This window comes from Mytilus trossulus, chromosome 2 (genome assembly GCF_036588685.1).
Source record: "Mytilus trossulus isolate FHL-02 chromosome 2, PNRI_Mtr1.1.1.hap1, whole genome shotgun sequence".
Lineage (NCBI taxonomy): Eukaryota > Metazoa > Mollusca > Bivalvia > Mytilida > Mytilidae > Mytilus > Mytilus trossulus.
Genome location: NC_086374.1, coordinates 72556545 through 72617492, shown reverse-complemented (window position 1 = coordinate 72617492; position 60948 = coordinate 72556545). Strand labels below are relative to the sequence as shown.

The window sequence follows — 60948 nt, the reverse complement described above, 5'->3', positions numbered from 1 at the left end:
TAAATTCTTGTCTGTTTCCAAATTTTGAATGCAGTCTTCATGAACGAATTTCATATCCTCTTCCGCATAAGCAACGAATGCGTCATATACAAAGCCCTGTTCTAACTCTGTCGATTCCGAAGTGTTACGATTTTTACTTTTCTTGAGATAATAGTAATAAAGTACTATCCAACGATTTCGATAAACCAGTTTTATTGCAATGATGATACAAGTAATTGAAATACCCAGAGATGTGCAAACTATGATGGCCGTTAAAGATAGACATTTCCTTTCTAGGTGTGTAATAATTGCATTCAGGTCATTAAGTACCACAACACTTCCATCTTTGAATTGACATTTATATAAATTGTTGTTCACGAAATGGAGGAGGTTTTGTTGCATCCAACTAAGAAAAATAATTGTATCACAGGTACATTGAAGGTTGTTATTTTCTAAATTTAAAGAAAAGTTTTTGTTTACCATCAATTCTGACAAAATTTCCATGCTTTTATGACTAAATGATTTTATTCTGTTATTGGATAAATCTAATAATTTTAAATCTGTAAGATGTTCAAAGTCAAATGTGATCTCATTAAATTCGTTATTGCTAAGAATCAATTTTTCTAATGATGAGTATTGATGGAAGGTAAATTGTGCCAAACTAGTTATAAGATTGTACGATAGATCTAATTCTTTGACGCCAGTCCCGACATTGTTTACATACACGTCATATTCAATTTCTGAAAGAATATCATGGCTTAAATTTAAGCACACAACATTTTCCATTGGATAGGAAAATCGGATGAGAGAGTTATGTGAAATATCTAAGATTTGAAGAGTACTCGGAATAACATAATTGTATACATGCTGTTCTGTCTTTGTATGTGACAAATCTATTTTTGCCAAGTCACTAGAAATGTCATCGGTTCGCCATTCTATTTTTATTAAAAAATTATAGCTTAAACGCAATTCTCGTATTCCTGTATTGGACAAATACTTAAAAAGAGTTGAAATGAAATGATGGAAACCTAATCATAATCCGTTACAGTATTTGACAAAACGAGAGTATCAACAAAAGATGTCTTAATGTCGTTCATAAAGGCAATAAAGCGAATATCGTCCGACAAAAATTGCGTGTTCGATAAATCCAAATATTTGATATTCCTATACTGCAGTGTATTACTTTGGTATCTTTCTATTGGACAAGATGATAAATCCATATACTCTAATTCTTTAAAATTATCAAACATTGCTTTTCGAAGTTCAGTAACTTAAAAAATTCCCGTTATCAGTGCTTTCAAACGCGTGCTATTGGTGGAGCACAAAAGTTTGTGATTAAACTTTATATTTAAGATAACCAGAGTCTGGTGAACTAACATGAAAGAACACGTCAATTTCAAGTGTTCGCAGTGTCGGTACGTGTAGGTCAAATGTATCACTTTTAAGTAAGTTTTCTTCTGCATGTTTGTGATTAAACTTTACATTCAAATACGTCTAAAATATCAAAGGTATAAAGTTTACTAAAAACACTGATTCTGGTAAGTATAGAAAACTGTATCCGAGTGTATTATTTTGCAGACTAAGTTTCTGTAATTTCTTCAATCCAACAAAGGCATCTCTTTCTAACTCAACCAACTGATTGCAGATTGATTGATAGATTGTTGGCTGCTTAACGTTCAGTGACAAATATTTCAGCATATTCAGGACGAGAACAAGTTAACAATAAATACAATAGGTAGCTTGTTATGATAGAGGCCATCTAGGATGATGGTAGGAGAAATTTGGACTGCCACTGGAAAATGAGCGCATATTGGATAGGGACAGAAATTTCGCCTTGTAACAGGCCACCTACCGGCCCCTCAAAGAGTTCTTAACGTGCAAAGAGCGTGGCTATCTCTGTACACGAGGCATCGGATTTAACGTCACCCTTCTGACCGGACGTGATTGCGAACTTGATACATCCCGCACAGCCAAACAAACGTCCCACTTCGACAAGCGTTTTACTGCCGGTCGGGAGAAGACCCAATCTAATTAAAATATTGATCTCTGATTACGTTATACTGCATATGAGCAGTATAACGTAATCAGAGAAGATCAATATTTTAATTAGATTGGAGAAGACCAAGTGAGGAACTTTTTGATAATGATTGAATTTAGTAGTGTGATTCTGACCATGTACATAGCAAAATCCTAAATACACAATAAATTATTTTTGAGACAGCATTATAATTGTCATTTTGTTTATTTTCTTTGGTAACATCTTCTTACATCTGACTCGGACTTATTTTGAATTGAATTTTAAATGTGGGTATTATTTTGCGTGTACTTTTCTACATTGGCTAGAGGTATAGGGGGAGGGTTTAGATCTCATAAACATGTTTCAAGTCAGGAGCCTCTGGCCTTTGTGAGTCTTGTATTATTTTAATTTTAGTTTCTTGTGTACAATTTGGAAATTAGTATGGCGTTCATTATCACTGAACTAGTATATATTTGTTTAGGGGCCACCTGAAGGACGCCTCCGGGTACGGGAATTTCTCGCTACATTGAGAACTTGTTGGTGACCTTATGCTGTTGTTTTTTCTATGGTCGGGTTGTTGTCTCTTTGACACATTCCCCAGTTCCATTTTCAATTTTATGTTAATCATTAGGTGTTATAGAGTCATTTGGGTTGCTGTTTAATGTCATGTACCCGGCGTATTTTATTATATTTGTTTCCATGACTTTAAACAGCAGCATACCTGTCAATTTTTCAAAATGTCCATGGGAGTTTTACGTACAAGATGGCTCGTACAGTCCTAAGAAAAACATTCAAGGGGCCTTTAAATGTATCTTAATGTTGTTTTTTGGCTTCTTCATACATTTTAAAGCCTATAGCCATTGTAAAATTAACTGTTTTCTTTAAAATTGTGGTCAAAATTGCTCTCTCAAAATTTCAATTTTTTCAATTCAAATCTTTCAATGCAGGTATACAGCTGATGAACACAATGTCTACGTACAATTCTTCTAATACATTTCAATTAATAGAAATCCCCATCGATATTTATATCTTTTACTTCAAATTGTTTCAAATAACGATATATCTTGAATAGTTATCAAAGGTACCAGGATTATAATTTAGTACGCCAGACGAGCGTTTCGTCTACATAAGACTCATCAGTGACGCTCATATCAAAATATTTATAAAGCCAAACAAGTACTGATTGCTTAGATTGGTATTAAAGGCGATTTATGTAAACATGAGTTAAGAATGTACTTATATAGAATTAACAAATTGATATATTAATTCAGAGGAGCATTAGCCTAGGAACAAAATAAACTAAAAATATTGGTTATGACGAACTTAATTTTTGCATCATTAGAGTAAACAACATAACAGTGGTTTGATATTCCTTTGATTCAGCTGTTTATGCTTTCTTTCTATCTTGCTTTGTAGAAGAAGTTTACGACCTCTTTTAATTGGATTCTTCTTCAGCTTTTAAATAAACTCATCATAAATATTTAGTATATACACTAGACGCGCGTTTCGTCTACAAAAGACTCATCAGTGACGCTCGAATCCGAAAAAGTTAAAAAGGCCAATTAAAGTACGAAGTTGAAGAGCATTGAGAACCAAAATTCCTAAAAGTTTTGCCAAATACAGCTAAGGTGATATATGCCTGATGTAGAAAAGCCTTAGTATTTCAAATAGTTTAAAAATTTGTAAAGAGTAAATTTATAAATATAACCATATCAATAACAATTCATGTCCGAACAAAAATGTGAATGTGTTCTTGTGAAACTAGTATTTTGGGGCATATTTTTTTTCAATTCATGTGTAAGAAAAATGGATAAAAGTTATTAGAATAGGAGTTTTAAAAACAAAGACGTGAAGCATATTATAAAAATAATACAGTTTACTATTTTGAAGACTCTTTGGTTGTTACTTACTATACAAACAATTATATTATAACTATGTTTCAGTCATATAGTATTGAAAAATAAATAGATTAGGTAAAGTTTAAAAGTTGTTAACTTTAGGTAATTATGGAAATTACATACAAAGTGAAGAAAGACGTAATTACGATTTGTATTGAAATTACAATGTTATAAGTTAAAATTCTTTCCATTTAACTTTATTTTACCTTAAAGTTTTATTCTTATGTACATAGATAAAGAAAAAAAGTCACGAACTGATTGGCAGTGGCAGATAACATTTTTATTACATGATTCTCATTTCGAAATATATTTTAAATAGTATATTTTTAAAGAGGAAAAACATGGGATGTTGTGACGGATTGTCAAAATGTTTTCTTATCACATTTGGAATACTTTTCTTGGTAAGCAAAATATTTTATATAATGTTAAACTGCTGTAAGAAATAAAGAAAGCAACAAAGTTTGTATATAGAAATGATTTAGATGTAAATATGTATTATAAGCAAGCTTTGTTTAAGATTTTCCAATAGTTTAAGTGATGTTAATTCAAATAATAACTGTGTCAAACTTTTAAAATCTTTATTATAGAAAAAATACAAAAACACAATCAATGTAGCGTTATTGCATTGACTTAAAACAAAACAAATCTGATTTGTAGTTTGAAGAAGTTTGTTGTCTCATTGACGAATAATAGAATTTAACATTTCCTTTATCAATTCTTCTATATATAGGCAACAGTAGTATAACGTTTTACAAAAGTCATACATCGACTGAGAGAAAAGACAAATCGGGATTACAAACTAAAACCGAGAGGAAGACACCAACTATAAGATGAAAAACAAAGAAAAACATGAACAATGAAGTACAAAAACTCCTCATTAATTTGTAAATTTCTCAAATCTCAATACGTATTGGTTATATGACTGAATCATTAATTTTCCGAATTTTCCGTCGAGGTCTATATATATCGACAAGTCTATATCAAACTGCGTATATTCAGATTCTTACATACTTACAATGCTTATCTAGTGACTTTTGGGGTCTCACAATAGCAATGACTAAAACAGTTTACCAAATTGCAGTTAGATTTTTACTCCAACTAACTCCAACTAACTAATCAACTGGTAAAATATTTTTGCAGATTGCTCAAGTGAAATGTTGTTAGTATGAAGCGAGTGCTGTAACATAAAAAGTAATACTTACCATCAGTGCCTGTTAGTTGATACCTTTGTCAATCATTTCTAACAAAAATAATATCTTACTATGGTATGAGTCACTGGATAAAAAGTTCTAATTTTGAAATGGAAACTTCTATCATAAATAAATATTATAAATGAATAGTTTAAAACATTGTTTTGTATGTGTATATTTTATTGCTTTGTCTTCTAAGAGAAAGTAATGGTGCAATTGTGATTCAAACAACATTTTCTATAGAAATAGCTGATATGCTGGCATTAAAGGGAAATAATTTACATGACTGATATGATAATCAGTAAAATTTTGTTCTGTCTGACAAATATCAAATTTCGCCATTTAATTTGTTTGTAACATTATTTCTGTGATTATTTAACTTTTATCCTCTGTTCTGAAAAGAACAATGAAATTTATTTAACAGGTTGGGAACAAACCCCCTGTATGGTGATTATACCTGTATAAAGGAATACTCCTTCTTTAGAGGGATAAAATTATCCCTCTATAGAGGAGTATTTTTGTTTACACTGGATTTAAAGCAAATTAGGGCAGAATGGCATTTTCTAGTTATGTTGGCTATAATCTCTAGCATTATCTGCATCAACATATGCACTTTACTAAAAATTGGGATAACCAGTTTTCAACTAAAGTGACAAAACTTGCAATCTTTTGTATACCTATCTGAACACCTGATCAACAACAAAAGGAATAGTTGACCTTTAAGTTTCATGTTAAATCTAACAATAGAAATTCTGTTCAGTGAGGCATAAGTGAGTAGAATTTACCTGATCATTACAGTTTTCAATCATGGTGAACAATAGATTTTATATTTAGTCAGATAAGCATCAAACTGGGCATGCGCATATTAAATTAAGTACATCAATTGGTGCATCAACTGTTCCAGGTTATTGCCATAATAAGTAGAGAAGGCTATTCTGCCTTATTTTGATTTAAATCCAGTCTAAACAAAAATACCCCTCTATAGAGGGATAATACTACCCCTCTATAGAAGGATTATCCCTCTATATAGGTATAATCACCATATAGAGGGTTTGTTCCCAACCTGTTTAATGAAAGATGATTTAAAATTTTGAAAAAAACTGTTAAAACCCTATTATTGAACACATTCAAAGTTTCATAAATCATTCAAATTCCCCTTTAAATTAAGAAGGTATTACCAGCCCAGTATTCAGCAATTTTATTTTGAAATGCATTGTTATTCATATGGTAAAGTTATAGATTAACAGCTGTTTTGCAAAATGTTGAATTGTTCAAAGTATAAAGGATTCTCTACCAAGGAGCACAAGATAACTTATAAGCAGTATTTTGCAAAACCTTTCTAAATTGTGTCCTACATGCCCTTCAACTTCATACTTATTTTGCATTTCAATTTTTTTATTCAAGTCATATTGATGAATCTTTTGTAGGCAAAATTATAAGCCTGGTATCATTGATTTTAGTGTACATTTGAACTCAATAAAAATTATTTCCCTTTAATGCCAGCATATCAGTAATTTCTATAAAACATGTTATTTGAATCACAATTGCACAATAACTTTCTATTAGAAGACAAAGCTATAAAATATACACATACAAAACAATGTTTTGAACTATTCATTTATAATATTAATTTATGATAGAAGTTTTCATGTCAAAATTAGAACTTTTTATCAAGTGACTCATACTATAGTAATATATTATTTTTGTCAGAAATGATTGACAAAGGTATCAACTAACTGGTTCTAGATGGTAAGTATTACATTTTATTTTACAGCACTCACTTCATACTATCAACATTTCACTTGAGCAATCTGCTAAAATATTTTACCAGTTGATTAGTTAGTTTGAGTAGAAATTTAACTGCAACTTGGTAAACTGTTTTAGTCATTGCTATTGTGATAACCCAAAGGTCACTGGATAAGAACAGTAATTTGACAGAAGATGTTGAGCCTGGTTTCCTTTGTAAATTTTCTGATGAGCCTGAATGAGTTTTCATTATTTCAGTTTATCTTCTTCTCGAAAAAATGTTCAAATGTATTCCATTTTTCAATTCCCCCTCGAAAAAAATCAATCTAATAAAATACATTTGTCTTCCTTACAGATTTAAACGGTAATAAAATCAAGTTTGTAGGCAGGTCCTAAGACCTTGTTGATAAATATTCTGTATCAACTTCGCAAATAATACCTGCTGGTCTTGAAGTATAGATTCGCTATATGCCTTTTTTGTGTTTCTTTGATACATTTGACGTGGATCTGTACTTATACATCCCGTCATTGTGTTATTGTTCTATGATAATTTTTGTGTTCTTGTCTTTCATTTTTGCTGATGTGCTTTTTCGATATGCCTTTTTGAATTTCTTTGATACATTTGATGTGGCTATGTACTTATGCATCTTGTTATTGTGTTATTGTGCTATTGTAAATTTGTTGTACTCTTTTCTTTATTTTTTTATTAACGTGCTTTGTCTATATTCCATTTTGCTTATTAGGTACACATTAGATTATTTTTTATATTGATAAAGATTATAACATAATGTTGACTGCTGTGCCCCTAATTTGACATGTTTACCTATTATATTTCTGTGTTTTGTTCACACATCGCTGTCACTATAATTGAATAGTATGCAACTGTCATACAAGCGAGAGGTTTAGATAGTTATAAAACCAGGTTCAATCTAACATTTTTTACTTTAGAAAATGCTTGTACCAAGTCCGGAATATGACAGATGTTATCTATTCGTTTGATATGTTTCATCTTTTGATTGTGCCATTTGATTAAGACTTTCCTTTTAGAATTTTCTTCGGAGTTCAGTATTTTGGTGATTTTACTTTTTTTTCATGTAAAGAATGCGTTTTGTTATCACAAAATAAAACATTTACCTGCATTGCTTCACTATTAATTCATGTTGATCTTTGCTAGTAACATGCAAGGGCTTGTGTTAAGAGAATATAAAACAATCTTTCTTTTTGGTATGAAAATGAAAAAATAAAAAATGGAATAGATTTGTATGTGAGTTCCCGGATACAATAGAAAGAATACATTTCGAAATGTGAAGGAATTGTAAAATGCTGCTCAACATCAAGTTTGGATCAATTTTCTGCCCTTTTGTTTTTATTTTGAATCATCTAATGACATATTATATAAACCAATTTCGCTATATGTTTCAGATATTCGGTGCTGCGTGTTTGGGTGGCGGAATCTATGTCCTTGTGGCTAAAAATGATATTCTGATATTGGCTCGTAGCGCCACTGATGGAGCTGTAGACACCATTGATGCACCATCTTTGATAGAAAGGGCTGCCCATGTCTTAATTGCCATAGGTTCATTCATTTTATGCATATCATTTGTTGGATGTTGTGGCGCATGCCTGAAGAGCAAATGCTTACTAAGAACAGTAAGTAAAGAATAAAACATACCGAAATAAACTTCCCGAACCTCAGCTGACACGTTTTTCTCTTTATTTTTCTGAAGAATTTTACAAGTATTGACCAAGTAACATAGCTTTCAATTGCTAATCTTTTGGGGTTTTGAAAGTTCCAGATGACGATAAATGTCGTGAAGTCATTTGGACGTTCAATATCTATATGAGAGAGGCTAAAGATACTTTACGGATATTGAAAATAAGTCGGCAACTAACCTATTATTCCATATAAAAAAAGCCCGAAAAAATATCAATTTTAGACCAATAACAGATAAAAAAAAACCACCAACATTACCCCCACAGCACCAAAACGAAAGTGTGAAAACTTTTGTTCCAGAAGGATTGGTAGATCCTGTTCCGCATGTTGCACCTTTCCTGTAGCTCATGTAAGTGCAAGCCCTTTGATAAGTCTTATTTGGTAGGTCACATTTGAAGAAAACAGGACTGGCACTTATACAGTCAAACAACTCGTAATGGCATTCAGTTTTGGAAGGGATGATTCAACTTCTACACTGGTTTTATAACTTCCTTGTAAGCAGCAGTCCTCTAGCAAGAGATTTGTAATAAGAATTCAAGCTAAGGAATATCGTATCATCTGGCAGATATTAAATCAATAAACAGGGCCTCGTTGCTACAACGGAAGTATTAGTTTACAGTACGTTGGGACTTGAAAACATCTCTATTGTCATAAAATTTTGTTTCAGCCAACCATCATTGTCAATTTGTCATTGTAAGTCAATGCATATGGCAAACTAAATAGTATTTATTGTATCCTTTATGAAAGGTTTTATAAGAAAATTGCAATCCCCATACTTTGAGTTATATGATGAGAGGACATCATCAATATATCATTATGACTGACCTAAAAATATCGATAGTGATGCCACTTAACAACAAAAAGATTAGTTTTCCACAGAAATGCTTTTTTTAATATGTCTGGTAATCAAATGTTACATTATATATTTATTTAACTTGACACGAGGAATAGTAAGAGCTGCCACAAGAGTTGATAACCTTTCACTTTTTAAAGGAAATTCCCCTGTTCAACATTTTCTAACTTTGTACCTTTAACGCAAAGTAATGTTCTTCATAACCACGTTAACCAAGGCTACGTATTGAAGGCCGTACATTGACCTATAATGGTTTACTTTTTTAAATTGTTATTTGGATGGAGAGTTGTCTCATTTACACTCACACCACTCTTCATATATCTATCAAATCCGTTTGAGAAAATAAGAATAGAAATCATTATGAGACAAGACAAAACACAAAAATATCTAATATTAAATTGAAATGGTTGCCTCTAAATGACGTTTTGGTTTTATTGGCAGTTTTCATATTGTTTTAAATTTCAGTACGTAATTATAGTTGGATTGATGATTGTTTTGGAAGTGGCGGCTGCAATACTGGCGGCAGTTTTCATGACTAAGGTACTTTTACATATGTTATGTCTGGTCATATCATTTCATGAACTTGTCAATAATGCAAAGCTTTGCCTTACATACTGTAGAAACTTAGGTACATATAACTTGACTTTCTGTTATCTTTCACGAACAGAATAAGATGCAAAAAGTAAACAATCTTTGTTTGAAGAGATTAATTATTACTATTGTATAGTGCAAATCGAGAAATAGTTGATTTATGTATTTGGTAATGGATAAATTAAGTTAATTAGGGATGACAACGAGTACTCGAGTACTCGGGTACTCGATCGAAAGGCCGAGTAATCGAGTACAGTTTTAGTACTCGGATACTCGTTTGCCTGTTATACATCTTGAGATATTTTTCTTCACATTTTCACTCACTCTAGTTCCGTTGAAATATCGCCTTCGTAGTACTAAATTAAATCAATTAACAACATAAATATGCTTATCCGGATGATACTTTTTGTTAAAGTAGAACCAGCAACGTACTTTCCTTCCAAGAAAATGTTTTCATGTGCACTAATTGTAACAAAATATTAAAAGTCAAACAGTCTTTCGTTTGAAATTGTTAAACACAGCATATTTCTAAACAAGACCATAATCAAAGTGACTTGCGGCGAACCCTACGTAACTGATTGGAGACATTTTTAACGGTGTTTGTACACGGATTAACACTTTGAATTCATGGATTAATAATTGGGTCATTATTAACCGTAAAAAAACTTACCTTTGTTGTTAATCAAGGCTTCTATGTAAACGTGATTGGTATGCTCCAATGAGATGTACATTTAAATTAATTTGATTACTCTGTATTTGAAACTTAACTTATTGTTGGATTTACATTTTAAAGATAGGCGATAGTACGAGATCGACATTCCAATCAAAAATCGAAAATAAACTGCTCATTGTTGCAAGTCGTACGGTGACCTATAGTTGCTGTGTCATTCTTGTCTCTTGTGAAGAGTTGTTATACTGCATCTTTTTTTATATTTACAACATCAACGCTAAAAGAAGAAAATCAGACAAACGATAGTGCAAAAACAAAAATTAAAAAGTCTTAGCAACACAAAAGAGCACAAGTTATTTGAAGTCCAATATTGTTGTTTACAAATTAGTGGACAAGTCGTATCATAAAAAAATGCCTACTCCTCAAGAACAGATGACACATATATTGTCTACTTTGTCGGATTTTGTATGCAAATATTTTCGATTTTATTTAAATTTGGTTAATGAACATGTACACAAACAATAGTTGTTATTATGATTTTTATTTGATAAACGACGGCCGGTAAACCATTGTTTTGTTGACACAAAGATTACAGAAGATCAAGCTATGTTTGTTGTACGTTTGTCGTTTGTTAATATGTTCATGAAAACACTGCATCCCACCTTAAATCTAAAGTTTTCAATAGACGTTTAAGATTCATCCGAGTACTCGCGAGTACTCGAGTATCATGACCGAGTATCCGAGTATCAAATTTAAGATATTTTGACATCCCTAGAATTAACACTAACTAAACCTCTCTATCAATTCACAAAGCGTCTTTGATACATTGCGTTTATTTCTGAGCATTTCTTAACATGTCATTGATATTTCACCGTGAAATTTATACTAGTAACTATATACTAAAAGTAAAACATAACAAAAAAAAGGATGATTATGATTGTACAAACGTTGCATACTGAAAGTATACCGCAGGTACATTAACGATTGATAAGCATACTAGTAGTTTGGTTCATAATTATTACGACAATGCCTAATATAAAATAATAAGATGTGTTGTGATTGCCAATGAGACAACTATCCACAAAAGACCAAAATGACACAGACATTAACAACTATAGGTCACCGTTCGACCTTCAACAATGAACAAATCCCGTACCGCATAGTCAGCTATAAAAGGCCCCGACAAGACAATGTAAAACAATTCAAACGAGAAAACTAACGGCCTTATTTATGTAAAAAATGAATCTATCTGACAGATGGAGACATACGCAAAAGATAATTTACAGACAATGTTGATTGACAACTACATTGGTCCATATGCTACTTCTAATGCTGTCAGCTTGGCATTTGATCTTGCCCAAATACTGGTGAGTAGGAATTTTGAATATCAACCTGTAATAATATACATGTGTGAAGGACTCGTCCATGATCTCTTTCAACTAGTTTAGTTAAACATATTTATTTTTAGTGTGTTGGGAAACAAGTTTTGCAACTTATATTAATCTCTTTCAACTGTTTACATGTTTAGCCATCTAAGTATTTTGATATGAGCGTCACTGATGATTCTAATGTAGACGAAGCCTGGTACCTTTTATAACTACTTATTCCCTTATTCTAAATTTTTGGCATGATTATAGAGCAGTAGTTTTCATATGTTGACTTAAAATATATATTCAAAGGCTCCGAAATTCTTTGAAAATATTTATTATTTATTAGTATCCAGAAGATTGCCGTCCAGAGTTATTTCAATGTAATTGTATACAAACTTTAAAAAAAAACTTACTCGACCTCGGCAAAATGCATCTTTCAAAAATAACTTGATTTTGATTTAATTTGGTATATGTAGTATTTGTGCAAACTTAACGAATGTAGAAAATTATCATGTTGATTTTTTCCTTTAAATTGCTATGATTTCCTTAATATACATTTTTAATAAATTCAGCTTGATTGTTGTGGTGTGGTCAATCGAACTGAATATGCTTCTATAACCACATGGAATACAACATATGCGTATGATTCTGGCGGAGGTGTTTACATCACAGCAAATGCAACGATACCTCTGACATGTTGTCAGTTTAACAATAAAGATGCTTTCCCTGATGAAATGACAACTTTCATAAATTCTATGGTGAACAACACATGTCCAGTTACTCAAACTGGAGCGCATACTACAGTAAGTAGAATCACATGGATAGTCAATAGGGTTAAATATAGTCAACAGTAATATACCGATGTTCTTTATTTATAATAACTTTTAATTAAAATCCAATTAAATCTTCATTAGCTTTAATCCAACATAGATAATGAAGACAATGTTTCTAGATAATGGAAATAATTTCTTTATGACAGTTTACAGTAATTGTCTGAATCTCAACACATCATTTGAAAAATATTTCAAACATAAATAAAGTTATTTTAATTTTGTGAAACAAACAAATCTGATTACATAATTGTCATTCGATGACATTGATAAGTGCATATAAAAAAGAAGATGTGGTATGATTGCCAATGAGACAACTGTTAAAATGAAACCAAAATAACACAGACATTTACAACTTTATGTCACCGTACGGCCTTCAACAATGAGCAAAGTCCATACCGCATGGTCAGCTATAAAAGGCCCCGATATGATGCATGCCTGGCAAAACATCGAAACTTTCTGCCATTGATACATGACATGATATCTTTTTTCTTTTTCTTTAACTTCATTTAACAATCGCCAATGATTTATTCTAACTTCTCCTATTTCAAATAATACACCTACGTATTTTTAAACCGAACATTAAACATAATTCATTGTTGAACTATTTAGGGATGTTATGAAGCACTTAAAGAAGAATTCAGTAAATATTTCAACATAATGGTTGGTATTGCAGCAGGGATGGGTGGGTTACAGGTAAGCGTCAAATAAAGTATTATAAGACAAGTTATAAACCGACAGTATAAAATTTGGATTAAAAGCATATGAAATTGCATTTATTTAGAACAAGAGGATACAAGGTATCTTCATTGGTTATAAGCTTGAGGTTCAAAATTAACTGTCAGTTGATAGTTTGATACACAGGAATTAAAAAACTACGGACATAAGTTTCGGTCAGACAAAAGTGAACAATAAGAATACCAATGTGCTTAGTATAATCAGTGCCAATAAATTTACTATAAACCAACTTTTTTTCGCAAGCGATGTATTTTTGCGACTTCCGCGAGAAGAAAAATAACTCAAATATTAATCGTCGAAAATATGTAAAACTTTTATCTTTCCGTATTAAACTACATCAAGTAAACCAGAAAATCGCGTTGTGTACTTCAAAGGAATAGACGCAAAATAAAGTTTCCGCGAATATAAAATGGTTTACAGTATATTCGATTGACAAGTGAAGTACTAAGAGAAATTTTACTTATCGATGTACCTTATAAAAAGTCTCGTTATATGAACTGCATATGTTTAGGAAATATAACACATATATTTCTTTGGAAATATGATATGATATAAAACAAACGACAACCATTGATTTAGATGCTCCAGACTTGGGACTGGCAAAATAAACTATATGTAGCTTATTATTTTGGTATGGATTATTGTTCTGTTTAATACTTTTGATAATTCCTGTTGTTCTATTATGTTTTACGTAATAGTATTAAATGTCCATTCTTCTATTATTTCAGATAATTGGATTTATCTCAGCATGTTGTCTGATGAAAGAAGATAGAAAGAATAAAGATATTATCTAAATGTACAAATACAATGAATTTTTATCCAGCATTTTCATTTCAATTATGACTGTCCTATGTTTATATTTTTTTCCTAGAGCAAATCAAAATTCATATATATATTTAGTGAAAAAACATCATCTTTATAGCGGAAAGTAGAGTTAATGGATAAAGTTCGTACTTTATTTGGCCTTTTTAACTTTTTTGGATTCGAGCGTCACTGATGAGTCTTTTGTAGACGAAAAGCGCATCTGGCGTTTACTAAATTTAGTCCTGATATCTATGATGAGTTTATTTTCATTCTTCCTAAGAAGTTCCTGTATGAAGTTAATCTCATAATAATAAAGAAACAAGTCGGCAAGAAGAGGGGCACAATTTTTTCCAATTGGAATGCCGACAGTCTGTTGAAAAACACGTCCTCCGAACATAAAAAAATGTGTTGTTAATCAAGAAATTAAGCATCTTAATAATGTCAGTTTTAGAGAATTACTGTTTGAATCAGATTGATCCCTTACAAAGTAGGAGTTATCCCTGCCTACGACAAAATACTTGTATCTACGTTGGCCATTTCTTTTTATGAAACAAAGCAATACAAACTCTTTCAATTTGTCTTTTAGTTTGAAATGTGGAATACTCGTGTAAAGTGTAGAAAAGTCAAATGTTTTAATATTATTACAAGATGAAAGAGAGTAAGATTGTATGTTCTCTAAAATTTATTTGGAATTTTTACGTATCTCCTCTAGAATAGGCAGTTTCACAATAACTTTAAAGCCCGTCTTTGATTGCTGATCAAATAGATGTTAATAATTAAGAAGATGTTTCGTGGAGCACTTGGAAGACCCAGCAATATACCGTTGTTTGTAGGGACACTTATGTAGTTTAGCTGTCAAATACAGTGATGGAAGATCCAGGTCTTCATCTTTGATAAGTGTCGTGAGGGTATATGTTGAGTTTCCAAGTGAATTTGCAATACCTAATTCGTTTATCAAGCAGTTAATGTAATTAGTTTTACTCCCACAAACGATGTTGTTTGGGGCTTTATCTGCGGGGACAACAACAATAAGTTATGGTTTCAATCTACATATTTGAGTATCTGATCAAATATAAAAGATTGAAGAGATGAAACACGTATACGTATCTTACAAATTGTATAATATATATCATTCATGATAAATTCAGATAGGGCTTTATATATTTGTGCGTCTGATTACGATACATTCAGAACACAGAACTTAACTAGTTAAACATAATAAGTTTATTTGATGCGCAGCCCTTATATGTCCTCAAAATAAAATTATATATATCCAATGTTTTGATTGTTTTCATGTCTTTCTAAATTAAGTGCATGTCAATAAATTTCTTTAGTGATTTTAAATGCATTGGTTGTGTACTTTTTTTTTGGCAATTACTCATTTCTCAAGACGATATTCCTGAATTCGTAACTAGTAACTTTACTTTTTTTGGATTGGAACGTCACTGATGAGTTATTTTGTAGACGAAGTGCGTGTCTGGCGTAAATACAAAATGTAATCTTGGTATCTATGATAAGTGTATTTACATGATTTTCTTTTCTACATTTTTTGTTTGTCCTTTTAATATATTATAATGGGATTGAAAATGTAGATTGTGAAAGATCCTTGCAAGATAATAAAGCAAAGCAGAAAACGACTTACTTAGATTGAAAGAATAACTTTTAAAAATATTTTTGATATATACATACTTAAAAAAAAAGTATTGATATCGAAAATACATAATTTTGAAAGGGCTGATCGAGACTACTTTTAGTTTTTCATCAGTAGCGACTTGTGTTCTTATAGACATTCAGATACCACAATAATCGGAATATGACAGTTGTCATCAACTAGTTTGTTTCTACGCATGTTAACGTTTGTTTTTGTTTCAGTTTAGTGTTTCTGTTGTTCCGCTGATATTCTGTTATAGTAAAATTGGTGTGTTTCTCTCGGTTTTAGTTTGTAACCCACGGTGTTGTCTTCTCTAAATAAATTTAAGATTTTTGAACAGTGGTGTACTACGTTTGCCTTTATTTATGAACAAAACAATAATTAAACACGATAACCACTGAATTACATGCAGGATCCTGACTTTGGACAAATATATTTGCATCGTCCAACTATTTCCTAACCTTGAACAGTGGTGTGATAGAACAATATATGAGCATGCTATACAATAAGTAAGTTTGATGTTCTGGTGTCAAGCACAGACACTTGCCTCAGAAATAAAATATTCTACTAATATATACTTTAAAATCAAGGCAAATTTATATGACATTTTTTTTTAGAAAAGTGCCTGTGGTCCCAAATCTGGAGAGTAGTTGTCTTTTTTTAGAAAAGTGCCTGTGGTCCCAAATCTGGAGAGTAGTTGTCTTTTTTTAGAAAAGTGCCTGTGGTCCCAAATCTGGAGAGTAGTTGTCTTTTTTTAGAAAAGTGCCTGTGGTCCCAAATCTGGAGAGTAGTTGTCGTTTGTTGATATATATTATATTTTTATTTCGTTCATTGTATTTTTACATAAATTGAGTGCTAACTATCGGGTTGGTAATACCATCGGGGACAAAAAAAGTCTAACAGCAGTGGCATCGACCCAGTGGTTTAAAATTTAAAATTTAAAACTTTAAATAGTTATCAAAGGTACCAGGCTTATAATTTGATACGGACAATGCGCGTTTCGTCTACATAAGACGGTTCCAACTCTTGTCTTTTTGGTGAGAATTTGTGTTACTTTTGATATCATTTCGACAATTCCTTCTTATATGATCTGATTTTCCTCAATTTCATCATCCCCTTTTCCCTGTAATATACCGCTCTTACGAAACCGGAGCTTGCGTCGAAGTTCTTCTACCACATCAGTCAGTGTTTTATTTGACCAGACACTTATGAATTTTCCGAAATTGCGATATTTCTAACACTTGAAGATATGCCCCTCTGTTTATCCGCGATATGAAATGCTTTGAGCTCTACAGTTAACTTAACTGCATCATATATTGTTTTTGATGAGCTCGATGTATACGCAAACATGTATTCAAATTAATTTCTGGTAGTTTCAGTTTAGCTTTAGGATATGTTTTACAGCTTAATCTCTTGGTATGTTTCGCCAATTCAGGTAATTTTTTATCTTTTCTTTTCCGGATATTGTTAATAGTTATCAAAGGTACCAGGATTATAATTTAGTACGCCAGAAGCTGCTCATGGAAAAGCTCTGTTCTGTTTTGTGTTATAATCTTTACGCTTTGTCTTACCAATATCGGCTAAACCATTTGCGCATTCTCACTTAGACTTGTCTAATAATTTAAAACAGAACCATGATATTCAAAGGGTAGGACAACTGGCTTTTCCGATTCCTTATATTACGCTCAGGTGAATGTGATCCTTGATAACGTCAAGGTCGGCATACGGGTGCGATTGGTGATCTTCTCGGGTCGGAGCATTTCAATTACATCTAAAAGAGTTTCAATCTCTTTTGTTAACCGCTGAATTTTTCTTTGAGTTTAAATAATTTTAGCCGTTGAAGCTGCAGAACTTGGTTCTATACCCATATCCAATGATACACTAGGTCTTGCATTTTAAATTTCTCTATCAGAAGAATCACATTGGTCTATTTCTATAACAATTTAACTACAGTTACAAGTATATTTACGCACAAGAAATATTTTATTCCATTTGTAATAATCCTCTCACATTAAATCATCTGAATATTCCTATTAATTCACAGAATACAATTTGTGAAATTACATTGTATAATTATAAATCAATTAATATTAGGACATCAATTGATATAAAAGAAATAACCTTATTAATGTTTATAATATCCCACCGCTGCCTGCAAAATTGTCATGGGGAGGACAGACATCGACGCAGACAGACGGACATAACCATGCTATGGCGCGACAAGGTATACTCACAGACTGTGGTATTTCCGACGAACTGAATGATACGTAAGGGCGGATCCAACCGGAACCCCTGTATCTGCCACTGATACGATATATATTTACAAGTTTATTAACAAATGTAGATTTCTTCAGAATCTTTATATGATGAAGACATAATCTTTTATCAGTTTAATTGCATGGGGTCTGAAGCTGGCATGGGTGTAACTGCTAGTAGTCCTTTCTTAAAGTTATCATTGTCATTTTGTTAAGTTTCTTTTGTTACCTATTCTGACATCGGACTCATCATTCTTATAACCTGAGTTTTACTGTGTCTGAGTTCTACTGTGCGTATTACTTTTGTTAAGTTCTAGATTGGATTTGTAGGGTTGATATCTCACAAAACATTTTCAACCCCGACGCATTTTTGTGCCTGTCCCAAGCCAGGAGCCTCTGGCCTTTGTATATAGGTTGCGTATGTTCATTTATATGTTTCGGAGTTAATGACATCCAATATAGGATCATATGTTTCGATCCAAAGATGAATTTTATAAGAACATTTTGATTCAAGCTTTTTTTACAGCCTGAGCAATTCAAATAACTAATTAAATATATGCCTTCATGTGCAACTTAAATAGAATAAAGAGTTTAGAATTTTTTCAAAATTTCTTTTTTTAACATTTCTATCCATTGGAGGCTAGACACACGGCCTTTTTTCAACAGATAAACTCAGTTTACACAAGCAAAGTTTGTTAAAAAAAAATGTTAGTAATTATAACAATTATCTGGAAATAATTAATTTGTAGCAAAGTTTCAGGATTTTCGGGAAAAAGCGGCATACTTTGCGATATATTTATCAAATTAAAAAAAAAAAAATGTTGAATTTAGATTGGTACAATTAGTCTTCATATTTTATCAAACCTAATACCAATTTAAAAAATAAGGCTACATGTTTTAGTTTTCAAGTTAAATCATTTTCATTTAGGCGCCCGCTGAAGGACACCTCCGGGTGTGGGATTTTCTGCCCTTTGGTCGGGTTGTTATCTCTTTGACACATTCTCAATTTTTATTCTCAATTTTGTTGTTGACCAAGTAAGCTTACTTCAGTTCAAAATATCAGTATTTCATTCAATTAAAACAATTTCGGTAGACCTAATACGGCACCGTGCCATTAGTAGTTAACTTTAAAGATTTGATTTCATTCAACAAATTGAAATATGGCCTGCATGTAATAGCGTGGTAAATGGTTGCGAACTTTCCATTGTTCAGTCATTCCAAAAAAATGGGTACAATTACAAAATTTCAGTGTCGCCGGCAAATAACCACAAAATGCAAGCTTAGCATATGTCACAGATAATCTTTTTCGTGTTCTGAGTGATTAATATGTATACTAAAATAAAATTATATTCTTTTGTGATGTATATCGTAAATATACTTGTGTGATTTTCTATTCAATATACGGAAATCACACGAATTCCGAATGTCGCCAAGAAAAACTGCAAATATCGGTGTGAATTAAAATACTTTATTTCATCTAAATCATGATTAGATTTGCTTTTTTTAGTTGACACCATATTGATTTTTATCCACAAAAATATTTTAGAATCAAAAGTTATAATATACACTTTGATTTACCCATTAAACCAATTTCGCCGATAAACGTATAACCTACCGTAACGTATCTGTAGGTACAGTCAAAACATATTTATATGATTGGAAATCATGCCCAAAGTGACTTTAAGCAAAGTTGATACATCAAATTATAAAATCCTGCCTTTAAATTTTATTGCAATGAAACGAAAATTAAAAAAAATCTTCTCTTACTCTTTTTTTCGATTGTCGCATATAAGAATCCAACCTACGTAACGCGTATTTTGGAACGCACTAACCAAGAACAAATCAAAATGATGATTATTTCATTGGAAGCACCCATAAAGCTTCTCAATAATCAGTTTTGAGAAAGCAACTCAACAATATTGTTACATATTTCCATGTATAATGTAAATAAAACTAACCTCCGTTTGAATAACCTCCGTGACGGTATTATTTACAGTTAAGTTTTCAGGCTGCCGAAACTGCCGAAAGTCATTTTTGTAGCAGACATCATTTATTATAAAGAAAACAGACAAACAAAATACAAATTTTGAGAGAAAAAAATGTTGTTTTGAGAAAGGTAGGTTAATTATTTTGTCCCTATTATGTGAGCAACATTAAAACGTTTAATAAACGTTATATCAGCCATTTTCTTAGATTTAAAATAGTCTACAACACAACTTGTGTAATTACGACGACAATCATAACTTTAACAGCGGCTTATGGCAAACATTTTCAAGGATTATTTAGGACTCATCAATGTAACGGAGGTTATGCAAATAAAAAAATCTAAACATGCATGCATGTATTAACACGATCATACCAATTGAAATTCTTGTACATTGTTATAGATACCAAATCAGTTTATCAATTATCACTAATAAAAATCAAAAGGAGATGTCAATCATAGACGACATCATTGATTTACATTACGGAGGATAGAAATTTAAGGAAAAAAAGTTTTTTTTCTCTAACAGGACTTTACTCTTTTTCGATAACGATTTACTAAGAAAAATGTTGAATTCTGTTGTCTTGTTTGTCATTTGATTTCAATTTTTACATTCATTTATATGTTTGCTGTTGGTAAGAACTGGAATTGTCCGTTATGGAGGTTTTAAATGTCGTTACGGTAGATAGAAATTTTCGAAATGAAACTATTTTGACTCCAAAACTTAAGTTTCATAGTTGAGTATAATACATACATTATGGTGCGAAGGAAGATGACATTATCTGTATAGAGCTAATAAAATTAAGTTGAACAGTATTCGGTTTAGGTAAAACATATTTTGAGTGAAAGTTCATGAATCGTTACGGTGATTTTGACAAGAACAAGTCCATTTGACTAAAAGAAACATGTAACTTGATAGAAAACAGTTTTTTTTAATTTGTAATGTCAATAAATTGTTTAGAAAAGCTAGCATTAAAGAGTTAAGTGTTGCTATGTATCAGCATTCAGATACTGGTTTGATATTAACCTCCGTAACAAAGATGGGGGTGTGGATTAATACAAGCATAAAAAATACATACAAATGATTCAAAACATAAATAATAGGGTTTTTCCTGGAAAGCTGTATTATGAAACTAAAATATTATACAGCAAAACATTTCATTAGTTTAAATTTATTACTAAATAAGTTGTGAAAACTACTTATTTGAATTATTTTTTAAACGCTATATTAATTCAGACCTTAAAAATGGTATTTGCTTTCAAAATATACAGAATAATACGAATAAATCAGTTTGCTATGGTGGTAAATGTAACCCATTTCACATGAGCTTGGATTTAAATCTTGTGTTTTTCTCTAATGCAATTTTTAAGATGACTTTATACAACACTAACCTCCGATACGTTTATACTAACCTTGTCTTACAAAAAATGCTAAAACTAGAAAACAACTAAAATGGTGTAAGTAAAAATTAAAAAAATGACAGACTAGATATAGACACAGAAGAAAACAGCACTCTCTCTCTGCTCAGTTGAAATTTATTTTTTAACAGTGTCTACATTCGAATTGTACCCATTTTTGGGGAATGACTGTGTTATGTAGCAACATTCGATCCAGCAGCACGGAGTATATGTCCCAAGTAGTTACGATATTCTCGCGCTTATATTTCCTATCATGATTTCCTTGATAGAGGGTTGCTGCTCACAAGGACAATATTAAACCAAGAGTTCCAAAATGGTGAAGTTGAAATCATAATTTGTAAATTTTATGAACGCCGTCACGAGTTAGTTGACCGCCAAGTTATGTTATAACCGTTTCACAGATAATATCGGCTATGTTTCTTACTTTGTAACTACAATCCCCTTCCCTTTTCATGAAGGCATTGGCTATCATGTTGCCGCCCGGCTCCGGCAAAGTAGTCTCTATGGAACTTTTTAATCGGCACCGGTAACATAGCCTCCTTGGCACTATTTTTCCGACTCCGGAAACTATCGATTTATATAAAGTTTTACTTTTTTGCTATAAACTTGGATTTTCAGTACAACAATTAAGAAAAGAAAAGAAATATAGAAAATACACTTCAATAAGAATATATCTAAACAAGGAAGTTCGCTACTCACTTTCTAAATAACAAGCTTTTCATAACATCATGATCATATATTGATAGGGGATTATAGGAACCAAGAGAGCGGGAAAATATATAGGTCCGTATGCTTGTTTTCGGCGAGATATTAGACATATAAGATATTAGACATTGAAATTTTGGCGAGAAAGTGTTCTCTCTTGATTGTTCATAGCTTTATGATTGAGTTTAAGTTCCTAAAAAAACTATTAAAAAAATAACATAGATTGTATATTGAGACTTTAAATTTACAGTTGGCTTATAAATTATATGTAAAAGAGTTTATGAGAAGGAAAACGGGGGTCTGTGGGGAAAAAAAATAGGGTATAAAAATGGATAAAACCCGAGGATTCCAAACAAGCGTCCTTTTGAAATAAAAAGTAACAATCAACAACCTCAAAATATGTTACACTTGGCGTGTTACAGAACGGTGCATTGCCTTTGGTGCATTCTGTAGTCTTGCACAAATTATTTTTTAAGGTCAGTAGATTAAAATAAGTCCTTTAATTTTATTCTTTCTTTAAATTATTCTATATCCTCTAATAGTGTCAGTTTTTAGGAGCCGAGTTTGATATGTCGATTTAGTTACAAACCAAGTTTGAAAGGCCGATCTTTTTATGGCCGAGTTGGTTGTGAGACGAGATTGTACATGTACGTTTTGACGCTTTGTTATTTATGGTTAAGAGTTATCTTTCGGTACTTGGACATTTTAAATCCATTCGGAAATTTGTTGTCAAAAAATGAAAATTCGGAAGATTTATTGTGGCTGACGTGCAGATAATTTGCAATCAATCAAACCTTTTCATACAACGTTGAAAAGCAATGACGACAATATGTCTGTTTTCCTGTGGATTTTACTCACTTTAGAATTTACAATATGTTTAGGAGATGAAGGACTTTATAAATCCATCGATGATGTCGTTATTTTAACAAACGATTCGTTCTACCCGGCGGTGCTTGGTTCAGAAAACGCATGGATAATTGAATTTTACAACAGCTGGTGTGGCCATTGTATAAATTTTGCTCCTAAGTGGAAAGAATTTGCCACTAATACAAAAGGTTTGATTACCATTGTCTACTGATGTTGACATTTGGCGTAATTTTTCAGTTATTTACTAAGAAAAAAGGACACATTTTTGGGTATTGGGTCTGTTCATCCTGATTTCATTTTTTTCTTGGCTTTTGGTTGTGTTCGCCCTGATTCCCAGCTGACCAGAGAATCTGTCCTGCTTCAACAATTGACGTCATAATACAAAATTTCTGATGCCACATTGGAAAAGTGATTGTTGTGTGACGTCAATAGTTAAAGCCGGACCAATTCTCAGGTCAGCCAGGAAAAGCGATAAGGTCATGAAGGTGTATTGTGGTCTGTCATCACCTGACTTTTTACAATAAGGCTCTTCACAGTTCATTCAGTTATTGAGTTAGTTTGGCCTGCATATTGGATAAGGGGCAGATTTTTTTAAAAGAGGTGAAAATCCTATACATGTACATGTTACCAAGCAACTGCTCTATTTTAATGAAGTTTTCCTGATTTTTTCACACCATTTTTCCCACCATTGTGATAATCTTGCCCCTAATGGCCCTATCCCATATCGCTGAACAAACTGTGAAGAGCCCTATTCAGTTGTATACAGGGGTTTACTGTGGTTGATCCTATAATTGGGTTTCTTTTAAGGAATCCAATTGTTACATTCGCTTTATTAAAAATGTACGTATGTATCATGTCCATTTCCATTGATAATCAATTGCAACATTTTGCAATGGACCATTTATATCATTGTATAATGATACATATCATGCATGTTATGTTCATTTGTAATAAAGCAAATATAACAATTGTATTCCTTTAAAGAAACCCACATATAGGATCAACCAAAGTAAAAGGGGATGTGTACAAAACACTAGTCACATGCTAGTACGACCAAATGTGGAATACACCATCACCAGTCCAGATGGAATCCATGATACCTTAATACAGAAATTAACAGAATTGAGATGGTTAAAAGAAAAGAAATTTTCTTGAAATTTATGAAACATCTAAAAGTATGGAAGTACATGTATAAAAGTTGATGGCATGTTTTGAAGAATTGATTGTTCAATGCATACATTCTATACAACAAAATGTAAAAATAAATCTCACTGATTGTTGTAATACTTGTTTTTGATGGATTAATAATAAAAAACAACACATGTTAGTCAATGATAGACTAGTAGTCTCAGTTACAATGTTTACTACATGTACATGTACATCATGTACATAGATCATGTAGATTGGCTGAAAAGAATTATTCTGTTACCAAATATCAATAAAGATAAATACATTGTAATCCACTATATTCTACTACATGTATCATGACAGACAGACTATGCAAATCGAAGGGAATATATACATGTATTACAAAATGTAGTTGCTGCAATACAATATACCAGAGACCGCCTAGGCCTGAGGCCTGTCAACCATTAAAATTTTGATTTCAAATTAAAGGAAAGAATTGGGTATATTATATACAATGATATACAATGTATATAAAGAATGAATTTAAGTTAAAAGATGTGTGGCCGAAGGGTGGCACCCAATACATTGTAATTAAAAAAAATAACAAATACAATGTAAATGTACATGTAAGCCAATTATGCAAAGAAAAATGGTCTTAATAATAACAATTTTCACCTCCATTTATTTCGTCCCCAATACATGTACATCTGACTCTAATCATGCTAATGATGCAATTTGAGTTTCTCACTTCAACATGTTTAACCTTGAAGCTTCCTGATGGAATTTGGCTGCCTTTTAACAAATGGTTAATTTGCTGACAATACAAAAGTACATAAAAGTACATGTACATGTACAACACATTTCACAAACATGTAAATCAGGAATCAATATATAATCATAATTTTTATTATGTCCCACCTAAGATAGTAGAGAGGCAATTATGTTTTCTGGTCTGTGGGTTTGGTCTGTTTGTCCCGCTTCAGCATATTCAGTTTAAAGTTTTTGGTCAAGGTAGTTTTTGATTAAGCTGAAGTCCAATCAATTTGAATCTTAGTACACTTGATGCTTACGATATGATCTTTCTAATTTAAAAGCCAAATTAGACTTTTGACCCTAATTTCACGCTCCACTGAACATAGAAAATGAAAATGGGAGTTTCAGGTTAAAGTTTTTGGTCTAAGTAGTTTTTGATGAAGTTGAAGTCTAAATATGTATATTATATAATCAACTTGAAAGTTAGTACACATGTCTCCTATGGTATGATCTTTTTAATTTTAATGCCAAATTAGATTTTTACCAAATTTCACGGTCCATTGAACATGCAAAATGATAGTGCTAGTGGGGCATCCGTGTACTTTGGACACATTCTTGTTATTGTTGAAAAAAGATGCAATCAGCTAAATTAACAATGATTAACATGATTAATATGCAAATAATGTAGTAACACATTTTTCCTTTTGCATGTCACTTAGAGAACTGAAGTAAAATTATGCAAAAATGCATACATGTACAATTTTGTACATGTACATGTATGTTCCTGATGTTTAACAGTTACACGTTTGAATGGCTAAAATTCAGAGTTAACTGCATACCAAACGAAATTATTATAACATGTAGAAATGTATATGTACAAAACTGGATATGTTTTATGGGTGAAATAATAATTTTACTGGCGGCAAACTATTTTTTTTATCATGTTTATACATACACATGACATGCATTGACATGTATATATGTATTTGAAAAAAATATTTTAAAGATGTCTTTTTTTCTTTAATTCATTATTTAAAAAATATATACTGTAAATTCAGAATAATTGCAATATTTGAAGGATGGAAAAAAATTGAGATTGATTACTATGTACATGGTGTACATGTATATCAATTTCAATAAAAACTGTATGTCTGAAACTAAAAAGGAAAATCTTAGTATTGTATTGGGATCATCACCTAGTCACATAAAATCTATCTTTATTATATGCATTAATAAAAACCTCACAATAGTCAATACATGTTTTTGTCTGAATTCACAATATTATAATGGATCAGTAAGAAAACAATATTGTCAATCATTATTTATTTATGCATGAACCTTGTTCTCTTTATAGAAATAAGGTCATGAAGGTTAACTGTTGGACATTATATTTTGTTGTACTATACTTTCTCATACTTTTCCCTTGATCTGTCCAGATGATTGATGTCTTATGGAACTGATAGATATATTCAGTACAAACTTCAAATCTTCACATACATGTATACAATCCTATGTAAGGCTGCAACCTTTTGTTTTTCTAGGGGGGGCTATGGAATTTTTTTCCAGACATCCTTTTATTTTCGCTTTTGGTTCGATACTAGTCCAAAACAATTTTTTTCTTTCAGTTTTAGCATTACATATAGTGGCAGCTGAGGGTGAAACAAACATTTTTTTTTCTCAGGGTCAAGAACAAATAATTTTTGTCTCCAAAAACTGGAAACAAACTTTTTTTCCCCAAAACAATCCATAGCCCCATCCAGAAAATCAAATGGTTGCTGCCTAACAATGTAATTATATTTTGTTATTGTCACACGTTGCTTATATACCGCTACATGTACATGATGTACATGTAGATAAAAGAAGATAGGTATAAGTGCCAATGAGACAACTCTTTATCCAAGTTGCAATTTGTAAAAACACGAAGCCTTGGCTCACACTGAACAACAAGCTTCAATGTATAATGGGCCTTAACAATGAATAGTGTTCATGTACTTGTAAAACCATTCACACAGGAAAACCAATGGTCTTATCTATATAAAAAGCAAAGAAACAAGAAACACTTAAAAAATTATGAACCACATCAACAAATGACAACCACCAAGATCACCAAACAACAGGTTCCTAACTTTCATGTATAAAATGTAGGACAGGTGCTAACATGCAGGGTGTTTACCTTGAGATAGAGTTGCTATGTCCATTTTAACAGGGGACATGAATGTCACACCAAAAAGATGTGAATTTCCTGCATATTGACAGGAAATAGGAAGAAACATATTTAAAACTAGTTTGAAATGTAAACCTATTACAGTCTCATGTTATCATGGCTATTGTGTTGTGGTGACAGCCTGAATATAATGAAAATAAAACCTGTAATAGCTAAATATTGGTAATTTTTCTTCAGTCAAGAATTATATTCACCCTATAATAATGCTATATATATTAATTTCAGGATGGCAGAAAGTAATTTCAATTGGAGCAGTTGATTGTTCACAGAATAATAACATACCACTATGTAGAAATTATGACATACAAGGTTACCCAGCAATAATTGTAAGTATTTATGTTGTCATGTAGAACTTATGACATACAAATTACAAAGTATTCATGTTGTCCTTTAAAAACGTATGACATACAAGATAACCAAGTATTTATGTTGTGCTATAGAACTTATATCATACAAAATAACCAGGTATTCATGTAGCCCGTAGAACTTAATACTTGCAAGATTACAAAGTATTCATGTTGGCCATGTTAGCCTGTAAACTTATGACATACAACTGTACAACGTATGACATACATGTACAAGCAGATGACCCAGCAATTTTAAAAATACTGAAGCTCTTTAAAGATGATCAGTCAATATTGTATGTATCATAAACTTTAAATATTATTTTTGATAAAAGGAGATTTGGTGTCTTATGTACATGTAACACATTGCAACAACAAACAAAGAACATTTAGGGGGCAACACACAGTCATCAACAATAGACAGACATCTACACACTATATCAAATTAAAAAAAAATCTACAATCAACATCAATTTCTTGAATAAAAGAAAACATGAAGAAATGACATAGGATAACCCCTAACATGGTTCCTGTCTTTGGTCAGGCAACTAAAAAGCGTACATTCGTTTAACATACATGTTTAAATACTGAAATAATGAAAGATTTGTACCATACATGTAGGATGACTGCTGTATGAACTGTTATTTACTAGTGTAAGTTTTTATCTTTTTTTTTAATGAACTAGTGTGAGGTCGTGGAGTATCCAATGATCAATCACCTGTCATTTTTACCTGCTGACTTGTCAAATTTTAATTAATGGAAATGTATGCAAATCAATTAAAACTTGGTACGTGATAAAAAAATATATGCAACATCTGTCCTTTGTGTTCAGTTGTTGTACTTGTCATGAAGTTAGAAATATGAATTACTAATCGAATATTCTGACCAAAAATAAATGTTTATTGTATACTGTTAATAAACATGATAAACAGTGGAAAACATTAAAAAAAAAACAAAAAAAAACATACATGTACTGTACATGCTGTAGTGAAGTTATAACATATTGCACACTGATTGAGTATGTTTTGGTCACTTTATTTTGTTTCTATGTTTGATAATAATATCTGAATATGGTAAACAATGGTAAAAGACTTTTGCTTTTAAAAATGTTCTGTCCCATTCCAGAGTGATGCAATATTAACCTTCAGCAAATGTTTAGTGTTCTGATTTACTTTTCAACTATGATTGAAACTATAAGTGGCTTTGGTAACAGAATACATTTGATAGAAAATTATCTAATCTGGCATTCAAACACACTTTAAATTATCAGATTCCGGTCTATTTTTCACACATTATGAATAACTAGCTTTTAAATCAATAAAACAAAGTTAAGCTCGATTTTAATTTATAAAATATTTAGAATGGTGCTCCATTTTTTTCTATTGGACCATTTTAAGGTCTTGATTTTATGTGTGTTCCAGGGATTTTGATATAATTTTCACCAGTCTCCATGAACACTTCATACCTCTGACAGAAGAATAGGCCAACACAAATCTTAAAAAAAAGATTGATACGATTTTATATGATTTTATCTTATTTTCTTATTCTTGAAATCATCTCTTATATTTGGAATCAATATCACAGAACTTTGTAAAGGATGTTATAGATACCATTGTTTACATTCTGATTCTACAAAAATCAATACCAACACTTACAAATGTTATAAGGCTTTTGTTTCATGCTAAACATTTTTGGAATATATTTCTTGAAATTGATCTGTGATTTTATCCTTTTTATGGAAATTATAATTCAGAAATAAATATGATATCATATTGAGGGTTTTAAGTTCATAAGACAACAGACCATAATAAAAATTGGTATACTTTTGTGCTTCTGTTTTGAATATGTTTTTCTGTGCGAGTACTCAAGTATCACTCAATAAATTCAACTAATACTTTATAAGAAAATCTCCACTGAGTTGACATCCCTTATCATTATACGACTGCAAAAATTGATTTTTTTTTTGTCGTACATTGGTATGACATTGGCGTCGTTGTTGTCGTCTTAAAACATTTGGTTTTCATACTCTAAGTATGAGTAAATAGAAATCTATGAAATTTAAACACCATGTTTATGACCATAAAAGAAAAGTTGGATTTGATTTTGGGAGTTTTGGTCCCAACAGTTTAGGAATTAGTGGCCAAAAAAGGTCCAAAATAAGCATTTTCCTGGTTTTTGCACATTAACTTTAGTATAAGTCAATAGAAATCTATAAAACTTTAACACAAGGTTTATGACCACAAAAGGAAGGTTGGGATTGATTTTGGGAGTTTTTGTCCCAACAGTTTAGGAATTAGGGGCCAAAAGGGTCCACAATTAAACTTAGTTTGATTTCATCAAAAATGAATTATTTGTGTTCTTTGATATGCCAAATCTAACCATTTATCATGTTTTTTTAGATTCTTAATTTTTGGTCCTGTTTTCAAATTGGTCTACATTAAGGTCCAAAGGGTAAAAAATTAAACCTAGTTATATTTAAAAAAATTAAACCTTGTTTGATTACAACAAAAATTGAATATATGGGGTTCTTTATATGCTGAATCTAACCATGTATTTAGATTTTTAATATTAGGGCCTGGTTATCAAATTGGTCCACATTGAAGTTTAAAGGGTCTAAAATTTAACATTATTTGAATTCATCAAAAATTGAATTCTTGGGGTTCTATGATATGCAGTATCTAACCATGTATTTAGATTTTGGATATTGGGCCATAATACATGTAGGTAAATGTCCAATTTAAAAATTTTAAGTTTTTAAGTTTAAGTTCTTATACCACATTCATTCTGTGTCAGAAACCTATGTTGTGTCAACTATTTAATCACAATCCAAATTCAGAGCTGTATCAAGCTTAAATGTTGTGCCCATACTTGCCCCAACTGTTCAGGGTTCAACATCTGCGGTCGTATAAAGCTGGGGCCGGTGGAGCATCTGGTTAGTTAAGGTTTGTTACTATTATCATGATTATGGCAATTAGGATTTAAATGAAAGAATGTGTGGAAGTGAACATTTATTTGTAACAGTTTACAACTCAACAACACAAAACAAAAACAAAAACAAAAGATACAGAAAACAAGAGATCTGAAATCCATATATATCTTTTAATTGGTAAAAAAACATAACTTAATTTACAGTTCCTGATATACTGCATGTAATAGGAACAGCTTTATTTCCAATGATCAGATGATTTGGGTGTGTAAACCTTTAAACCTACTGTTACAATTACAATGAACATTGATGTATTTTGACATCAGTCACTAATCATGCTAATAGCAATGTCTAAATTCTATTTGTGAGAATGCAACACAGAGATACTAAGAACTTCTCTAAGCCAAACCATTGACAAACTATTGTATACTATTTGTATTGTTTCAGTTTTTCCCACCTCATGCTGATGAAGCCTACAGAGGAGAGGCAATCCACGATCAGGATACTGATTCCATTGGTAGACGGGTTATAAACTATGTAGGTCAGTTTGTAGGGGACAGTAAACCTCAGTCATGGCCAGCATTACAGCCTCTCAGGTAAAATAGCCATCTAGCGTAGAAGAGAAAAAAATACATGTACCAAGGGGTTATTCAAAACATGTAAATCAAGAAAAATGTACAATCCATGCCAATAAACAAGACAATGAAAAGACCAACACTAATGATAACCAGGAAATTAGACATAACAGTCAAAATTGGCAATCATATTACATGATCTTAAAGAGTTGGCAAATCCTGCTCCATGTGTGACAACACTTGTGATACTTCTATGAACAATGCTGATCATCATGATCATCATACTTAAAAGGCATAAATAAATATAAATATATAGAAATGTCAGTAGATTAAACATATACTTTGCATTCTTTCCATGTTTTAAGAATACATGTGCACCTTATTATTCTTTTTTTTCTGGATAATTTCAGCTGATAGAATATAGAAAAACTGTCAGACAAGTAAGATGTTTGCTTCCATTAAACCTGGTTTATTCCAACATATTACCTGAGATACAAATCCATTCCTAATCTTTCTTCTCTGTTATAAAACCCTCATGAATATATACAAGTACAAAAAATATATACCAAATACACTGCAGCAGAATGCAAGGGTAATTAAAATTCCACTGGAATTCTAATATCTACAGTTATCAATTTTCTTTGTTAATCATCAGACAGAAGTAAAACAATATGAGTTAAAAAGGAAATTGCCACCTAAAATTTAGGGACTGGATGTAAAGCAAACGACAATTAATCTATACATTGCTAGATGTCACCATTCAGCCTTAAATGATTGATGACAGTTTTCACATTTTTACATGTTTTTAGCTCACCTGGCCCGAAGGGCCAAGTGAGCTTTTCCCATCACTTTGCGTCCGGCGTCCGTCGTCGTCCGTCGTCCGGCGTCCGTCGTCCGTCGTCGTTAACTTTTACAAAAATCTTCTCCTCTGAAACTACTGGGCCAAATTGAACCAAACTTTGCCACAATCATCATTGGGGTATCTAGTTTAAAAAATGTGTGGCGTGACCCGGTCAACCAACCAAGATGGCCGCCACGGCTAAAAATAGAACATAGGGGTAAAATGCAGTTTTTGGCTTATAACTCAAAAACCAAAGCATTTAGAGGAAATCTGACATGGGGTAAAAATGTTTATCAGGTCAAGATCTATCTGCCCTGAAATTTTCAGACGAATCAGACAATCCGTTGTTGGGTTGCTGCCCCTGAATTTGTAATTTTGAGGAAATTTTGCTGTTTTTGGTTATTATCTTGAATATTATTATAGATAGAGATAAACTGTAAACAGCAATTATGTTCAGCAAAGTAAGATTTACAAATAAGTCAACATGACCGAAATGGTCAGTTGACCCCTTTAGGAGTTATTGCCCTTTATAGTCAATTTTTTACCATTTTTCGTAAATCTTAGTTATCTTTTACAAAAATCTTCTCCTCTGAAACTACTTGGCCAAATTAATCCAATCTTGGCCACAATTATCTTTGGGGTATCTAGTTTAAAAAATATGTGGCGTGACCCGGTCAACCAACCAAGATGGCCGCCACGGCTAAAAATAGAACATAGGGGTAAAATGCAATTTTTGGCTTATAACTCAAAAACCAAAGCATTTAGTGGAAATCTGACATGGGGTAAAAATGTTTATCAGGTCAAGATCTATCTGCCCTGAAATTTTCAGACGAATCGGACAACCCGTTGTTGGGTTGCTGCCCCTGAATTAGTAATTTTGAGGAAATTTTGATGTTTTTGGTTATTATCTTGAATATTATTATAGATAGAGATAAACTGTAAACAGCAATTATGTTCAGCAAAGTAAGATTTACAAATAAGTCAACATGACCGAAATGGTCAGTTGACCCCTTTAGGAGTTATTGCCCTTTATAGTCAATTTTTAACAATTTTTCGTAAATCTTAGTTATCTTTTACAAAAATCTTCTCCCCTGAAACTACTTGGCCAAATAAATCCAAACTTGGCCACAATCATCTTTTGGGTATCTAGTTTAAAAAATATGTGGCGTGACCCGGTCAACCAACCAAGATGGCCGCCACGGCTAAAAATAGAATATGGGGGTAAAATGCAGTTTTTGGCTTATAACTCAAAAAACAAAGCAATTAGAGCAAATCTGAAAATGGTCAATTGACCCACTAAGGAGTAATTGTCCTTTATAGTCAATTTTTAACAATTTTCATAAAATTTGTAAATTTTTATTAACATTTTCCACTGAAACTACTGGGCCAAGTTCATTATAGATAGAGATAATTCTAAGCAGCAAGACTGTTTAGTAAAGTAAGATTTACAAACACATCACCATCACCAAAACACAATTTTGTCATGAATCCATCTGCTTCCTTTGTTTAATATTCACATAGACCAAGGTGAGCGACACAGGCTCTTTAGAGCCTCTAGTTTTCTGACCATTCAGAATGTAAAGGATGATTCAGCATTGTAATTTGTTTACATTCGTATCCAGGATATAAAAAAAAAAATTGATGAGACATTAAACAATACTGAGGTAATCTCTGTGTATAGATATAGGAAGATGTGGTATGAGTTCCAATGAGACAAATCTCCATCCAAGTCACAATTTATAAAAGTAAACCAATAAAGGTCAAGTTACGGTTTTCAACAGGGAGCTTAGGCTCACACCAAACAATAAGCTATGTAGGGCTATGATTACTCATATAAAATCATTCAAATGGGAAAACCAATGGCCTAATCTATATAAAAAACTAGAAACAAGAAACACTTATGAACCACATGAACAGACGACAACCACTGAACATTAGATTCCTGACTTAAGACAGGTGCAAACAATTGCAACATATATATCATTATGGTTTCGGGGTGTCAAATAAATGTGAAGGTTTAAGAAATGATTTTAAAATGAAGCATTGATTATTTTTTAAAAGAGTTTGCATTAAATTTTGGTACATGAATGTCATTTTGAAGGGATGTATGGATCCTAAGTTCACATCTCTCTATAATAAGCATTATTTGTTATTTTCTATTTATGGAAATGTGTGATAAAACTTGAAATGAAATGGCTCATGATATTAATTTAATATTTTTCAGTACTGTAGAGCAGATTTGGGAAGAATCTAAAGATATACATAAACATGTCATTTTACTGTTTGAACATGAAGAGTCTTATATTGGAAGACAGGTAATAATTCTTTAGCTTTAATGTATCAAAGCATAGAACTTTATCATTGGTCATATATTTATAAAAAATAATAAAAAAAATATCTATTGTAGCATAGATTTTTTAAATGAGTTGCTGGATAGATAGGATTAAATTTTTGTTGTTTTTAATAGGGCTACTGTAAACCAACTTATTTTCGCGAACGATTTATTTTTCGCCACTTTTGCGAGTAGAAAAATAACGTGAATATAAATCGTTGAGATATGTAAAACTTCGGTCTTTCCTTATTAAACTATATCCAGAAATTAGAAAATCGAGAAATTTAATAGCCGTGAAATAGACTAGAAAGGGTAAAACGCGAAATAAAGTATCCGCGAAAATAAGTTGGTTTACAGTATTTCATGTCATTTAGTTTTGATTGTCAGAAACCACTTTTTAATTTATTTTTTTCTGTTAACCTGGAACTGATTTTACCCAGAATAATAGTATTAAATCTCATCTAAATTATAGATTTAAATTTGTCTATTATATGTTTACAGGTAATTCTAGATTTATGCCAGTATCAACATTTGTTGATAAGGACAGTTACCAATCAAAACATTGTAAAGTTTGGAGTGACACATTTACCATCATTATTCTTACTCCATGGTGATGGAAGGTTTGAACATATAGCCAAGTAAGTCAATATTGATAACAGTGCCAACAGCCCAGTTATGATGCTATGGACATTCTTCTTTTTGTATAGACTATAGGCCCAGTTCTAGTCCAAGATCAACCAAATGATGTCATTTCAAGAATACTCACCTCTTACTGTGACACACTAACATATTAGAATTAATTGTGACATCGGAAATGTGCTGGAAAAGGAACAATGTAAGAGGCATCAATTCATCAATTTTTTTAAAAGATTTAATGGTTAATGATCATGATGATGAGTACTGCGAATTTCAATAACAAAACAAAACATGTATGATCGGTTGATTTAAAAAACGTAGATTGAAAGAAAAAAGAACATAAACACTTATCTTTGTTTTCCAAAAAGAACAAAAAAATTAAATCAACCAAACTATATATTGAAGTTGCATATTTTAAGTTACCTTAGAAAATACAGCAACCTGTCAATTTTTATTTGTTAACAGCTAATATTAAGATAAAAAGAAATCATTAAAGTTAATATCAAAACAACTTTTCAAATTGATTGCTTTATTTAAAATTTGCAGTCATCGATATGTTATCTAGAACTGATCAATCAAAGCATGTATATATATAATATGTAGATATAAACCAGGCTAAGATTTGCGCAAACATTGTAATTTGCAAGTTCTCTATAATTAGAGACAGTTGCAAGATCTGATGCATGAATGAGAATCTACAGTATTGATATAAAGAAATTGTTCTACTTTAATAGAGGAGTTGATGACCGTGAAACCATTGTAGAGATTATTAAAAAGCTTATAGGTGTTGACCATGATAATAATGCAGAGAAACTAGAAGGTCCTAAGATTGCAGAACATACTGTTAAGATGCAAACAAAGGCAATTACTAATGGGTAAGACTTTTTTCACTGATTAACACCATTCCACAATACTGTAAATTCTAAAATTTGCCTACATTTATGATTGTGATTTTTGAACAAGGGAGTCAAAAATTAAATGGTTCATCATTGCAGCTTCAGCAAATGCTGTATACAAGTACTGATAATGCAATTTGAAAACCTCACAAAATTTTATGAATTTAAAATACTGTGGATTCATTATTTTTCATTGGATACCAATTTTTGTTGATTTTGTTGGTACAAGTGATCCACAAATTTAAATGTTTAGGGAATTACAAATTTTCCATGTACTTGTATGCAGACTTTGACAGAACCACGAAATCAAATATCAACGAAAGTTTTGTTAAATCCACGGAAGTTGGTACCCACGAAAACAATTGAATCCACAGCAGTCATTATAGTTGCAATTGTTAACTATAAATGGACATTTTGTGTGGTTTGTTTTTTCCCCCAACTCCATTTGTATTGGAAAATACATTAGAATGATAAGTTCTCTTTATTCTGGTACTTTGACAGTGTTGGAAAAGGAGATGCCTATTACAGATAACATCACACATATATTTTGATTAAAAGCACTCCTTTTGTAATAACAGACTTGTTTTAGATACATTTTGTAATAACAGACTTGTTAAAGATACATTTTGTTAAAAATGAATGTCAAAGTAACATATACCTTAGTATCTTTTTTCTTTTCTACAATTAATTTTCAAATAGAATACTCCAATAATAAACAATATCAAGAACTTAAAATTGTATCAATTTTAAGGACATCCTTATTAATGACACACATTGACTTTTACAGTAGTTATGAACTTTCAAATAAAAAAAGCATCAAAGAAATATGTGATTTGTATTTTAGGACAGTTGTATATATGTCAGATTTAGAGTCAGCTCTATCCTACAGCTTCAGACAAGAAATAGCTATACAGAAATCTATTGATGGAAAGGCTTTGCAGGCTCTGAAAGATTTCATCAAAGTTCTTACAAAGGTATTTTTAAATTATAACAGGCTATTATTTGAACTTGGAATTATTTTTATGCCCCACCTACGATAGTGTTTTCTGGTCTGTGCATCTGTTTGTTCGTCCGTTCGTTCATCTTCAGGTTAAAGTTTTTGGTCGAGGTAGTTTTTGATGAAGTTGAAGTCCAATCAATTTGAAACTTAGTACACATGTTCTCTATGATATGATCTTTCTAATTTTAATGTCAAATTAAAGTATTGAACCCAATTTCATGGTCCACTGAACAAAGAAAAAGAAAGTGTGAAGCTCAGGTTAAAGTTTTTGGTCAAGGTAGTTTTTGAAGAAGTTGAAGTCCAATCAACTTGAAACTTAGTACACATGTTAACTATGATATGATCTTTCTAATTTTAATGCCAAATTAAAGTATTGACCCCAATTTCACGGTCCAGTGAACATGTTAAATGATAGTGCGAGTGGGGCATCTGTGTACTATGGACACATTCTTGTTAATTATGGAATTTGCTTTGTTATTGAATTTTTTAATAAATTCCATGTTTATTCTGTACTGAAATGTTCTGTGCTGCGCACAACACTTTCTATTACAAAGAAAATAGTATATTTTCGATAGAATGTACTGTGCCGCGCATAATACTATACTAACCAAAATACATTGTTTGGAAAGTGTTATTAACCACTCAAAAGATTTTAATACCAAATAAACATGAAATTTATCATAAATTTTAAACACAAGAAATCATGCAAATTCCATAATTAAAAATAATTCCAAGTTCAAATAATAGCCTGTTTTATGTAGTAACTATCTGATTTTGCTAGATTAATGGAAAAGAGATTATAAGATACAAACTCTTATCATAAAATGTAGATCTTTTGCAGAATGCAATTTTTTTAAGACACTGCTCAGTGCCATGGACATTAAAGTTTACCCTTGTTTGTTTGCCTGTATGACTGTATGTCCTGCAATTGGTGTCTGTTCTCTATCATTAGTTTACCTCAACCAAATGTTCAGAAACTTATACATAATGCTTGTTACCACCAAACACAGATCAAATACCAATTTGGATGGTGTTACTTTTTTTCTGTTCATGGGTTAAGTCCCTTTATGAATGGAAAATTTAGAAAATTTGTCGTTTCCACCCTCTTTACATGGCCACAGCAAAATGTACTGAAACTAATACATAATGCTTATAATTACATAAAATTCTTATACCAAATTTGGGGGATGTCACTTTTTCTGTTCTTGAGTTATGTCCCTTTATAAATGAACAATTAGTGGAATTGCCGTTTCCACACGGTAGCTTCAATTTGCATAAATGAAATTTTATAAAACTTTTTTATAAATGCAATGTTTATTACCACCAAGCACAGATTGATGTTAACATTACTGTTAGTTATTGAACAATTAGAGAACTCAGACACACAATTTTTTATGACAACATACAGAAAACAAATGTCATTTTTAAAGTTTCAAAGAAGACAAAATGTCAATAAGTATGAAGTACTACATTGACCTGCATATTTACAAGCGGGGCATCTGTGTCACATGGACACAATCTTCTTTTATTTTTTATTTCTATCAAATGAACTTGTAATCTATTTATTTTTCTGTATCAGTCAATTGTATTTGTGGTTTTTTTTTGGTAGTATTTCCCCGCTGAAGAGTATCTGAAGAAATTTTTACTGAGAATAAAGACTTGGATTGACACTGTATCGTCAGGACTTACAGGTGAAGTCTGGGTGTATTATATAGACAGTTTACAGGTAAATATAAGATTGTTTTGATTTATAACTTATGAAAAGGAGCAAGTATTCTGTATAGACCTTGTAAGTTTGTTCAGCTGTGACTTTTCATATATATTTCTTACCTCTTCTATTATGGATTGATATGATAATTGGATTGAAACTTTAAAATGCTGATTGTTCAGTGTAAGTTCCTTCTTTGAGACAACATTTTTCGTTATACCCATGGAATGTTTAGTCAATTTTTAAAAAGGAAAGGGTTATAATTTGCACAATATGCATGTTACTTCTTGCTCTGTAAGTTAACAAATAAGACTTAGAGATATTTTATTTATTTGTAGTCAGTAGATTCATAATTACCAGATTAAACCAGTTATATTGTAATCTGTAAGGGGAGATAATAACTGATTGTTCATTTATGTGTAGTATGTAGATACATATTTACCAGCTAAGATCATGTGGTTTGAAATTAAGAGGAGGTTACAAATAATTATTTATTTATTTGTAGTCTGTAAGCGGAGATAATTACTGATTGTTTATTTATTGATGCATATTTACCAGAAAAATCAGCTGGATTAGATGTAAGGGAAGATAACTACATGTTGATTTATTTATTTGTAGTCTGTAAGGGGAGATAATTATTGATTGTTCATTTTTTTGTAGTCTGTAGATACATATTTACCAGAAAAGATCAGCTGGATTGGCTGTAAAGGGAGTGAACCGAGATACAGAGGTTACCCATGTTCAATGTGGACTCTGTTTCATACACTAACTGCTAATGCTTACATAGTTGGGAAAAACAGTGAGTTTATTGTGTTATTTTAAAATTTGAATTACATAATTAAAGTAAGTGAAATTTCAGTTGGGCCATGGTTGAAATTACAAACATGACCTCTGATTAAAAAAAAATTGTCTGTTGTAGGTATATTTTTTGTTTGTTAACTCCTACAATAATGATTTAGGGGAATCTGGATATTTCTACCTAATTCACCACCAACCTTTAGAGATTTGGGGGTCTGGAGTGATAAAATGATTTTCTCTATGTTTTAGATATTTATGGTCATTTCTCTTTTTACAAACAGAAATAATACATTGTAAATGAAAGATAATATCATCAACATTTCTTTTTATTTTCATCCAATATAATATACTAATTTTGTTTATCTCACTCTTCACAGGGGATGACACTCTTCCAAAAGTTCACCATCATGACCATATAGATATTTAAAATTAATCTATAAAATTTTATGAACTATTTCATGCAAGGTACCTTTACTTTTTCTAATACTGAAGAACAATTTGAAAGACAATTTTTATGATTTAAATCATAACAAACCATTATATTTATCTTTTTAAAACTTTCACAAATCATGAAAGTAATCATTATCAAACTTTTATTTTTATTATTAACTGCTATATTTGATTTTTTTTAAGGTCCAAAATTTCTCTATGCAGAAGTTATCAATGCAATTACAGACTATATGAAATATTTCTTTGGCTGCAAAGAATGTGTCAACAATTTTCTGAAAATGGCAGATAAAAGACAGATTTCGTCAGCCTCCGACCAAGTCCTGTGGTTATGGAACGCTCATAACAAAGCCAATAAAAGACTCCATGGTGACCAATCAGAGGATCCGTTACATCCAAAGATTATGTTTCCGTCAGAAAGAGTTTGTCAAAAGTGCAGAAAAGGGATTGAAAAAGAGGGTAGTAATCGAGAGTGGGATAAAAATGAAGTTTTAAAATTTATAGTGAAAATGTACGATAAAGAAAACATTGTGAAAAATTCTTCTGCTTTCAACACTGAAAGTGATGTAAAAAAATCTCGAGTTGATTTAGATTGGTGGGAAAGGATGCAAAGAAGTAAAGACTTAGAAAAAATCAAAGATATAAGACAGATGAAAAGACAGAAACTGGAAGACAAAATTAAATTGTCTGGCAATCATTTACCTGTCTCTAAAAAATTGGCAAATAGTAAATATCAAGTGGAAGAGAAACTGAAATATCCGTCAGGTTTAAGTAGAGGTGATATGAACATGTGTGTATTGTTTTATGGTTTGTGTATAGCAATTATAGGTGTGTTGTATTACCATTTTGTAAGAAGAAGGAAAATGAATCCATGTAATGGCTGCTCTAATCCTTAACCTTATGTTAAATTAGAAAAAAATAATTTGTTTAAATTTAAGTGTTTAGGGAAAATGTGTGTCCTACTAGTACTGTTCTTAAAAAAGTGAGAGAAAGTAAAGGAGGAAAAGGGGTGAGAAATCCATATTTTGCATTTGAAAATAATTTTGGGTTTTTTCTTGGTTAGAGAGAGACATTAATGTTCATTTGATAACCACTGACAATATTTTATTAATTGACCAAGAAAACTGAGGAGAAATTAGTGTATACTGTTAATTTATTTTCCTTGGTACTACCATGACTACAGCTAGCTTTCATTAATTGAGTAAAAATCGGTTATTAAAAACTGTATAGAAAATTTTGGGCTTTGTTAAACACCTAATTGTAAAGTATAACTATTACCCAAAACTTACCCAAAACTTTCAGTTTCTCTGGAATAATAAATAATCCACGGTCACTTCAGGATTAAGTGCAATATATTTATTGATTTTAAGGGTACCCTAAAGAAGAAATTGTGTTTGACTGTGGATTCCTTTATTTTTCATGAGGAACAGTTTTTCATTGATTAAAAAAAAGTTTGAAAGTTTGTCATGTTTGTACTTCTTTAAACATTGATTTTTGAAGTTTATCTATTTCATGAAATCCATGGAAATTGATATGTATATAATATATCCAATGAATAATAATGAATCAACAGTATTTTATTTTTAAAATTAATGGACCACATCTGGGCATTTGTATAGATGGATATGTTTTATGGGGGAGAGGGGAATGTTAAAAAATACTTGAAAAATAAGATGTTTTACATGGCTTTAATCAGTATAACATTCCAAAAACTTTAGGCATTGCCATTTGAATGTATGATTTTTATACGTATGTATGACTTTTGAATGAAGATTGAATCTTTTACAATTTGTCTTATTTTATTTAAGGCCTATTTTACATTCAAATTTTAATGTTGAAAAATGGACTGACATTGCATACAGTCAGTCCTCCATAAATATTCATAATATGAAGGAATTTATTTGATATCATTATGTAACATTTAAGTGTAAATGTTTATCCTATTTTCAGTAGATTTACATCATAAATTATAAGTCATGTTTTGTTGTGTTAAAATTACCCTCTTTTATGGATAAATAAGTATACTGAAAACATTTTTTTGTGAAGGGGACAAGCTGATTCAATGAAAATCTACTTGAAATGACTTTGAAATTTCGATTTTTTCTGAAATTTCACGTTTGAATGAAAAATATATAGTTAAGACACAAGATTATGAATATTTATAAGGTACTGTGTTTACATCAACCTAAAAACTATTTGATAAATGATGTATATAGTTCCTTTAGTGCTTTAACTTGCCATAGTGAGGAGAAGAAAAAACTCTGTTTTGAGTCCTAACATTCAGAAAATGTCCAAATTATATGCCAGATCTATTTCTAAGGTAAATATCAATTTCATATTTAAGAAAATAAAGCAGCTAATGAGAAATAATTAGAAATGCATCATTAAAAAGCATTGTGATTGGTTGAAAATGTCTTAATCCAAAGATATCCAACCAAGGGCATGGTGCTGTTTAAATTCCATGTTAGTGTATAATATGTTATAGTGAACCAATATTTTTTATGCAATGTTTTTGTCAATTTTGCTAAAATAAGGGAATGGTATAACAATGATGAGCAAAGAAATTTTATTTTTATTGAAATGACTTGCTCCAGTTCACCAAGAAATTTCAGTATAACAAGTTATTTTATGTATAGAATTTCATGGGCTTTTTATAGAGTCTCAAACATAACATATTAATACATTACACACTTTGTCTATTAAAATGGTGCAGGAATACAGGAAAGATTATTTATTAGTAAACAACATCACAAGGATGCTTGTAATTTTCCCATCAATGATAGGACTTAAAACAAATGTATTAATTAAAACTGTAACAATATCATTGCCAAAACAAACTTATACAAAATAGAAACCTACGCCATGTATAATTGTTTTAGTTGTAATTGAACCAATATTGTATTAAAATGCTATGTTTGTATGAATATTTTTGTCATGTGTAAATTTGTTGTAAATGTCTAAACTGCTCACTAGAAAGATTCGTTTAATTGAGAATACATTTCTGATTTTGAATGTTAAATTGAAATTGCAACATTGGAAAGTGATAATTTCAGACTACATTAAATTCATGAAAGGACAGACAGAACATTTGGCCAGTAAAATGGCAATGCTTTATCTGACTGACCTAAAACAGTTAGACCAGTAAAATTCATGATTAGGCAGAGAGAATTACCAGTTTTTCTGAAAACTTGTTTAATTTACATGGGCAAAATTTGTCTAACCCACAATAAAATTGTCCAATTTTTCTTACAGTCTAGCATAATATTTAGAAGTCTGGGATCCTTAGTATCATTCAGTTTAAAAACATTCCTCAGAAAAATCTCTTTTCAAATATTTCATCAAGAATTTATAACCAAACAGTAACACAAAATTTATGGGAAAGAAGAAGAACTTCATTTGAATGACTGTCTTCTATAATTGTGTAATATTTGAAATATTTTTTTGAGTTTTGTTCAGTAATACATTTTTTGCACTAGTTAAAATTCACCCTACAGAATGCCTGCAGAATGGACTTGACAGAGATTGTGTAATATTGTATTTTAGTAGATTTAAAAAAAAAATTCTGGTTGACTCCCTCTGCAGTTGTATACTATGTTACTACTTAATTGTTTTTAAGATCAATTCTCATTGTATTTTATCACCAAGCAATAATTAGTTTGATTAACATCCAAATAAATAAAGGCCATCTATCAGATTTTCAGATTTTTTTCCAAAACAGAATATATAGCATATGTTATACATGTAGTGCTAAGTATTTATTTAATTTTCTCTTGTTTAGTTGTGAAATTTAAAAAAAACAAACATATATGGTCATATGTTTAAAAATGCATATCAGGGATATTTTAAAGGAATATTTATTAATTAAAATCAAATGCATTAATATTTGGCTTTTGAATAAACCATTTTGAAAGGTGGACATTTATTTTTAAAGCACATTGTTCTTTTGAAAACAATCTTTTTGTAAAGCAGTGCAGAATGTTGAAAGATTTTGCTGCACAAGTTTAAGATAGATTTCATAATATAATTTTAAAAACTTGAAAACTTCATTGAAAATTCTGAAAAAAAGAAATTTCAATTTGATGTGTTGAATTACAAAGGCATTGCTTACTGTGTGTTCAGGAACTGATAATTTATATTTTAAGAATATTGTCCATCTGATTGATGTTGCTTACATGTTATGCCTGCTTTAATTGAATGTTTAGTATATGTCTTTTGTTATAGTATTTTATCAGCAATAATCAAATGCATTGTGCACATATCACCTCCTTGTTATTTATTTTTGGGAAAGGGTTTTTAGTCATAGTAGCTCTTTCACTATCACCTGGTGTTTTTCATTCAATAACTTATTATTTAGTATTCATCTGGAGATTTTTGAGTTAATCAATGAGTCTAAAATTTTGAATATTTGTACAAAACATAAAGTATTATAAGTCAATTTATGGGTTAATTTAAATTTCTGAAAATTAGGCTTGAAGAAATTAGTTAGTATTTAATTGGTTGAAGGACCCACATCTGTCAACATTTGTTCCTGAAAATCTTCTTCTACTCATAATGTAAACTTATCTGATAAGGCCTATTTAAGAACTAGTAATTATTAAAAATCCTTAATAACCATGGTATGTCCTACTACATCTGCATTTGAGCATCTTTTAGTCATGCTCTATGTACTACAAAGTTTAAATGTTAAGTTTTCTGATTTATGTATGTTATGAAGATGTATTCATGATGTGTCATTGCAATATGTCTGTTGTATTAGAAACTTGAATTAGTTTGATCATCTGCTGAATTCATTTCTGAAAGGTGGATCTCTGTATTAAGACTTTAAAGCTTTATTTGATAATATATAAGAGAAATCTGTCATTTTATTTGACATAAATGTTGCAGGATTTGAAGAAAATAGAAATAAATCTTTGCTGAAGTACAATGTAGCTTGAGGTTACTAGAAACAAATTTAGCTTTTTATATTATGAAAATGTTTTAAATTGTTTCACTGTTTTTTTTATTTTACACAATTATTTCACTGTACTTTTATTTTACACAATTATTTCACTGTTATAGAACTTTTACACAATATTTTTAATTTTAACAGATTGGAGTTGTGAAATTCTCTTTGTTTAAAAAATACATCTTTTAGCATTACTACATGCACAAGCAGGTATCAATTTGAAAAATTTCCTAACAAAGGGTATTGAAGAATAACAGATGTTCAATTAAACATCTATCTCATGGATCATTGTTATTTTTTAAAAACAAACAGTGTGTCATTTATATCTGTATACCTGTAATATCAGGTTTATCGCCTTAAAGTTTGGGATTCTTTTTGCATCTATATCTATTTATTGTTAAACATAGTGGGGAATATATATTTTTGTTTTGTTTTTTAAATTGGCCAGAAAAGATACACATCTATTTAATATGTCTTTAAACAGAAAATTTCAAAATGTAGATCAAGAGCATTACCTAGAAACAAAGTACAAAACCCATGTGTGAAAACCTTCAGAAAAGTTACCAATATTATTTATTTTGTAACTGATAGTAATACGTTATCATTGAAATATACTTGTTGATCTGTTACTTGTTTATTGTTTTATTAAAAATTACATCATGTGGAAGACTTACGGTAGTCAAAAGTTCACCAGAAAACCAAGCAAAAGAATAGAAAACACAGCATAAGCAAGGTACAGAATAAAACTGAGAACAGAAATGGGGAATGTGTCAAAGAGACAACAACCCGACCATAGAGCAGAAAACAGCCCAAGACCTCCAATGGGTCTTCAACACAGTGAAAAAATCCTGCACCCGTAGGTGGTCCTCAGCCCTCAATAAACATGTGTACTAGTTCAGTGCAAATGGACGTCATACTCATTGACAAAACATATAAATAAACTAAAATTAGATAACACACAAGACTCACAAAGGCCAGAGACTCATGACTTGGGACAGGTGCAAAAATGTGGCAGGTTTCAACTTGTTTTGTGAGAGCTCAACCTTCCTCTAAACCTCTAGGCTTTTTTTGCAACATAATGAAAAAACAATTACTTATTTTTAGATATTACCAATAATATATGATTGCATAGAAATAATGTTATGCCAATTGTGGTTGACAAACAAATAAAGCTGCCTTTTGTCCCAAAGTGATTTTTTTTATCGTAAATTCAAAAGAAAAAGAAAAAAAACCAGCAAACAATGCAGTGCTTACATTTTATGAAATATACAGGTCACTGTACCGTCCTCAACAATGAGCAAATCCAATACAGTAAAGTATGCTGAAAAAACCACTGGAATGACAATATATACAACAATCTAAAGGGAGAAGAACGAACTTCCTGATTTATACATCCTTGCATTATAGTTTTTAGCCCTCTGTTCTGAAGGAACTTGGCGTCTTTTGTCGTCGTCCGTCTGGTGTAAACTTTTTCAAACATCTTCTCCTCTGAAACTACTGAACCAATTCCAACCAAACTTAAGATGAATGATACTTAGAGTATCTAGAATAAAAGTTTTGTTTTATTTTCTGTTTTGTCAAAAAACATGGCCTCGATGGCTAAAAATAGAACATAGGGGTAAAATTCAGTTTTTGGCTTATATTAGTATCTCAAAAACCAAAGCAGTTAGAGCAAATCTGACAAGGTCTTTAAGTCTTCATAAAGTAATGTTCTATCAGCCCTGGAATTTTCAGATGAATTAATAACCCATTGTTGGGTTGCTGCCACTAAATTGGTAATATTAAGGAAACTTTGCAGTTTTTGGTTTATCTTGAATAGTATTAATGATAAAGATAAACTGTAAACAGAAAACATGTTCAGCAAAGTAAGAACTACAAATAAGTTTTTATATGACCAACATTGTCAATTGACTCCTTAAAGAGTTATTGCCCTTTAAGGACAATTTTACACAATTTGTTTATTCATTTATTTTAACTTTAAAAAATCTTTTCCTCTAAAACTATTGAACCAATTTCAAAAACTGCATTTTAAAACACATATTAATAAACAATCCCCCCCCCCCCCCCCCCATAAAAAAAACTACAATGAAATTGGACACTTAAACTCTTAAACGAAAGATAAATGCGAAAATTAGGGTGAGTGATTCAGGCTCTTGAGAGCCTCTTGTTTTTAAAGATGATAAGCAAATACGCTAAAAAGAATTGGAAAAAGTTGTTATATGGAAAAACTACAATAAGGAGTGTACTTTTTGCCATTGTTGATTTATTTGTTGATCATGTCATGTCGTTCATTTTTTCTACAAGATGTTGCTATCTGTTACAGATTTAGAGATAATAGGCCAAAAAATAAAAAAATAATAATAAAAAAATCGTCATTCAGCAATAATTTATTGAAGGTTTCATCTTACGATTTCAGGCATGTTGATATATTTGTAGTTCGTGTCTTGCTGAACATTTTTTCTCTTTATATTAGAAAATGAAAATGGGTAATGAGTCAAAAGAGAGGGACGAACGATACCAGAGGGACAGCCAAACTCATAAATCGATAATAAACTGACAATTCCTGGCTGAAAATGAAAGACAAACAATAGAACACATAACACAACATAGCAAACTAAAAAATAAGCAAGGCAAAGAGACAACAAGCCGATCAAAGAGCATAACAGCTCAATATCACAAATGGGTATTCAACGCATCCTGAAAATCCCACACACATAGGCGAGCTTCAGCTGTGCCTCAATATAATATTAATGTAGCCTCACTCCGCAACATACAAATTAACCAAAATTTGGCACAGGACTAACAAAGGATAGATGTTCCTGCTTTGGAACAAGTGTAAACATGTTAAGGGTTCAAATATGTTTTGTATCAAGCCCTCATAAATTATACGTGAAATACTTTACCCGTATAATACAAACAACTGGTTTTAGAATAGATGTGTTTATTTCCGATGCAAAGACCTTATAAATAAAATATATCATTTTTTTAATAATGCCATTTAGATGACCTAACACCAGTATCGTTAATATAATCCATAGGATTGCGCCCGATGAAAAGTTTGTTTAGCTCTTAGGGTGAAAGACAATATTTTTTGGTTTGTATAGAGTATTACCATAAAAGTATTAAATATCTGAACGAAGAAGATGCATGCAATGACATATATAGTTATCAAAGGTACCAGGATTATAATTTAGTACGCCAGACGCGCGTTTCGTCTACATTAGACTCATCAGTGACGATCATATCAAAATATTTATATTGCTAAACAAGTACAAAGTTGGAGAGCATTGAGAATTCAAAATTTCAAAATGTTGTGCCAAATACGGCTAAGGTAATCTAGCTATGCCTGGGATAAGAAAATCCTAAGTTTTCGAAAATTTCAAGGTTTTGTATACATGAAACTTATAAAAATGACCACATTATTGATATTCCTGTCAACGCCGAAAGTTGACTACTGGGCTAGTGATACCCTCGGGGACGAAATGTCCACCAGCAGTTACATTGACCCAGTGGTGTAAATAGCTGATATATCTTTTTTGGCCGAATTATTTGGTATCTATATGATCCACACCACCTCTTGAGTAGGGAATTTCAAAGCGACGCTGAAACAGGGGTTTGATTACTAGCAAAGGATGTTTAGAATTGGGTATGTCTCATGGAGCATTCTTATTTTTGAGAACATTTGATAATTCGAGTACGCGTACATTAAATGCAAATGTATAGTTTTTCCCATTCAATGAAAACCAAAAAAGAGCATAACAAAGCTTTGTATACGGGTTATATCATATATGACATGGACGTAGAACAGGTGCTTTACAAAATTTAGACCTTCGAAGATAGATGTAGTGTTATAAATTGTGGTTTATCATATAATTTTCGAATACGACTGTTTGCCGAGTGTTAATTCACATTGTTATACAACGTGTTTCTGTATTTTATATCCAACACTCATGTTTTGATATGACATTTCTTTTGTCAGATTGGATTTTGTGTTATTATGTTATGTCTTATCGTTTGTGGATTTAATTCTATCTTTTTTTTTATTTTCTATAGATATGTTAAAGTTAAGGTAATCAATCATCAAACATATGCACACTATTTGTTTTACTTATACGCAGTTTTGATTTTGAAGAAAAACCAAAATAGTTAGAACACAAAACTACCCCTTTACAGACACCATTCATTTTGATATTCTTTTCATGGTTATACAATAGATAAAACTACTACATTCAAAACTCAATCCAAAATTTATATTCCAATTTTAGAAACTTACCTGTGATAAAATAAACATCACAAAACTTCGTCACTTTTTGTGGCTTTGATACATTTGTGTGTCGCATAGTTAAAATTCTAAAGTGGCGTCATCGTGTACTGTCGTAAATTCATGGGTGGTGTGCGTTGCTATTCTATGGCTTATATGTAATAATGTACTGTTATATTATCATTTATGCATTTCTTTGAGTGTTCGTGTCCGTGCATTTATTTGTACTGCATTTCTGTCCCGTTATGTTGTCGTTTTAACGATATTGCTAATATTGCAATCTAAGCGGGAGGTTTGACTAGCCATGAAAAAATATTCATTTTATATCCCCCATTTCTACAAGAGTTAATGTCTATACCAAATCAGGAGTATGATAGTTTTTTGCCATTCGTTAGATTTTTTAGAGCTTTTAATTTTGCCATTTTAGAAAGGACTTTTCGATTAAAATTTCCCTTGCCGTTCGTTCTTTTTGTTTTTTACATTTCCCCCCCCCCCCCCCCCCCCCCGTCAAGTAGTGTTGTCATTTTAACGGTAGTTTTGATAATTGCAATAAAAACTACAAATAAAGATTACTGTTAATGTCTTCGGCGACAGATTTTTACAAGAATAGGATGAGAACTACTGTTTCCAGTGATTGATGGTTCATGATGAATAAAGGTTTGAAAAGAGTGTTATATGTTAAGCAGGATTTGCGAGCCATTCCTGTAATTATTTCTGATTATCGATATGTTACGTGGTGTTTATGTATTGATTTGTAAACTTTTGTATGACTCTTCGTCGTTTTAAGTGTGTTCGCCATGACTTTGTTGGTCTCTTTACGAATTATGAATGATGATTCTCCAATTGGTATCTTTTGCCCCATTTATCCAAACTACTAAAACGTTTACCTTATAAATATTTAGTAAACCTTTTAATTGTTGATAAATAGATTATACAGTTAGCAAGTCACTGTAATTATTTTCAAAACACATCGGAGCTATATATTAAACAATGGTCATTCAAATCGTGATTGTAATACACGCAAACAGTATGTTATCAGATGCATTGTTAAGCACTTAGTTGAATTTAGAGAATTGTTAAGATAAGATTTCGATCTTCCAGACATCTGTATTATAGTTATTTTGAAAATATAAATCTTCAACATATGTTTTTATCAATAAAAATCATTTATTTTCACAATTCTTTCAATTTGTTGTTCTATTAAGATAGAACATTCAATAATTGCACAATAATTTTAGTATAATAAATTTAGAATTTTTCACTTCAAAATTATTGTATCAATATCACAATTAGGTCGCATATGCTTAAGTATTCAAAATTGATTAATTCAAGACACATACGACTTATCCTTAATGTTTTTTTTTCATGTAGAACAATTAAAGTAACCTAAACCAGATATGGAATACATATAAACGATAAACAAGAGAATCCCTTTATGGAAATCGGTTTGGAAGCCCAGGAAGACCGGGTAGACCATCAAGTTGGATATCGCCAAGAATTCGCCTCCTGGCACCATAAAAACCATGACCATTAAAAAGGTCAACTTTCCTAATGAAAGGTCTTGCTTCAGTCGGCCCACCATGCAAATTGACTCTAACAAAAGAATCATCTGTACCAATAAGTGATCTGGGTCGGTCTCTGTCGTTTTGTCCTCTTGAGGATTGACTGCTTTGTGCGCCTTGATTTCGACGACCATCATTACCAGTTGTATCTGGTGCGACACTAGGATTGCCATTTCCGGAACCTCCAGGTGCGCCTGGTCCATTAGCTGGAGCACCAGGTCTTCCATCATTTCTAAGAATATCCTGTCGAGGCTCATCTGACATAGGACCATTTCTTCGCCCACCACCATTTTCATCCATTCTCACGTCGTTTCCATTTGCACCATCCTGAATAGGTCTACCGTTATTTCCTGCTATTCTGACACCGTTTAAATCTACCACCGGTGCTCTACTTCCAGGTTGACCAGATATTTCAACAGTAAGTCTGCCTCCGTTCAGATTGCGTCTGATGCTGGTTATTGATCGGTCTTCTGGTTCTCCAGCTCTTCTAATTGGCAATCTTGATCGGTCCTCTGATTCGACAGGAAGCCTTACAACTTCATTATCAGATCGTCTGTCACCATTCAGTCTAATTGATGCACTGAGACTGTTCAACTGTTGTCTTCGACGGCGTTCTAAGGAATCTCTCCAACTGACTCTCTGTTGTCGTCGGAAACCCTGTGGATCAAAAAAGTCGGATCTGGCTACGACAACACTTCTGCCCCCTCTATTTGCGGTCCTAGTATCGACATCACCATTGTTTCCAACAGGATTTCCATTTGTGTTTCCATCAACCCCTGCAGCGTTGTTTGTGTTACCAGAAGCTCTACTGGCGCCATTATTCATAAGAGCTGATTCTGTAACTGGTTGGACAACAACTGGAGTTACTGGTGGGTTGACATTTCCACCTGCACCTGAGAACGGCGGCATATGGCAGTAACTTTTTGCATAACTATGACAGCATACCATAGGTTCTCGACAGCCTCCATCGTCAAAACATTCTACAGTATATGGAGGGCCTGCATTTGTAAATGGGTCGGGGCACACTCTGTTCCTTGGAAAGGGGATTTGTAAACACGTGGCCCTCTGTCCGCAGTCTCCAAAAGGTGTACAGACTACTTGTAAATCACATGTCTCCTCAAAGTTACAGGTGACACTCTGAAACAGAATACACGAGATGAATAAATTTGTTTATAATTTGAACTCCTGACCATGAAATACGTTTTCTCATCAACATGAGTTCTGTCTTATAACAATTCCTTTCCGGTAATGTTTTGTTTGAATATTGCACTCACTTCATTAACAACATTAACGTTTATCAAAACAGATCTTAACATTAATGAAGAATAATAAGTGTTCTAGTATTATAATTATCTGATGTATTAGCAATCAACAGTTTGGGAAGAATACAGTGGCAGAAATATTTTATAATATATCAAGGTTTGCCTATGGCATTATGACTTCATCCACAAATAATACTGACCACCAGATGGAGACAAAAGTGCTGACCGTGATGTTAAGTACAAAAATCAATCAATCAAGAACACGATTAAAATAAAAATAGATTTGTTTCTATTTTGCAAAAATGTCAATAATTAATAATAGTTACCCTGCATGCAATCTGTCGCACCAGTTCTACCCATGGATTTCTGTACCTTGTCGTTTGTTGTGAGAAGGTAGATTTCCAGACAGACAGAAGCTGAAAATTAAACAAGGTGTGTTTATGACAGGTTATGTATGATTATACTATTTTTAGAAATCAAACACATCCAAATTTTGAACTTATCCCTTGAGACGAACAGACGTTGTATTATCCCACAATCTTTTTCTTAATATTTCTTTTTATGTGTTTCTTTAAGCTTTTTGATCTTTCCTTTTTAATTACAAAATGTTCAACTATTGTTTCGAGCACAACTGACGAGTAAAACAAATTTTCAAAACAAGCATATGGTAATAAAATATAAACCAATGGCTCTATATTGTTGTTATTTCATAATACTTATTGTTTGTTGTTATATTGTACTGCCTGTATTTCAAATGTGACTATGTTCGATCTTTATCGAAGTACGTATACGGATATTCCTTCTTTTGCTAAGCATTTCATGTCACTTCCTCTTCTGCATTTTATACAATGATATCGCTTTGTATGTCTATTCCAAGTTTATGCCTTGTGTGTCGATCTCGCTTTCCTCCATAATCATACTTTACATGTATAGATATTCTGATATTTACTTCAGACAGAATCGTTAAATATGTTCGTCTTCTGGTTGTGTTGTTTTTGGTGACAGTTATAATTTTTTATTTTTTTTTAAATAAAGAGATAGAAAATGTTTAAAACAAGTTGATTAAAAATGTCAAGTTATATAAAGCATAAGGTGACAATCTCATAATACCAACTAAAACTGTTCATTTAACTAAATATTCACCGACGCTAATCTTAACTAGTTACGTAGTGATGTGTGTTCTTAAATCAAAACTCAGATACGTTGGCAATTAAAGGTTGAGTGGATGTAGTGACAGAGATATATTTTTAGATATACATATAGATTCTTCCATTGATACGAGGGGATTATCGGATTTATCCAATCGAGATAGTTAAATGATCAATTTTCAAGTCCGAGCCTTGTCGAGGACTTTTGAATTTTTAATTTAACTATCGAGATTGGATAAATCCGATAATCCACGAGTAACTATGTAAGAATCTGTTTCTCTTTTGATTAGAAAATACATTTTCTTTTTTTTGTTTACCGAAAATCCCCTTAGAGTGCCTTTCAAATTGCACGAAGTTGTCAATTTCATTAACACCTGTTATAACATATGTTTTTTTCATTCAGTTAGCTAAAAAGGTTATGACCCTTAAAATCATCCAATGATCTTTTGAGATTACCGGCAACCACACGTTGATTAATTTTTTTTATACAATCAGTTCGGAAAAGGATAAATTTCCATAGAATAAATATCAAGGATTTATCTGTTTTTCCAGCCATTAAGAACTGACTGCCACGATATATATGATAGCCAATATGGCTTAGTGAAAGTGACGTTAAAATCTAAAAATCAAATAATAAATAAATACCAAGGACAAAAGAAAATGGAGTGGTGGTCTCATACCGCTAGAGCTTAGAGTAATGTTCTGAATAATAAATGCTATTTTTTTTTAATTTTTCGTCCATTTTTCCAACTTTGATATAAACAAGAAGTTAATATCATTTACTAAAAAATATTGAGAAACTCGTCAAGGTTGTCATATGTAATCCGTTTTATTACTGAATAGTGATATTAGCAATTTTTTTTAATTACATATGGCCTGCATGTGTCTTTTTTTCTAACAGTATGACAAAATATATATTATGTATACTTAATTTGTTTTAAATATTATGACAGTAAAGCAAATATCATTATGTTAGAATTCTTAACTACATTTGAATGTTTTAAAGTTATGTGTTTAAAAAATAAATCCCTGAAATATATACAAAATATATACAGTATAGATAATGATAAGGATTGTAAAAAAAATAATATTGCTCACAAGTAAATCATCAAATGAAACAAAAGTAGATAAGTATTTTATAAAAGTACAATCAGTGAATATGTGATAATTTTCTAGATTGTGTTAATATCAAGCTTGTCTTACCACCAACAGTGTATGCAGTCCCTTCATATTCACAAGAATGGATTTCAAACATGAATTAGCTTACATCTATAAATTTTAATATAAGTTACATCATATAAAAAATTCTTTTTGATTGACAATATAAACATTCACGGTCATGTTATTCTTTGATAATGTGTTGTTATTTTATCTTAATATATAAAATCTTGTAGATTCAATTTTGGGATTTATGGCTAGTCATCGTCATCGGAGGTGCTATAAAGGATACTTTGATAAAAAAAAATCTTTGGAAATTGGAGAACAGTCATCGACTTACTTAAATGAGAATCTGCATCATTTATATTTCATATACAAAGCTTTCATTTAAATCTTTATTTCTTTAAATATATATTTCACTTGACAACAAACTACATATATCTATAATTTATCCCTTGGTTGCCCCTCTTGGATGGATTTAAGTATCTTATTTTTCGAAACAAGACATTGTGGTTAGTTTGTTCTCGGAAACACATACTGCAAACTTTTAAAAACCCAACAATATGTAAAAACGACATCGGTGACAACCAAAAGTCCCCTTATTGATTTAATCATCTATTTTCTTTTGTGTGGAAACATTTGTCACTAAACGCCGTGTTTTACTTTGATGTATACATTCATTTTAAGAATTCTGTATCAGTTGTGTTCAGATATTTTCTTCTTCTCGAATATCTGATTTTTACACAGTAAAAGACATAAATCAACAATTATTACGAGATTTTCAACTACATGACTCTTAAATATAAGATAGCCTGTCCCAAGTCAGGAACTTTGAGTTTAGTATGTTTTAATGATTTTGAGACATGTATGTTTCAGACTTTAATGGGACGTCCGTTAACGCTGAACAAGTATATATAAATAAGGCCGTTAGTTTTCTCGTTTGAATTGTTCTACATTGTCACATCAGAGCCCTTTATAGCTGACTATGCGGTATAGGCGTTGCTCATTGTTGAGAACCGTACGGTGACCAATGGTTGTTAATGTCTGTGTCATTTGGGGTCTCTTGTGGACAGTTGTTCCATTGGCAATCATACCACATCTTCTTTTTTACATATACAGCATTGTTAAGGTGCCAGCTGAAGCACGCTTCCGGATGCAGTTTTTCTCTTTGTGATAAAGACCCGTTGGTGTCCTTAAGCTGTTTTTTGTTGGTGTGTTGTCTTCTTGTCAGATTCCAAATTTCAATTTTCAATTTTATTAGATACAACATACGTTTTTTTAATAATTAATGTAACATATACCTAAATTTGGACATAATTAGACTACGTGAAATTCGTTCGAATAAGAATGTGGTGAACCAGAATAAATTCAAATCTCACACGTCCAGAACTAGATTTATAGCTTCTGATTCAGAATAGGACTTGTGAAATAACATCTGAACCAGAGTATGATTTGTGTAATTGACCAAGTTCCTAGCTAGGACTTGTGTAAAAGTTCAAGGTCTGGTCTAGGACTAGTGTCATAGTCTAAAATCTGGTCTGGGACTAGTTTTATAGACACTGTTTCAGACAAGGACTTGTGTAAAAACTCCTGATCTAGAATAGGATTAGTGCAATGGCCCCTAATTCAGAATGGGACTATTGTAATAGACCTAGGATTAAACTAGGTCTAGTGTGAAATTCTACGGTCAGTACTAGGACTAATGTTATAGCCTGTCATCAAACAAAGACTAGTGTCATTGTCCCAAATCCCAACTAGGACTAGTATAATCGTTCAATGTTAGGACTAGGACAAGTGTTAAAGTCCATGGTTCGAAATAGGATTAGTATAATTATTATATAGATATAGGAAGATGTGGTGTGAGTGCCAATGAGACAACTCTCCATCCAAATAACAATTTAAAATTTAAACCATTATTATAGTATATATACGAACATTGGGGAATAAGAACTAAATCCATAATTAACCAATATCATGATCAGGTTTGTCGACACGATACACGCCACGTGCTATGTTTGCACCCGTGAAATGTCAAGGGATTAACATTAGTCATGCTTAAATGAACGGTTAAATATATTTAGTTAGTTTTTGTAAGTTTTGGGTTTGTCTGCATAATTTATGTTGTACTTATGCCTATGTTATATAATAAAAAGTAAGCTTAGTGCAATCAATATTATGTGTCGCGGACAGGCAACAAATTGCAAAAGCAACTATTTAGTAAACAAAACTCTCTTTAAAAAAAACTGAATATTGTGCAAAACGAACTAGAACATACTTGGAATCAGATTCTTTGGAATGGTAAGCTTCTTCTGTCCCACTAGTTACATTCTTTGGAATGGTAAGCTTCTTCTGTCCCACTAGTTACAGTGTTAAACCCTTCTTATTTCTCAATTTAATGCAAGTGGTCTGAGACCACAATTATATCGTCGTGCATTTCGTTTAGAACATAAATGAAAGTTAAAAGAGAACCACCTGCGCTTTCTCAATGAAATTTACAGTGTGTTGTACTACTTTCGGGACAAATTGTATCAAAATTATAGAAAACTTCAACGGCTCTAACTCAACATATGGGCAATGGTATGTTTCGGGCGTCTCGAAATCTTTTGACAGCTTCCGAAGTGCTAATTTTTAACCTATTTCTGCTGGACCAAACTACTACTTTCCTTTAAAATTAAGGACCCATTTTGTTTTTCAGTGTAATTTTACCCACTTCTTGCAATTTGAGGCATTAATGCCTCAAATTGCATGAAGGAATAAATTTGGAAGGGGTATAAAAATTAATGGCAAGTAACCAACTGTCAACACTAGGGACTATATTCGTAACGAAAATCAAGGGACGACAATTATGACCAAGTTATTTAATGATAAATGATGACCAAACCATTTGCAATTGCGAGTTCGTATATGTCTCCCGTGAAAATGTATGTCATTTACCAATTTATATGTGTTTTTTAAATGAAAATTATAATACACGAAACATACAAATGAACTAAAATTAAAAAAAAAACAACGCACAAGACTAACAAGGGCTAGACGTTCCTGACTTGGGACTGGTGCAAACAGGCAGCGGTGTTTCTGCGATTTCAAACCTTTCCCTATATCTCTGGTTACAGCATTAAGCACAGAGAAACTCGGTTCAAAAGAGTTCCACGTTCTGGCTATTGTAGAATATGTAACAGAATGCAATTATAAATATGAATCAACATAGACCTACTAGCAGTTACTGACATGCCAGCTTCAAACTTTAATTAAATGGATTGAAATATTATGTATTCATCATATACAAATTAACCACAATCCCTTCCGTTAGGAATTCAGTATCAATCTATCAAGAATTATATGTGAAAAACATAACCTAATCATACCAACAAATGGTTTTAAAATACTTATATCTATTTACGTTGCAAAGACCCCAAAAAAGTAAGTCGATGTTATTTCTCAAAAATGCCATAATTTTTAATGACTTGACAACAGTATCGGTATTATATCCTTTGTGTATCAGTAGCACTGTGTTTGAAGGTTTGGTTAGCTTTTGAGTTGAATGAACACATTTGTGTGTGTGTTTTGTATAGAATATTACCATGAAAAATGGTATGTGAAATACCTGCACGTATAAGATGTCTGCATGTTGATTTATATTCAGGAATAATGTCTTTGTAGCGATGGTAAAACTTATTTAAGATTTTAACAAGTTTGTAATATCGAAAACTCTGGTGAAATAATTTTTCAGTACTACATATATTTTTTCGGCAGTGTTCATTGTTAATCAATTGGTTTTTTTTTTCAATTGGGAACACAGATTCTATTGTATCTGTCGTTCTAGTAGCCGCTGGTAATATGATCTCCAGGTATTACAAGCGAAATCGTTTTTATCGGACGGCAGCTCACATTAATGAGGTGTTTAGATGTTTTCGGGTGGACAGAATAACAGACAGACGGACACGGCTGTATCATCATGCCTTTACAAGCGATAGTACAGAAAAATTGGAACTGCAATAAAATTCCAAAGTTTATTATCTTTTAAATAAAAGTACACAAATTATGTGTTTTTCATTCGTGTGTTTATGGATACTTCTTTGCACAAAGGCAACAAACATCGTAGGAAAGTTGATGAATTTCAATTAAAATGCTACAACTTATGTATTAAACGAAAAAAATCTGTCAGTGATTATTAAAACCGTCAATATTTGGCTTTGAAATTATTTCCGGAAGTCTATCCCTCCTATAAAGTCTTGTAAAACACCTAAACACAAATAATCACGTTCGTTCTGATATAACAGGTTACAGGTCAAATTTGACAGGATGTAATTCGTGTAACTTCATCCAATGTTTATTACCTGGACATGCAACATACAAATTTACAACACAAGACATAAATTATGTATCAAGTAACTTTTGATCAGTAGTTTTAAAGTTTATAAAGTAAAAATAATATCAACGATAAAATATTTATATTTGGAAAACAAGTACATTTTGTATTTTTCTGATAAACGAGCATCACCTCGGTTTTATGAATATACATTTTGAGGTACAGTGGGCAATGTCAGAGTATCCGAAGGCATTAATTGTGTATAGTACATAAATATTATTGAAATATTGTGTGCTTGATTATATTGACTGCACGTTGTCTTCGTTATGATATAATTAATTTATTTACTTATAGCTGAAATATCGTTTATATTAACCAAAATTATAGAGATAAGCATATGTGTTCCCTTACTGACTGTAACGCATGTAACATTCTGAGATTTGATAGTATTGAATAGATATATTTAAAATACCAAGTTCTCAGTTAGGCTATCATCTGTTGGTAGATTTGAGTATACGAATTCAAAATGGTTAAAATTGAGAATGCAAATTGGAAATATGTCAAGTAGACAACAACCCTACCAAAGAGCAGACAACAGCCAAATGCCACATAAGGGTGTTCAACGCAGCGAACATATCCCACACCAAGAACGGGTCTCAGCTGGCCCCTAAATAAAAATGTCTACTAGTTAAGACGAGAAAGATAAATAAACTAAATTAAATAAAAACAAACAAACAAACTACAAGACAATGGTCAGTGGCTACTGACTTGGGACAGGCGCGAATATGCGGCAATCTCAAACCTCAAACATCAAGCCAACGTAGAATAACACACAGCAATACACACAGTAAAACTCAGTTTAAAGGAATTCCGAGTCCGATGTCAGAATAGGTAACAAATGTCATTGATGCATAAATTAACAAAGGAATATTGGCAGTTACTAGCATGCCGGCTGCAGACCTCAATTAAACTGATTGGATGATTATGTTTTCATCATATGAAAATCAAGCACAGTCCTTCTCGTAAACGGTTTTGTACCATATCATCATATAACATATGAGAAGCTGATAACCGTGTAATGACAACAACTGGTTTTAAAATAAATGTGTTTATTTTCGATTCAAATACCCTATAAGTGAATCAATATTAATATCAAGTCATGCCATCATTAATGACCTGAAAACAATATCGTAACTATATCCCTTCTGGATTAGTCTTTTTAAAGGTTTGGTTAGCTTTTGATGTGAATGTCGACATTTTTGTGCTTTGTAAAGAATATTTCAAGAAAAGATTGCATATGAATACCTCAACGCATAAGATGACTAAATGTTGATTTAGATTTACAATGATGTTCTTGAACATATGATATAATTTAGTAAATGTTTTGACTACAAGTTTGTGATATAAAAAACAAGAGTGCACACACTGAAATGTCTCGCCTTCTTTACTAATCATTGATATTGTGTTGATAGTCCTAATAATAAAGCTTTATTACAACTGACTCATAAACTTAACATAAACCAAGAAAACTAAACATTGACCTTAATTTGAACCATGGAAATGAGGTCAAGGTCAGATGAACCATGCCAGGTAGGCATGTACATCTAACAATTCTTCCATACAATAAATAAAATTAAGTTATTGCTTATAGTTTAAGAAAAACAGACCAAAACACAAAAGCTTAACACTGAGCAATGAACTGTAAAAAATGAGGTCAAGGTCAAATAAAACCTGCGCGACTGACATGTAGATCATAAAATATTTCCACACACCAAATATAGTTGACCTATTGCATATAGTATTGGAAAAAAAAGGCCAAAACTCAAAAACTTAACTTTGACAACTGAACCATGAAAATGAGGTCAAGGTCATATGACACCTGCCAGGTAGACATGAACACCTTACAACCATTCCATACACAAAATATAGAAAACCTATTGCATGCAGTATAAGAAAAACAGACCAAAACAAAAAAACTTAACTATAACCACTGAACTTAAACATGTACACCTTACAGTGCTTCCATACACCGAATATACTAGACCTATTGCTTACAGTATCTCAGATTTGGACTTGACCACCAAAACTTAACCTTGTTCACTAATCCATGAAATGAGGTCGAGGTCAAGTGAAAACCGTCTGTCGGGCAAGAGGACCTTGCAAGGTACGCATATACCAAATATAGTTATCCTATTACTTATAATTAGAGAGAATTTAACATTACAAAAAATCTTAACTTTTTTTTCAAGTAGTCACTGAACCATGAAAATGAGGTCAAGGACACATGTGACTGACGGAAACTTCGTAACATGAGGCATCCATATACAAAGTATGAAGCATCCAGGTCTCCCACCTTCTAAAATATAAAGCTTTAAAGAAGTGAGCTAACACCGCCGCCGCCGCCGCCGCCGGAT

At 31.6% G+C, this 60948-nt stretch overlaps 3 protein-coding genes across 3 annotated transcripts; 2 read left to right on the top strand and 1 right to left on the bottom strand.

The window, feature by feature from the left end:
• Positions 1-4134: 4134 nt before the first annotated feature.
• LOC134707943 (CD63 antigen-like) lies at positions 4135-15191 on the top strand. Its single transcript, XM_063568115.1, has 7 exons — positions 4135-4295; positions 8253-8480; positions 9863-9937; positions 11915-12025; positions 12601-12831; positions 13471-13554; positions 14325-15191. The coding sequence occupies exons 1-7, from the start codon at positions 4182-4184 to the stop codon at positions 14388-14390; spliced, it is 909 nt and encodes a 302-aa protein (XP_063424185.1). The 5' UTR covers positions 4135-4181; the 3' UTR covers positions 14391-15191.
• A 7931-nt stretch (positions 15192-23122) lies between these two features.
• LOC134707942 (sulfhydryl oxidase 1-like) lies at positions 23123-45254 on the top strand. The gene is made up of 10 exons (XM_063568113.1): positions 23123-23469; positions 27612-27712; positions 31104-31252; positions 34297-34387; positions 34906-35042; positions 35775-35915; positions 36781-36910; positions 38546-38662; positions 39305-39443; positions 40076-45254. The coding sequence occupies exons 1-10, from the start codon at positions 23244-23246 to the stop codon at positions 40783-40785; spliced, it is 1941 nt and encodes a 646-aa protein (XP_063424183.1). The 5' UTR covers positions 23123-23243; the 3' UTR covers positions 40786-45254.
• Positions 45255-50283: 5029 nt separating this feature from the next.
• On the bottom strand, positions 50284-54388 carry LOC134705384 (uncharacterized). Its single transcript, XM_063564125.1, has 3 exons — positions 54271-54388; positions 52246-52335; positions 50284-51794 (listed from the first exon to the last, which is right to left on the bottom strand). Exons 1-3 carry the CDS (start codon positions 54295-54297, stop codon positions 50529-50531), a joined length of 1383 nt encoding a protein of 460 aa, XP_063420195.1. The 5' UTR covers positions 54298-54388; the 3' UTR covers positions 50284-50528.
• Between the last annotated feature and the right edge of the window lie 6560 nt (positions 54389-60948).

Bases quoted from the DNA above. Each gene is read 5' to 3' on its own strand.
- LOC134707943 (XM_063568115.1), top strand. From the start codon at position 4,182: ATGATTCTCATTTCGAAATATATTTTAAATAGTATATTTTTAAAGAGG. The intron at 4,296-8,252 runs GTAAGCAAAATA...TATATGTTTCAG, and splicing joins CATTTGGAATACTTTTCTTG to ATATTCGGTGCTGCGTGTTT. The intron at 12,026-12,600 runs GTGAGTAGGAAT...TAATAAATTCAG, and splicing joins TTGATCTTGCCCAAATACTG to CTTGATTGTTGTGGTGTGGT.
- LOC134707942 (XM_063568113.1), top strand. From the start codon at position 23,244: ATGTCTGTTTTCCTGTGGATTTTACTCACTTTAGAATTTACAATATGT. The intron at 23,470-27,611 runs GTTTGATTACCA...TATTAATTTCAG, and splicing joins ATTTGCCACTAATACAAAAG to GATGGCAGAAAGTAATTTCA. The intron at 36,911-38,545 runs GTATTTTTAAAT...TTTTTTTGGTAG, and splicing joins TCATCAAAGTTCTTACAAAG to TATTTCCCCGCTGAAGAGTA.
- LOC134705384 (XM_063564125.1), bottom strand. From the start codon at position 54,297: ATGAAGGGACTGCATACACTGTTGGTG. The intron at 52,336-54,270 runs GTAAGACAAGCT...TTTAATTTTCAG, and splicing joins GACTGCATACACTGTTGGTG to CTTCTGTCTGTCTGGAAATC. The intron at 51,795-52,245 runs GTAACTATTATT...ATTCTGTTTCAG, and splicing joins TGCGACAGATTGCATGCAGG to AGTGTCACCTGTAACTTTGA.